The sequence below is a fragment of the Neolamprologus brichardi genome, chromosome 16 (genome assembly GCF_056152115.1).
Source record: "Neolamprologus brichardi isolate AB-2024 chromosome 16, ASM5615211v1, whole genome shotgun sequence".
Lineage (NCBI taxonomy): Eukaryota > Metazoa > Chordata > Actinopteri > Cichliformes > Cichlidae > Neolamprologus > Neolamprologus brichardi.
The window spans coordinates 27328259-27400347 of NC_142119.1; the positions used below are offsets into that span (position 1 = coordinate 27328259).

Here is a 72089-nt window from a genome sequence, read left to right on the forward strand (position 1 = left end):
CAGCTGACAGAGAGAAAGAGAGAATGATGTTTGAGTCTAGCAACAGGATTTCACCGACACTTCAGAAGTCTCTTTTGCCCAGCAGTGCCTGCAGGTCACACGACTGAACAGCTGCCGTATCAATTCAGTGGGCAGTGCAGTGGCTATTTGTGGCTCACCGGCACCTTCAGCAATAAATTACGTGACACAAGCACACAGCCGTGAGCACATCCCTCTCACGCCGCGCGCACTCCTCAATCCAGTGTTGTTGTTGGACGGAATGGAGCTTTACCTCATGCGCTCATGTGATTCACAAATATTTCGAAACAGAGAAGCTCCAGCCCCTGAGCAGTGAGACTTTCTTATTCTATTTGATGTGAAATGACAACAGGAACCCCCTTTAGGCTGCGATATGTGGACATCAATTTCAGGCACGGTGATTTTACAAATTCAGTACTTGCCATATGCTGAGATAAAAACAAAATGATTATCATAAGGTATAAATATCACAACAAATATATAAGTTGCAGGTGTAGCTATAATATGACATTTAACTTAAGAAGATGTACACATTAGAACTTTCAGTATTTTGGGTAAAAGCTTCATTATCATCCTTAATCATCAGTGTGATTTTTTCCCCCTTAAAACCTGTGAACAAAAATTCAGACCACCAAACCAAACACCAGTCCAACAGTCAATTTAATCAGCAAATCAATTAGCAAATCAATCACTCAATCAATCAATCAACTGATTATTGCTTCCCAGTTTTGGAAAACCACTCAAGATAACCAGTGTGAGAATTTGACCTGAAAGGGACACGACACATGATTATGACATTGAGGATGCTGAAATATTGCTGTTTTTCTGGAAAAATAAATCCATTAGTACTTCAGACTTCATGCTGGATTTATGTGCACTCTCTTGTTCGGGGTCAATCAATATTAAGTCCTCAGCTGTGTAAAATCCTCATCCCATAAAGTCTGTTCTCAGGAGGCTCAAAAGTGCGAACTTAAGAGATTGATACAAAGTTTCCTCTCTGTAACATTGTATCATTTTCTCTGTCTGAATCGCTCTCACCCCTTCTAATTGCTTCTAACTGTTTTCACACTGTCAGCCTCGTCCATTACCTCTCCTCCTGTTTTCTCTTTTTCCCTCTTCTTCCCTTAGCTGCCACAGTTTCTCCTTTGTTTCCTAATAATCTTCTTTCTCCTGCGTTGTCATCACGCCTCCCCTTTTTTGCTTTAATCCTTGTTTCTGTCTCATTCACCCCTACATTGCTTGCCCTTTCACCCCATGTCTTCATTTGAAATGTGACAGCCTTTACTTCCCACTCTCGTCCTCTCCTCCTACTTTGAGGCTGGGAGATATTTCAGTAATAATTGCCTCTGTGTGCAGTCTCAGAATGCCTCGAAAGTGCCAGCCATTGTTACGTGCATGCTCATGCAACTTGCAGGATTCCAGCACCGCTACCAAATAGGGCCGTGCTGCACGTAAAACTAGGTACTGGATAAATAAAGCATGAAAACACACACAAAAAAAGAAATGTGGAAATGATTAAAAGAAAAGTCCACATTAATATGAAGTTTATCACATAAAGGCCTACCAGTTGGATCTTTTATTTTACCGGGGACAACAGTTTCTGCATGGATTGCGAGTAATTAATGAGTGATTACTTTCTGTTTTGTTATCAGTAAGAGTACTCACAGGTGTCACTCAGTACAAAGTTGTAAATTCATTCTAACAGCTAATAAAGAGAGCTAAGGAGGGTGAGTCTTCAGCCAATCTAAAGAAATGGTTAAGAGGCCATAACTTGAGCCAAGAGCAAATTAGACACCCTTTAGTCTAACTTTCATTACACACTTTTCTATAACAGTTACAACTAATTTAATGTTATCGTAACTTATGAGACATTTACAGTTATCGTAACTGCTGAACATTTAAAATGACCCAAAATCAAAGTTTTTAAATACCTATGACTTTTTTAGTGGATTGTTATGTGAGATCTATCAACATTCACTGGCTGTTCTGCTGGTTACGCCTGTGTAACTGCTTGTTAACATGTGTGCATGGTCAAGACGACCTGCTGAAGTTCAAACCGAGCATCAGAATGGGGAAGAAAGGTGATTTAAGTTCCTTGGAGCGCAGCATGGTTGTTGGTGCCAGACAGGCTGTTCTGAGTATTATAGAAACTGCTGATCTACTGGGATTTTCTCACACAACCATCTCTAGGGTTTACAGAGAATGGTCTGAAAAAGAGAAATTGTTCAGTGAGCGGCATTTCTTTGGATCAATATGCTCTGTCAATGACAGCGGTCATAGGAGAATGCCCGGACGGCTTCAAGATGACAGGAAGGTAAAAGGTAGGGTTAGAATCTGGTTCAGGTTGTTGGTGGTGTAATGGTGTGGACGATGTTTTCTTAGCACACCTTGGGACCTGTTGTACGAACTTTAAACACTCAAGCCTACTCGAGTATTGTTGCTTAGCAAGCTCAATAAACACCAGATCTCAAATCCAACAGAACACTTTTGGGATGTGGTGGAAGAAGAGATTTTCATGGATTTAATTTGATGGATGTGTGGACTACAAATCTGCAGCAACTGTGTGATACCATCGTGTCAATATGGACCAAAATCTCTGAGGAATGTACAGCAGCTCGTCTAATTTGAAGTCGAGCTGAGGGGCCAACCCATACTAGCAAAGTGTTTCTAATGAAGTGGCCGGTGAGTGGGTGAGTGCATGTATGAAATCACTGCTGCCATTTGTTGCCTTTTCTTATGGGATGTATGTCTTCTTTCTGTTTAGTTTACTCAAGTGTATGAGTGATTAAATTAAAAAAAAAAACAAACAAACAAAAACTATCTGCATTTGTAGGATATAATACTTCTTCTACAATGGACACTTAGATCATTTGCCATTTACAGTGTTCAGGACTTTTCTCTGTTCCCTTTCACCTTTATCACTATGGTTTTAAGCTGTTACATAATACTGCACAATATTTTCCATCACAGTATTCATATTCCCATGCCGCTCCACCCATTTCATTACTTCAGATAATATGTGAAACGTTGCTCAAGGCTAGATGCCAATTAAGTAAAAAAAGTGAAGTAAAAAGTTCCTTATCTTATACCCTGTTAGCCTGTATCTTCCAGACTCTGTGTGTTTCCTTATGTTGTCACTAAAGCCACAAATTCAACAGAAGCTCTGAAGTTTGGGCTTGGTTTTGTTTTTTATTGGCCCTTTTTTTAATATATGTTTGCATGTCCTTTATTTTCTTTGGAGCACTTTGTGACAAAGCACTTTGTGACAAGTGCTTTATAAATAAATTGAACTTGATTTGACTGCTCAGCCATATAATATGATGGCAGAGATGAAAAATACTCCTACAGCGCCACTACATCAGTGAACCATGGTCAAGGAAATGGGCATGAGGAGAGAAGCGCTCAGACACCATTATGCAGGTTGACTGAAATACAATTTGAACATTTAATGAGATAAATTGAGATCTCATGTCAAGACGGTACATATGAAATGCAGCTCGGAAAGTGGTGGAGCGCTTCTTTTTATCCCATCTGTGTTGTCTGAACAAGATAAAACAATAACTCCCCCCATTTGTGCGCTGTATTTTTTTGTGTCTGGTTACATTTTTGTACGCAGGCAGAAATAAGAAAAGATTTCCTCTGGTGGCAGTAATAAGCTGCTTATACTGAACACAGACTTTACTGTAGTTTAAATGGAACAATTTTTACGAGACAAGCAACAGGTTTAGGTATTTCAAGAAATTGCAGCTGTGAGTTCTGGAGCTCAGACGCTCATTTATTTCTCATTATTTTTCAGACCCAGTGTAGCACAAGCTGAAATAACAAACACAAGAGACACAGTGCCAGTAACTTGTTAACTTTTAAAGAAAAGCATCCTATGAGGAAACATCACTAACTGCTATGGGAGGCTTGTGGGCGCAGACCAAAAAGCTGTGCAGCTCGTTGGTGTGATGAGCCGAGCCCAAAAGACACGAAAAGACAATACCAAGCTCAAACACAGCCAGCTCACTCCTCTACCATCTTTCAAGTGATAGAGTAATACAGTAACTCTGCTGCTTCACCGTCAGACTACAGAGACTGCTAAACTCCTCCTTCACACTTTTAAAACGATTTAAGTAATTTATTTATTATACAAGTTTGTGTTATGCAGTGATAATTAAGACGATCATTAATGATAAATCAGTGTTCCAATAAGAAACAAGCTGAGAAAGTTGTGACTCAAGGGTTTGTTGGGTATAACACATGCAGTATGTTCCATAAAACTATAGCTAATAGTAAAACATCTCACTAGAAAGCTATATTAAATAACAGCACCTATAGTAGTTCTAATAAAGCAAGGAATTATACAGTGGGGCAAAAAAGTATTTAGTCAGCCACCGATTGTGCAAGTTCCCCCACTTAAAATGATGACAGAGGTCAGTAATTTGCACCAGAGGTACACTTCAACTGTGAGAGACAGAATGTGAAAAAAAAATCCATGAATTCACATGGTAGGATTTGTAAAGAATTTATTCGTAAATCAGGGTGGAAAATAAGTATTTGGTCACCTCAAACAAGGAAAATCCCTGGCTCTCACAGACCTGTAACGTCTTCTGTAAGAAGCTTTTCTGTCCCCCACTCGTTACCTGTATGAATGGCACCTGTTTGACCTCATCATCTGTATAAAAGACACCTGTCCACAGCCTCAACCAGTCAGACTCCAAACTCCGCCATGGCCAAGACCAAAGAGCTTTCGAAGGACACCAGGAAAAGAATTGTAGACCTGCACCAGACTGGGAAGAGTGAATCTACAATAGGCAAGCAGCTTGGTGTGAAAAAATCAACTGTGGGAGCAATCATCAGAAAATGGAAGACATACAAGACCACTGATAATCTCCCTCGATCTGGGGCTCCACGCAAGATCTCATCCCGTGGGGTCAAAATGATCATGAGAACGGTGAGCAAAGATCCCAGAACCACACGGGGGGACCTGGTGAATGACCTGCAGAGAGCTGGGACCAAAGTAACAAAGGTCACCATCAGTAACACACTACAACGGCAGGGAATCAAATCCCGCAGTGCCAGACGTGTTCCGCTGCTGAAGCCAGTGCATGTCCAGGCCCGTCTGAAGTTTGCCAGAGAGCACATGGATGATACAGCAGAGGATTGGGAGAATGTCATGTGGTCAGATGAAACCAAAGTAGAACTTTTTGGTATAAACTCAACTCGTCGTGTTTGGAGGAAGAAGAATACTGAGTTGCATCCCAAGAACACCATACCTACTGTGAAGCATGGGGGTGGAAACATCATGCTATGGGGCTGTTTTTCTGCCAAGGGGACAGGACGACTGATCCGTGTTAAGGACAGAATGAATGGGGCCAAGTATCGTGAGATTTTGAGCCAAAACCTCCTTCCATCAGTGAGAACTTTGAAGATGAAACGAGGCTGGGTCTTCCAACATGACAATGATCCAAAACACACCGCCCGGGCAACAAAGGAGTGGCTCCGTAAGAAGCATTTGAAAGTCCTGGAGTGGCCTAGCCAGTCTCCAGACCTCAACCCCATAGAAAATCTGTGGCGGGAGTTGAAAGTCCGTGTTGCTCGGCGACAGCCCCAAAACATCACTGCTCTTGAGAAGATCTGCATGGAGGAATGGGCCAAAATACCAGCTACTGTGTGTGCAAACCTGGTAAAGACCTATAGTAAACGTTTGACCTCTGTTATTGCCAACAAAGGTTATGTTACAAAGTATTGAGTTGTATTTTTGTTATTGACCAAATACTTATTTTCCACCCTGATTTACGAATAAATTCTTTACAAATCCTACCATGTGAATTCATGGATTTTTTTTTCACATTCTGTCTCTCACAGTTGAAGTGTACCTCTGGAGCAAATTACTGACCTCTGTCATCATTTTAAGTGGGGGAACTTGCACAATCGGTGGCTGACTAAATACTTTTTTGCCCCACTGTATGTATACATGTAAATTAATTTACTTGCGATGTTGTGTATGGGGATTATAGGGAGCAATAAAAGATTTAAGGGTTAGTAGTGTGTCAAAGAGACAGAAAAAGTGTTTAAGGCATCAATGAATATTTTAAGAGAGAGTGGGAACTGTGGGAAGGATGTACAAGCTGAAAGAGAGTTGGTCTGCTGAGAGACGGAGAGATAATTTAATAGACGGGCAGAGCAAATGTGTTGGAGGGGAGATAAAAAAGCTGGAGGGATGGGAGATGAATGAATGGTGGACTAATCTGGACTAAGCAATGGAGAGAAGAAGCGACATTAATTTAATAAGATAGATGAATGAGCAAATAGATGTATTGTGCAATGTTAAAAAAGACCCTAAACTTGGACTGGCTTTGTGACAATAAAAAATAAAATATAAATGAGAGTAAATGTAGGCATAGACTCAACAAAGGTTTCGACTCATGAGGTCAGAAACCCGTACTATAGAGCTGGATCTGAGGTTAGTGTGGTAACTGGATGTGCTCTCATTCCAGAGCATCAAATGTGTCTGGTATCAGACCCAATACACACAAGGCATCTCTTTGAAGCATCTTCTGTGGCCTTATTAGATGTGAAGGAAATGAAGAAGTTTGCATTTTCAGACGAAAGGAAAGCGGTGATGGAGTAAGTCATCGGTTTGTCAACTAGGAGCTGATTACAGTTTATTTGCAAATCTGAATGTCTGTGTTTTACAATTTCCTTGTTCTTTTTTCTTTTTTCTTTTCCTTTGGTTGGTTAGGTTTAGGCAATAAAAACTATGCAATATTTTCCTGAAACTGAGACTGATGAAATCATCAAAGCTTTGTACATGTTGACCTTAAAGGCCTGACCTATTATTGTTAATCATCTCTAGGGCCGCAGTAGAAAGAATAAGCTGTAATACATCCAACCAACACATTTAATTAGTTCCATTTTTAGCACAAACGCAGCCACAAAGAGGCAGAAAATACACTAAATTTATGATTTGTCAGCTGCTCTGGTTTCATCTGATTACAAGCTTGACACCTTCAGCAAAAATTAGACACGGAGCGTCACAGAGGTAAGGCAAAAACAGACCTTTTAATGAAAGCTGTGACACAGTGGACTTGTTATCTCCGCAGTGATTTGTCTTACATGTTGAACAGTATTATCCTTCTTTGAATCCTGGTTCGGTATACCTCAGGATTAATTCTGAAGTGCAGTTTTATTTTCACTAGCCCACTTGTCAAAATGACACTCTGCTCCACTGCAATGCTGATGATGGCGCGCTGTATTTGTTAGGAGCGTCTCAGGCTACATTTCACTGTGTGTTATACTTGTATAACTATGCATGTGACAAATAAAGAACCTTGAACCTAGATGTAAGTCTTGCTTTAAATGAGAGTTGTAACCAGAGAATAAGCTGGACCACCACCAACAAGAGATGAATTGAACTCCACTTTTCTACATCCACATTACTTACTGTTAACAGCACACTTCCGGCTTTCAGCTGTAATGACATAATGACTTAAAAAAGACTGTCTTTTAAAGATAAAGATAAAAGTGGTACTCTTTACAAGAGTGTTGCATTCATACACAGCAGAATCGAACATGGTGTTAAAACATTTCCTGTGTTTCTACAGTCTGCACAAGTCCTGTTAGTATGTTTAGCTATTAAAGTTTAGCTATTAAAAAAGCAGCTTCAAAGTATATACAGTCTCTCTTAGCAAAGAAAGTAAAAGTATTAATTTAACAACAAATTTTAATCCTGCACTTCTTGTTAGACTTCGGTATTTATCACCATTTTCCCACACACTAGGAGGCAGCTTTCACCTGCCACTTTACTGCCAGTTTTGCCATTTTGTCCATTTCAGCTTTTGACTGTGCCCATTAAGATTAATGGTGGTAAGCATTTAGGTTCTTAACATGCATCATGCATGATTGGCATTGAATTGAGAAAGTGCTTTAAAGCAGCAGGAAACACCGACACAATTTTCCAGTACAGCACTTGTAATCTTGGCAAGAAGCAAATTGCAGGCAAATATATTCCATCCTTTTTGAACTTCTTTGTCTACTTTTTGTACCAATCGACCAATCGAGGCAGATACAGAGCTGTCTTGATATATCTCATGCGTCTGATGTGTTTTGAAAGGTGGTGGGAAATACATCAATACTTCCGTATGGATATACCACATAACACATTTAAGCAATAACACTAATCTCATGCTCGGTGATTTCTATGAATTGTTTCACAACGTGTTAGTCAAAGATATGAGTAAAACTTGTGAGAGGCAACTTAGGAAATACATGATTATTAATGAGGAGTTCCTGAATAAATATGAAGTAGATGAGCAGACAAGGAACAAAAGGAATTGTATGAATGAGGTTTTGAAACGGGGATCATTACAGGAGTAATACTACAGAGAAGAAGATATCATTATAAAGAAGCTTTGGTTGAAAGCACACAGTGCTTGCGCATTAGAGTGGTAAGTAAGGAAACATAGGAGACAAACTCCTCCTTGCGTAACTGAGAATGTTAATGCGAGACTATTATTGCAGAACTCCTCATCACACAACAGGTCCATGCCCTGCAGAAGAGACAGATGTTAGGCATATGAAGGAAGATTATTTACCCACCAGTGTTATTGCAAACCACTCCAAAAATACATTTTTTTGTGATTTGAAAAGTCTCTGTTTTTGGTTTGGTTAGGTTTTGGAACAAATCTTAAATATGGTCTCTTTACTTGTGCTGTAATATCCACTTCAAAACAAACTTAGATGTCTGTTTTGATCCTTTATTTATGACTTCTTCTATCATCTTTTTCAAGGTTGATTCCATGCAAACTCTCCCAAATCATCCTGTTTACTTCATGTGTGCAAATATATTTTAGTGTAATTTAGAACAGAGAACCGAGTATGTTTCCACAACTTTCAAATGAAATTATGAAAACTCACAGAATAAATATGACATAAATTAATCTAATTCAATTACAGAAACAAACAAATGTTTAATGTTATGATTAAATTGTGAAAAAGTTGAATCAAACACGCCTTAAATACTGTTATTTGTAAGGGACCGTGCACAATTTTAAACACTTGGTACCATCTGATGCATTTTACCACAGTCTGCGTGAGACTAATTTCTATCTGCAGTCCCCTGACAGGTCATAATTAAAACTTCCACAAAGTGACAAAACAATAACAAGCGAACTATAAAAATGAGACAAAACATACAACATTTATAAAATACAAATTACACACCTAAATTACAAAAAACACACACATAAAACAAATATATGTCCAGTACCACACAAAATTAATAGAATGCAGAATCATTCTATTAATTTTAATATAATTATATATAGACATGGTGCATGTTAAGAACTAATGACTCTGTCAATCGAGCCACATGTTAGATATGAGACATATGCAACACCCCATTACGTCAGATTAAGATCTGCAGCTCAGACTGTATTAGAGAAGAAGCGTACTGTGATTGCTAATTCGTGTACATCTTTCTTTTTGGTTCACTAACTGCATTGCAAAGTGAACTGCTGCAGTCAAGAGCACTTACGTAAACTTCTCACCTGCATTACGTGGGATAAGTTGGTTATTTTTGTTTTGCTAACTTCTCTAAGATACCTTGCCAACCTTAGGCATCTGTAAAACTCATAATATTTTCCCTCCAGGGTCAGTTCTTTATATGAGCTGTTTATGAATTTAATTTTAAGACAGTGCTCAAACATACAAAATCAGGCAGCTGAGTACTAGAAAAAGCTCATAATGATACAAAAAACACCCAATAATTGGATAGACGGCTGTATAATTATTTTAGCTAACCAGTACTTTGTCATTCCTTGAAGTATGAGAACCTGATCTGATGGTGTTGGTTTTTAATAAATGATCACAGGACACTCACAGAATCAAAAGGAAAGTGGCATATACAGTACATTAGTAATGACATATATTGTTGACAGTGTAGAGTAGTCTTTACATAGCCTCAGAAATATGAAACACTCAGAAATAAAATACATTTTGGTTTAATCCTCTCTGTTCACCAAAAAGACTGAACTATACACATTTGTTAAAATTAATTTCAATGAACTTCAAAACTTTAGAGCCAGTGTAGTAATTTTTAATTTTTAAGAGGCACTTACAAATTTAATTTATTTTAGGGCCCGTGCAGCCATTTCATCCCAGAACTTCGTGCATCTGTTATAAAAACGCAACCAGTGCCATTTTTCATGCATGTCATGCATCTAGTTCGTGCATTCATTATTTCTATGCTGGACTTTTGCAATTCATTATTATCAGGCTGTCCCCAAAACTCCCTGAATAGCCTTCAGTTGATCTAAAATGCTGACCCAAGAGTACAGACAGGGACTACAGATCTAATAGTACCATGGTGCCATACTAATGGGCTGGTTGTGGTTCTTATGGTATTTAAAAGTAGAATGGGAGACAGAGCCTTCAGCTTTCAGGCCCCTCATCTGTGTTGAATTTGGGAGACAGACACTCTGTATTTGTATGGTTTGGCTAAAACTGCAAAAGTTTTAGGCTGCTGGAAACTTCCGATGATGCACTGTGTTTCTTCTTCATTCACCTTTTCTTTACTCTCTATGTGTTTATACATCACTCTGCATTCAATCATTAATTATTATTAAACTCTGGCTCTCTTCCACAGTGTGTTTTTTGTCCTGTCTTCTCTGCGGGGGGACACTCCCACTAGGTTTAAATCTGGGACTCCCCACCATTTGACCTTAGAACTGAAGAAGCTTCTCGGATGAGAGGTGAAATGTCTTCAAGCAACTTAAAGAAGTCCAGACGCTTTTCTTTGCAAGCTCCTTTGACTCTGATTGCTTTTCTCTATATTATTACAGGGTCTTTACCTTACAATGTAAAGCTCCTTTTGGTGAATGTTGTTGTAATTTGGTGCTATATAAATAAAACTGAATTGAATTTTGAAAGTTTATAATACATAAACTGAAGAGGCTGCATATTATTACTATGACTTAAATGTAAGTAATATTGGCTGTATTTTATTTATCTGTTGCATTAAATTTAATAGAGTCAGTGAGAATTTTTAGGACTGGTTCAAAAACATCAGTGTTGTGGCTGTTTTACACTATTATTTACAATTTTTTTGGAATGAAAATAAAACTGTAAAGATCTGAAAAAACAAACTCTGGACTGATAACAAGCAAAAATGGACTGATTGTTTTTTTTTTAAATAGAAATTTCACCAAAGTGTCTTCCATCCATAAAGCCCACAGTTGTTAACCTGACCTTACAGTTTTGGCTGTTACTTAGCAAATTCTTCTTCTTCTTATTCATCAATAATATCATTTATTCATTTATTTTAAAGAAATTTCAAACAGTAGTTTAGGGTTTATGGGTTAAGAAACATACAGTACATTTTACCTTTAAAACATATTTATTTATTTGCCTTGGGTAGTGTCTGAGACAATGAACACAATAACGATACAGATGTAATAGAATATAAATTTAAGTAACATAACAGGTATAAAGACTGAGATGTTACACGAATATATTTCATTTCCCTTTTGCATAATGGCAGGAAGTGTCGATATAATTTCTGTCTTTACATACAGTCTATGGAACGCTCATTTCCCCGAGACAGTTTACTTTCCCCGGTGCTAATCTGAGTCTACAAAAAGCCTCACGCATTTTAGGAAAACTAATCAGTCACGCAGTGTACACGCTCTGACTGACAAATGAAATCACTGTGAGAAAAAGTGGTAGTATCAAATAAAATGGAAAAATGCATGTATAAATGTAAAAACTAAAGGAATTAAAATAAATGTATTGGGTAGACAATCAAATTTCTGTAAACACAAGACTAAAATAACTTTTCATAACATGAAATATTGCTTACTTTCGTTAAATTTTGAACCCTTCTGACCTCAGTACCAGTTGCTCTATAGCCTTACTTAATAGGCTGCCAGTTTTAGAGTTGTTCCTGGGATGTTATGGATATCTTCTTTGGATCGTCCTAGTCTAACCTCTAGCTCATCTCTAACCTTTTAAGCCGAAATGACTCTCGGCACAGTTTTAGATATAGGGTCTTTTTTGGATAAGTCTGAGTTAAAAGAGAATAAGTGACAGGGCTTTTTCTTATTGGAACTATAGCTTTGTAAAGCTTATGTCAGTATCCATCCACCCAGCAATTTTCTTAACCGCTTATCCATTTTAGGCTTGCAGGGGGAGCGGGAGCCTGGGGAAGAAAAGCAGAGCAAGCAGGGGAAGATAAAGATGAAGAAAGGACCCTGGACAGGTCTCCACTTATGTCAGGATCATTCTTCTAAATCACTTATCAAAATCCCATCTGCTCAAATTAACATGCACAAGCTTGTTTTTGCCTTATTGGATATGTAAACAGCATGTTTCTGAAAGGGGACAAGGGAAAGGGAGGGTGGAGGGAGGGGTTAAGTGAGTAGAGGGCGACACAGAGTAATAAGCAAACAAGTGCACAGGCAGACAGAGAGGTAGATAGGCAGACAAAGAGATGGATGGGTGGATGGAAGCTTGTTGAGGAGAGGGATAGAAAGTCCTGAATGCTGTTGCGGCAGGCTGTGCTGACGTGAGGAGTGTTCCCAAACACAGTTAGTAGCGACTGCAGACCAACTGCATTACCATACACACACACACACACACACACACACACACACACACACACACACACACACACACACACACACACACACACACACACACACACACACACACACACTCCTGACACGCAGTGCCCGAGGGAGAAAGCTGCTTGCAGGCATAGCTAAATAGAATGGGGACAGACTCTCCTGTTCTGGTCCTGAGGAGGTTACTGTGCAGCTACTCCAGTAAATTTGTAAATTTGTCAAGGTGTGATTGTGGCCATGCAAGAGTATGCGGTTGAGTCGGAATATGCATTAATGCTTTTTGTGTGTTTCTAGGCTTTGAGGGACTTTCCACAGGTGTGTGTGTGTGTGTATTTATGCACTTATTGTGTAATGGTGTGCACCTCTCTGTATGTGTGTGAGTGTGTGTGTGTGTGTGTATGTTCCCATGAACAAGTCGGTCCTCTCCTGTCCTGTCCTCTCCTCCACCCCCTTCTTCTTTCCATGTCTGCGCTTCCTCGCGGAGCTAGGTGCGTATCATTGGATCAGTAGCTGTTGGCTGCCACACTGTCCAATCGCATCTAGGAAGAGAAAATAGAGAGAAAGAGGGGGAGAGAGAGAGAGGGGGGAAAGCGAGGAAGCGAGGGGGAGATGGGGGAGGAAAAAGAAAGGAAGAGAGGGAGAGAAGGAGATTGATCACTTGAACGTCCTGGGCCCTGTATTCCTCGGAGAAACATTAAAATTTCTACTATAGCTCCAAACAAATCTTTTTTTCTTCTTCTTCTTCTTCCCACCTTTCTCAGGCGGAAGGCTTGCAGGTTGTTGTTTTTTTCTTGTTTCTTTTTTGGGTTATTCCCACCCCGGAGACGTGCCACCACCACCACCATCACCAGCAGCAGTAGCAGCAGCAGCAGCAGAGGAATATCTCCCAATATCCCATCCCGGGCACGTCGGATAAGCTGCAGCAGCGAAAGCACGCGGCAAATATTGCGGTGGAAGGGAAAGGAGAGCAGGTCCATGGGATTTCACACCTCTCACCCAGCCTGGGTACGGTATATCCTACATTTTTGTCATTTGAGGATTTTTTTCCCTTCTACTGCAGCGGGGATGCAGGTTGAGGCTTTGCATTTGAGTGTGTGTGTGAGTGTGTGTGTGTGAGTGAGTGAGCGTGTTTTGCCGTAGTCAGCTTCAGAGCCGATAGAGATTTAGACAGGGAATTCTACCTCACAGGCAAGCATTTTTCCACACTTATTTGTTTTTTATTCTTCTTCATCGCACACGCTTTCCCTCTCGTTCGTTATAATAAGAAAGCAGCCTAGCTTTTATCTGTTCTTTCTATATGAAAATACACAAGGGGAGGGTGGCAGGCGGGTTTGCCTTGATAAATGGAGCGTTATTCATCAGCGTGTGTGTGATCACCACTGGAATGTTAACTAGCACCTTGGACAGCCGACACCAATACAATCTAACGTAAGAGGAGCGACAGCGCGCTGATCCTTTTACACTCTAATATCTTTGCAGCTTACAGTGGGTCTGTGTGTGTTTGTGTGTGTGTGCGCGCGCGGATGTGTGTGTGTGATTATACAGAGAATTGATGTTTCTCTCTCTTTGTGCGCGTATGTGGACGCGTGTGTTAATATTCTGCCCTCAGGCCCTCGGAGGGAGAGAGAGAGAGAGTGAGAGAGAGAAAGCAGTGTCGGCTGGGAAGCAGCTGTGAGTGTGTGTGTGTGAGTGTGTGAGAGTGTGTGCGCTTGAGATGGAGAGGGAAAAAGACTGAGCATGTAAGGTGACAAAGAAAGTGTATGTGAGACATTTAAAAAAAGGTGTATTGCACGTATCTTAGGTGGTGGGATAGAGAGCAAAGTATGCGTGTGCGTGGTCGTGCGCGCGTCACAGGCTTCCTACCTTATGCTACATGCAGGTCAGGAGCCCTACGGTGTATTCGGGGTTTAATTAAGCGTGTGACGTGACACCCTCCCATCCCCCCATCGGGGTCCTGTGATCTGTGAAACAGTGTGTAGTGAGGATGTGACACAGCAGCCCTGACAGTCTGACACCGAGTTAAGCTGAGCGGACAACATCTCGTTTGCCCTATCTATCACTCCCATATCTATTTTTATCATGAAAAGAAAGCAAGGTGCACAAGCCGGCCTTGTGATGTCATATGTGTGTCTCCTGTGTGTTTGTGTGTGTGTGTGTGACATTTTATTTATTTATTTTTTGTTGCCCTGTGATTATTCTAATCAGGACTAATTAAATCCATTCTTTCTCCTTTTTCCCTCCTCCGCTTTTCTCTGCCTCTCTTTCTCTTATCCAGGCGGCAGTTTGGGCTTGTTATGGGGGTGACCCGAAGGAGAAAGTGACAGCGGAACAGTGATGCCACTGTTTACATAACAGGAGAGACTCGCACACACATACATGCACAAACATATACACACAGACATGCAAGCAGGCTCAAATCGCCAGTCCAAGACATACACACTCACTTAAACAGTTCCACACATGCATACACTCTGAGACGGCGTATTGAACGGAGTCACTGACTGAGTCACTGCACACTCAGAGGAACAGAATCACTGACTCACACACAGGAACACAGACAGACAGACACATACACAAGGGGAAAAGGTTGTTTGCAGGAGCCAGGACTGTGTTGTGTGTGCTATGGGCCAAGCTGAGCAGCAGCTGTGTGTGAGTGTTGGATACCTCTGAAGGGTCAAAGCAGCCGGAACCCTCTGCCTCCCCCAGTTCCTCCCCTTACCCCTCCTATCCCTCCTCTTCCAGCTATCCCCAAAACACATCATCATGTCCGAGCTGAGGACCAGCAGACGTTTATCCCCCCCTTCATCCTTCTCCTTCCACCTCAGGTTTCTATCCCTCCTCCTCTCCCTCTGCCTTTCCCTTTCTCTCTATCCAACCTCCTTATTGGCACAACAGACTGTGCCGGTCATTTCTACGGCACAGGGCCGTATCCGTGGCATCTTGACCCCGCTGCCCTCAGACCTCCTTGGGCCTGTCATTCAGTACCTTGGAGTACCCTACGCCAGGCCTCCAACAGGGGATCGGCGCTTCCAGCCGCCTGAGCCGCCCTTACCTTGGCCAGGAATACGAAACGTGACGCAGTTTGCGCCTGTGTGCCCACAGTCATTGGATGAGAGGAGCATACTGGGAGACATGATGCCATCCTGGCTCACTGCTAACTTGGATATAGCAGCGACGTACCTCACTCACCAGAGCGAGGACTGTCTCTACCTCAATATCTATGTGCCAACTGAGGAAGGTGAGTAAACCTAGTGATGTGCAGTGAAATCTGGGGGCAGGGAAGAAAAACAAGCGTGCAGGATTGGGATTAGGATTACATGGTTAGGTTCATTTTGCTCTACACTGGCTAAGAGGATGATACCTGATTGTGGGAATATTTTGGGCATGACAAATGATTAAATCATGAGTGTCCTGTCAGAGCACAGACATAACCTTGACAAACAAATAAATCTTTTTTTTTAAACTATGCCTTGCTCCCTCAACCCCCTCTGCACACTGCTGGTTGAACCAACACTTAATATGCAGACACCTGCGTCAGTCGCCATGGGGTTTACGCCTTTCCTTGTGGAGGAAAGTGGGAAGGACACAGACTCACTCATGCATACATATTGGTTCATACACATGCATGTGACCCTACGCACACGCGTACACACATACACACGCCATGGCATTGAACGCTCCCGCCACTTCAATTTATACCCACCAACTGAAAAATGAAGGCAGGAGAGCAAATAAACCCGAAGAGTGATCAAAGGCTGAGATACATAAAAATGGACACATGGACATTCACACACACACAGCCACAGATGCACACACAAACAGAATAAAGGTGAAGATGGTGGATGGAGCTGTGCAAAAAGTTATGCAAAAAAAAAAAGAAAAATTTGATGCCATGTGATGCTAATATCTATCTATCTATCTATCTATCTATCTATCTATCTATCTATCTATCTATCTATCTATCTATCTATCTATCTATCTATCTATCTATCTATCTATCTATCTATCTATCTATCTATCTATCTATCTATCTATCTTAACCCATCTCTATTTTTCTCTTGCCCAGACATCCATGAGGAGGGGCAGAGGCCAGTGATGGTCTACGTCCACGGTGGCTCCTACACAGAAGGCACCGGTAACATGATGGATGGCAGTGTGCTTGCAAGCTATGGCAATGTCATCGTCATAACTCTCAACTACCGCCTAGGAGTATTAGGTAAAAATTATCTACATTTCATACCCATCCTGTCTCCAGTATGTATACAATTTGGCTGTATTAGGTGTATATGCTCATGGTTTATTTTTGTATTGCCTTTATTTTTAAGTTTAAGTCTCCCAAATCCAAGCAGCTACAAGCAGGTTTTTAGTGAATCGCTTCTAAAATGGCTGAATTTGAGCTTCAAAACTGTGCTCCACCCTTCGAGAGAGAACAATAGCAGAGCAATTACTGCCAAGGTGCTCTGGGTATCACTGCAGTGTCATACACCTACTGTATGGTAATTTCCATTATGAAGCAGTTGTCTAAAGGGTGATGGATGGATAATAATTTGAAATGCGTTGTCCACATCTCAGTGGCACTTATTAAATCTGGGAATTTAGTCTTTTCCAGAAAAATTAAATTGCATAGGAAGAGATGGATATTTTACCCCATGGTAGAAGCAGATGAAGGTGGGAATGCATAAATCAAAAGGTCCACCGATGGCAGTGGTCACCGCAGTGGTGAGATTTATCAGAATGATCTTACACCAGGAAAAAAAATGCATTAGTTTGGAGAAAACTGCATTTTACATTGTTGCTTTACACTAATTCAGTTTTAGTTTTCCCGTGGGTTGTTGTATTGTTTATTAGATATTATGAGCTATAATTGAGAGTTCAGGGTTGATGCAGTGTGTACTTTGTAAATGAATTTTTTACATGTAATATTTCTGCTTTTTCTCATTATGTGGGAACTTTCTTTTATAAGATACAACAGTTTTTGTTTAAAACAAAATTCAGTTTTTACGTCTCAACACAGAAGTCTAGAGTAGAGTATAAAGTATACTTACCATCTGGATTGTTTAATCCTTCAACGAGCTATAAAATGTGAAAACCATTAGTGAGCTGTTTTTACCCAGAGCGCCCTTTCCGTTTATTTTTTTTTTACATTTTTTTCTTTAAGTGGAAACATGTTGAGTATGAGGGTCCCTGGTGGAAAAACCCCCTGAAGCCCCCCCTCAAATCTGATCCTTTTTACCTCCATGACTCTCTGACTCATTGCTCTCTGAACAGCAAAAATCTGATTCCCTGTGGTTTTTCTAATTTTAGGCAGCTATGCAAAGCTCACAGGTTGGATGATCAGAATGTCTTAAAATCCTGGTATTAAGCCTTCTTGTGGTTATAATTATTAAAATTACAAAGAGCTGAGTAGGGCCACAGGAGGGTTAAAAATAAATGCGAGGCCTCATTTACTGTATTACACTAAGGGCATGAACATTTAGTTGTTTGTGTGAGGCCCGTATATTGATCCAATCAATATACAGGCAACACATCCCACTGACTGGGTAAAAGCATTCTAATAAGAAGATGCCCATTATTTAGCAGTGAGAGTGATGAAAATATGAAAATAATATGTAAGTTAGAAACATGTGGATACTGTATCTTTTCTTTTATGCCTGATTTAGCTTATACAGCTAAAAAAAATTACATCCCTTATTATAATCTGCATGATTATGTAAATTAGTAATAGAAAAACTAGACTGGTGTTTTGTATTAATTAATATGTGGCTTTTAATTAAATTTTATCGGTTTATATATCTTTTACTTGCACATGCAAATCATTTTCAGGCTGTTTGAGAGACATTTCTCTCCCAAAAGTAAGGACACATCTGGGTTCCTCCTTAATTAGGCAGAGAATGTTTTTTGAAAATTGGTTTTGAATACATGCTAAAAGGTTAATACGTTTTTAAATCCTAATTTCCAAGGCTTTCATTAGACATTGATTTTATAAGATGGAATAAATCTGCATGTGGTTAGTGGGTGAGAAGAAATTCCATTTAATTCTGATCTTGGGAAAAATATAGCAGCTACTGCTGTAATCATCATTTAGAGCCAAATAAAGACCATCCTACATGCTTCTTTGTGTCTTCACTCCATCCCCTGTGTTTACACCACCTGCGCCTTCTCCATCATCATCACCATCACCATCAAGCTACATCTCGAGTACATCTTCTTCCTTCTCCTCGTCATTGTCACCATAAGTTGGATGCATGAGGTGAGCCCATTTATTAAAAGCGATGTACAATTATGCACACGAGCATAAATGAAATAAATAAACGATTGACTCAAATGTTCTTTTCCAGAATATGAAGGCACATTATACAGTTTATAATAATCACAGAGCTCTTCTAAATGGATATAATCCTTACAGTGTCTTTCTTTTTGCTTCAGAGAAATTTCTGACAAATGCACACATGGTGAAATGTATTTTAGCATTGCTTTTCTTGCTCATTATACTCTTATGTGCTTGAGGTTCACAGAAATGAGCTTTTGCAGTAATGGATCGAGTGAGCCGTTAGGATCCTCGTGTTTAGTTAACATCAGTAGTAAAGGGAATAAGGGATAGCTGCAGTTGTAACTGCATGCACATGTGGATTTATGCATTTATGTCTGTGTGTAATTGATATTTCCTGACATGAATATGGATGTAACTTGTTGATTTGATTCAGTTTGAGGAATTGCAGGAGAGGCACATCGCTTTTCATGAATTTTCAACTTCAATGTATCATAAAAACAACTTGTGAATAATTAACAGTATGAATGCCGTAATCTCGTGCCCAACTTTGTGTTTTCTTTTGAGTTTCTTTGGTTATTATGAGATAAAGATGCACACTTCTGAACAGGAGTTTTTTTCTTCTCTCTCTGCCTACCTATAGGATTCCTTAGTACAGGTGACCAGGCAGCAAAAGGGAACTACGGCTTGCTTGACCAGATCCAGGCCCTGCGCTGGGTGAAGGAAAATATCGCAGCCTTTGGCGGGGATCCAAACAGGGTCACGGTGTTTGGATCAGGGGCTGGAGCATCCTGCGTGAGCCTCCTCACCTTGTCGCACTACTCGGAGGGTGAGCGAGAATCAAAGATAAAAAGTGTATTGATGCACTGTGTTTTATTCAGTTCAATCTTTAAAGATGGGTGACAAATGAAAAGAAAAATCAACTGTCAAGCCACAACATGCCATCAGCGCAACTTTAGGGTAGTGGTGGACTATCAAGGTTTCCCCCTTTTTTGGTCTTTTGATGATGGCGGTTAAGAGCCCTGGTTAGCATGTCAATCCAGAATTTCCCATAGGTGTTTTCATTGGAGTCGACATCCAAAACCTCTGAAGACCACAATGTATGACTTAAGTCATTTCATACTTATTAAATCATTAAGTGAGTCCACTATCCCTATGGGTGGAGACACTGTCATCCTGGGAGAGAGCATGGCGATCAAGACAAAAAAAATAAATAGATGCCTCATCGTAGGATAAAGGTGATCAGTCAGAATAACAATGTATTGATTTGCAGTGACCCACCACCAAGAATCTCCAAGGGGAGAACCAAATCATGGCAGAAAAAATGCCCCCTCCGTCCCCCACCAGTCACTTGACCTCCTCGCCATAGATTTCAAGAATTCAGCGATCATTATCACCCATCTGTATGTTAAACTTTTTTTTCATTTAAAAATATATAAAGAGAATGGACAGATTGTGATGGCGGTTGGTAGGTAGGTGGCTGCTTTGTAAGCTCTGACATTTACCATTATGAATCTTTTCAAGGTCTCCAGTGAACCGTTGCAGCTTTCATTTAGTGGTCTTAATGCCTGAAAAAGCCTTTGAATTCTGTGAATAATACAGCCTGCCCGTGACTCATATAGCCTAGGGCTGTTATTATTTTTAACTTTTTACATTTAACTCTTACTTCAACTTAGTATGCCAGATATAACCTGTCATACTTTAAATCAGAATAATGCAGATCTTCGATGCCAATTTTTTACCCTTGCCGTGGGAATGATTGCTTCTGGATCTATTTATGTGTGCAAATGTGTTGTGCAACCTTCCGGTGTGCATTCAAGTGGCTGTGCATCCATGCACACATGTGTGGGTGCATGTGCACCCATATATATGTGCCTCAGTGTATACAGGCTACATCTACACCCAGATTTGTATTTACAATATGTTTGTGTGTTCATGTGTATCAGACCTGTTCCACAGAGCCATCATCCAGAGCGGCAGTGCTTTAGCCAGCTGGGCTGTCAACTACCAGCCAAGCAAGTATGCCCGGCAGCTCGGTGAAAGAGTGGGCTGCGGCATCGATGACAGCACGCAACTGGTTGCCTGCCTCCAGGGCCGGAGTTACCGTGAACTTGTGGAGCAGAACATAACACCAGCCAAATATCATACAGCTTTTGCCCCGGTGATTGATGGTGATGTTATACCTGATGACCCCCAGATTCTGATGGAGCAGGGAGAGTTTCTGAACTACGACGTGATGCTGGGGGTTAATCAGGGCGAGGGCGTGAAGTTTGTGGAGGGCATAGTGGACTCAGAGGATGGTGTCAGTGCTGAGGACTTTGACTTCGCAGTGTCGGACTTTGTGGATAGTTTGTATGGATACCCAGAGGGCCGAGACACATTGAGAGAAAGCATAAGGTGAGTTGCATTTCTGAATATACTTAAAAAATGAGTAATAAGTGAGGGGATAATAATGTGACATTCCAAATAATATAATTATCAGGTTTCTTTTAGAAAGTTAGATGAGATCATTGATACGAAGCTAATAAATGTGACACTGCAGTCAGAAGTGTGTCAGCTAGCTGTGCTGTAATAGTGTGAACAGCTTGATGTTCTGTCCTAAAGAAACAGACTCCAGCATGTCTAAACTTTATGAAAAAATATCTGTCATGGCTGTGACCAGGGATGGAAGAAGCACTTTACAACAGTACTTAGTAAAAATCATAGACAGTTTAACGTCACCCATTGGTTTTGATCTTCACATTTTAAAGTATCAGTGTTAGTGTTTTCCCCAGCATCATGTTGTTTTCTTGGAGCCAGAAGTTAGCCTATATGGATGGAAAAGTGGAGTGCTAATTCATTAGCTAATACTAGCTAAGCTGCATTCATAAACTGTTCCGGTGCAACACATAGACACACATATCAGCTAATTAGCGCTAGGTAACGTGCAAATAACACAGTGACAATTTTACTCACCAAAACTGAAGGAGAAATGTCTTGGATGGCTGCAAAAGAAGCCACAATATTAATCAGATAATCCATTAAAAATGTTCCACAGGGCCCCAATAGCACATAGAAGATAAAAAGGTCCAGTTTATTTTTTGCAGCAGTGAAGTTGAGGCCTAGCAGACACCAGTTAGCGCCATCTGCCTATGATGGGTTAGTCAATCAATGTGGTTATGCCCATAATTCAATTACCCAGTGGTTAAGAGGAGGGAAACTATCCGCAGAGCCCAAAATTGTTTTTGATCCATGCTGTGAATATGCTTTTTGATGCTGCAAAGTTGGACATTTTACCACTATGAAGATTGACTCTCTTTTGCAGCCAGCCTAAAGTGGCACCTGGAGGAATTGCAGTTGGCTTCATTTTTCAGCTCTGGAGGTTGCTCCTTCGTAAAAAGAAAAAAGAAAAGTATCCCTTCCCTTAAAGAGATTTTATGCTAAAATAAAAAGAGTTTCCTTCAAACGTAGTCACTAAAATGTGAGTAAAATTAACATGGCAACTGTCAATAGAGTATTTTGCAGGTGGTGGCCTTTGCAGAATTTAGAAGAAAATAGAACCGAACAACCAGAGTGGGTGTCCTCAGACTCTGTGTAGCAATATTAAGCTACATAAATCAAATAATCAGCCTCAGCTGATGAGGCATCAGTACAGCCGACACACTGAAATCTCTAAACAATATAAGCTAATTACACACAGCAGCTGCAGCCCACTAACACACATAGATTACATAGGCACTAACTGTGGTGCTCACAGTTAGTTTGTTGTAGTTCCTGACTCTGATTCTGCTCCAGGTTCAGCTTTTCTGTTTTTCACTTCTCAGTTTAATCTGCCTCTAAGTCGTCAGACACTGAGCTGAATGAGACTTTTGAAGTTACAACATTTGTGCAATAAGTTACCGGTATGGGGCTTTCGGACACAAAATGGGATCCCTGTATGGTGATTACATCCCCTTTACATTATTTACATTTTTTTAATAGATCTGCAGTTATTGGTTAAAGCAGATTACAAACCTGAGCTATTTTTACATTTATTGCCTACTGACAATGAACTTGCTGATATGCCTACCTGTTTTAAAGATAACTCTTTGCTCCTCGGCCTTAAAGCAAACCTGTTTCTAAAAATTCAGGAAATTAAAAAAAAAAAATCAGTCTCAGCTTTTCCTCTATTTTGCCTTCTTTGTCTGGCTGGATGTTTCATTTCAAGTGGCCATACTGGGATATTTGTCATAGTAGTCAAAATTTAGATTATCTGAACGTGCAAACTACCAACATTCAAACCCAACCCCTTTGTTCCTGAGTGAGAGAAAGAGAGAGAGAGAAATGGGGAGAGCAGCTGTGGCCAAGCAGGCTAGAAAGTGGATGATGAGGAGAGCAGTGCGAGCAAGAAAAACATTATTTTCTGATCGTTACATGGCGGCCGCGTTCTGAAGCACAAATAAGCACACCCACGCTGTCGTCCTGTCTACTGTTGCCTCAGTCCCACTGTTGGTCAAACAGACACACAGACCTGCGGCTCTAAAGACATCCATGACACAGACAGAAATCAGAGGAGAGAGATGGCCTGTGTTCCAATATTCTTACTACCCTGCTGCTTATTATATAAGATAAAGATTTAGTATGTCACAATACAGTATGTCCAAAACAGTATGCCAAAATCACAAGGATGTCCCACAGCATCCAGTCACTATTTGAAGCATGCAAACCAACATGCTTTTCTGGCTATTATGACTCACAATCCTCTGTGTGGTAGAAGATATGAGCCGTGCATCACAAGACGGATGATTTAAGCAACCTTCCAAATCGCATATTTTTTTCTTAAATTTTTGCCTCACAGACTTCACGCTATGTTAAAGTACTATGTCCAAATCTAAGGCATACTTCATACTAGGAGACATAGCTTGTAAGGGCGGCTGCAGCCTTGAACACAACAGAATAATAAGAATATACTAGCAGGCCACGGGTCTGAGAAAACCAACTGCCCACATGCGGGTCATAGGTGATGAAGGGATAGCAAAGCCCCCCCCCCACACAAGTGTTTTAGCATTGAACCCGAAACAGCGTGAACACGCAGTGCAACAACTATATTCATGAGGTAAAGTTCACGGAGAACATGTGTGCTTCACAGTAAACAAGCTGGTTTTTATGTCAGCTGCAGCTTCTTGTTCCATTCTCACGTGTTTATTATCCCTATTTCATGTGACATTTTTTTTTGACTCTGCAGCATATACCAATGTAGCCAAAGTATGGACTCATAAAAAACTAGTGGCACTGTGATGAGAATAAATGTAATTTGTTACTTCCTCCCTTCACACTGACAGTGTCTTGCCTCCAGGCGGTGATTCCTAGAATAAAGGAAACCAGCAGGAGACTTAGTGGAAAAAGATACAGCATATTAGTGAGTTTTAGAGGTGTCGGTTAGCAATTATTTTAACACGGACAAAATGAGTTGTTTTCTCCAACTGCTAAAACAAAAGGCTACTTCTACTGCTTCCTTAATCACAAAGGGGTCACTACAGTGGGTTGCTCTGCATATTTGATTTGGCAGATTTTTTATACTGGATGACTTTCCTGACACATCCCCCAAGGGATTTGAGTCTCCTCCTGGGACTGAGCCGGGGATCATTTGCTTGTTAGGCAAATGTGTAAACCACTACACTGTAGTATTTGCATGCTAAGCTAAGTTAACTGATCCCTCATTGTAGCTTCAAATATATCAAACTGACATGCAAGTGGGAACAATCTTCTGGTCAAAGGCATGGCAAAAAGCATAGTTAGCAAAATCTAAAAGCCATAGACAACTGTAGACATAGTGTGGTGTCTTAAAATTGAAGCAGTGCAGAGGGACCTTAAACCTGAATTCTTTATGATGCGCTGCATAGGCTGACTGCTTTGGTTGCAAAAAGAGCTGACCATAGTTTCCAGTGATGAGTTTATGGTCTCTAGTTTTGCACGAGGTATTATTTAGGTATTGTTTCATGCAATTTACTGTTAATTTTATACATTATGAGTTAGCTATGTAGTGTAAAACAAATAATGCTTGCATGCTTTAGGGCTGGTTTACTTTGTGACTGTTGAATCACTACTGTATAAGCATGCAGATCCATCTCTTCCTCTCGACATCTGGATTCAAGGTGCAAGACCTTTATTGTCATCGTGCAAGGACAATAGAATTTGAATCTTTGGCATATAAATATCCATTCGCTGTGAAATCTTGTTGCTCTGTAATGCATATAATAGATTTGCTGAAAGATGAGATGATCGATTGACTAAATTTCAAATGTATTTATGATTTAAGGTTCATGTACACAGACTGGGCGGATCGGGACAATGCAGAAACCCGCCGGAAGACACTAGTGGCGCTTTTTACAGACCATCAGTGGGTGGCACCAGCAATAGCAACAGCTGATCTCCACGCTCAGTATGGGTCTCCTACCTACTTCTACTCATTTTACCACCACTGCCAGAGTGACGCCACACCACCTTGGGCCGACTCTGCCCACGGTGATGAGGTGAGATCAGAGTACACGAGCAGTATCTGTTGCATGGGAAGAGTTATTAAGCACTAGGCTCAAGAAATGAGACTAAATATCAAAGAGGATAGAAGAAAGACTTCGCAAAGGACGGTGACTAATCCGAGTAATTAACTCTAAAGCAAATTAGACAAAATGACTTATTTCTCAAAAAATCTTGAAATATTTATGCAATAAATGAGGATCTTTGGGTTTGTTACTGCTTCACATTGATCTGTTCAAAATACTTGATTAAGGAATTCGTTAGAGCATTAAATATCAGAAATGTTCATGAAATAACTTGTGCTACAGGCCTTTTAGGTGGTTAAGTAGTTATATGCTGTGTATGTGTATTTTTCCTGACTATTTATATGAAACAGCTCTTTGTTCATGCATGTGATGACTGAATTATGATGGTAACAATATGGCCATAACAGGACACAAAATTCACATTTTAGTCTAATTTCGACTACAGAGTCATTGTTGGTTGTGTATTTGTTTGTGCGCACCAACAACAACATTTCTTTTTCAAAATAATGAAATAAATGTAAAATGCACAATTGGCTATAATTCACAAGGTTTTCAAATGTTGTGCAATATCAGTAAGAAAGTACTTTGATCTTTTCACCCTTCCATAAAAAATGTCCACTAAGACAAGTGAAATACATTTACAATTAACTTAAATTACCCATTAAAGCCAGCAGTGCAATTTCAGTAATGTTGCCCATCTCACTTTTTGCCACTCCACATGTGATTGAACATTGTAACGTAGCTAAGACCCTTTTAATAAATAATTGAAGCTGGGCTCTGCTGCCAGTGCATATGGGTGCACAGGCGATGATATACATAAATGCCTGTTCTTTGTTTGTCCCACCCCTGGCGCTGATTGGCTAATCGTAAGTGCTTTCCTTGGCTCAAGTATGTAATAGCTGAAGGGCGAAAGCGATATGCTGGTGTAGAGCTCTACTGTAGTCCTCTGTTAGTCAACATAAGATAACATAACATGAAAAAGCATAAAAAATATTGCACTCTCCCTGCTGCAAAGTATGATCACAAACAAAACATATAATATGAAAATGATCAGATACCAGAGTATGGAAATATGATCAAATTAAATGTACAGGATCTGACTCAGTAGTGCTTCGGTCATGCTTATGGAGTCCAGAGAACAAATGTATTGACTCTAACATGAATATGTGTGTATATGTGTAGGTGCCTTATGTGTTCGGCGTGCCCATGGTGGGACCCACCGATCTGTTCAACTGTAACTTCTCCAAAAACGATGTGATGCTGAGTGCGGTCGTTATGACCTACTGGACCAACTTTGCCAAGACTGGGTGAGTTAATAAAATGTCCACTGCAATGTGAGATGTTGTTCTGTTGGAAAATCCCGCGGAGAATTAAGCAAACACAAGCAAAAGTCCATAAAAAAGACAAAAGACAGAGGATGGCTTCGCCGTCATTCAGTCTTTACAAACGGAGAAACCCGTTTCTAATTTCTGCTATTAATACATAATCCCCTCCCACATGTGTAAAATGTCTCATGACTGAGAATGAAAGCCAAGACACTTAATCACATTTTACAAGTGAAAAAGAAAATACACAGCTGTCAAAGTCAAAGATCAGTCGTTCCTTATCCTTTTTTTTTAAAAATTGACTATGCAAAGACAAGGTTTTGGCAACGCAAAGTGTTGTTTCTGTAAGTGTGGACATTTCAATCTTGATTTTACTGGAATAAATCTTCTGCAGGCTTGAAATAGGACAGCCAAGTTTCAAGTCTATAATGTTATCAAGATAAACAGCCTCTCCACTTTGCAGCGCTTGATATCCTTTCCATGTGCTTAATTTTTTGGACAGATTAATAATAAAGATTAACACAGGCACCGAGCTATCTGTCAATGTTTACACACAGAGAGTTCAGCCAAAGAGGGAACAAAGAGGAGAATGTAAAAGTTTTGATTGTTAGCATTGAGTTGTAAGCATTTGCATGAGTTTATTGAAAACAGGCAGGAGTAATAAGCTTAATCGCTCAGCTTCTTTATTAAATTACGCAATATTTAACATAGCAAATAATAGCACGAGAACCACATTTCTCCAGAAAAATTTGACTGCAATTGTCGTAGAAGTTGAATTTTAATGTAGCAGATGAAAACATCGCACTTTTAGAGCAACAAAAATAATGAGCTCACAGGCAAAGGATATGTTATTGTAATGCCTTTTCCTTCAAGAGCTCTCTGATGTCTAACGAGAAGACGGCGCTGTAGACACAATAATGAAAGCAGCACCGCAGACTAATTTTGGCAAAGTGGGCATACAGGTTGTCTGTCATGTCAATGTCTTGACAGGCATTTCTTCTGGGACCTTGGCAGAAATAGTTAAAGAGCTCCTGCTCTTGAAAAAAAGTCCTTGAGGACAGCCAAGGTGATGTCCTAAAAGAGGAATCAATTGATTAATTTGCTGTTGCTTGACAAATGTCTTCTCTTCTCTTCTCTTCTCTTCTCTTCTCTTCTCTTCTCTTCTCTTCTCTTCTCTTCTCTTCTCTTCTCTTCTCTTCTCTTCTCTGATGCAATGAGAAATATAGTTTATTTAGTATGTTGAATTAAAACTAAGTAGCAAAGAGCAATCCAAATTATTAAAGCAGACTGAAGTGGTCTGCCCATAGCTTTGAAAAATATTGCTGCCACAGAAAAAGCCCGCATTAAAACTTTACAAACCTGACAATCCACACTGATAAGAGTGCCTTTTATCTTTCCACGCTGACATTATATACAAGATAAAAGTAATTGTTGAAGATGGACCTTCTTTCTGCAGTGCTTGAAGTGAGTAATTACCAGTAATTAATCCAATTGAGGCTCAATCCACTGAGACCTCTTCAGATTAACAGAAACATCTGTGGTCTAAACCTTGATCTAAATCACCGCAGAGCCTTGCTGTTTCACAGCGTAAAGAACCAGGACAGTGCGCTCACATAATTTGACTGTGGCATGAAATAAAGATATCTTTAATGTGAATGCATTAAGGCAGTCACATCGCATTAAGTTAGCTGTTTCTAGCCCATAGTCTGTATTGTCATTACCGTCGCAGCAAGCCGCAGCGCAAAAACCACCAAGTAGGCATGTGAGGATTTCAGTATACACTTCAATTATCAAAGGGGAACTTTCTCTGAAGAAAGATTTCTCTCGGCTCTGAGTGCCTCAGATGGTAATGGAACTCTGCGACAGCTCAATTTAACGGGGGAGATGTGATGCTCCCTGATGTATATTTTGCACGCCTCTGTGTGGGCGTATAAATCCTCAGCTTGTGTGCATTTGTGTGTCGGTAGGTCCTTAAGCTAGCAGCCTTTTTTGTGCTGTTCATAAGGTGTTGATTGACAAGCGAGCACATAGCACGTAACTGGCAAGTCTGTGAAGATGCGCTGCCGTTTGACTCCCAACATTTTAGCTGCTGACACAAATAAGTCGGTAAATCGACAAATAAATGCCTGTCGGCATGTGTCAGAGAAGTGATTTTTCAAGCTATTTCCACTGTACCACGCACACATTCATCTCTAATGTAGATATCTGACAGGTTTGCACGCAGTTCAAACTGCAGGAGTTTGAACTGTGCATTAACAGGAATGTTCTGTAAGAGGCATATAAACTGCACAAAAATCAATGAACTAAAACGAAACCACCTCGCAGCTATGTTTACAGGAAAATAAATCTTGTTTTGCGTTGTAGCAAATATTTTTTGCCTCTGGTTTGTCTTATGTCACTTTCATATTGATTAGAAAGTCTGATGAAACTGTTGTGCCAGCTTGAGCGAAACTCGGCATCCTCGGAGGATGATTGCCACTCCCTGACATTTGAGAAGCAAGGGAAAAAAAGTCATTGATATTTATACGTCAAATGAATATCTGAGCCACACGTGGTGCGACATGAGATCATTTGCTAAATGTGTTTCATTTCTTTGTTTCTTTTAGTATTATTTTCTTTAAGGTTACAGTTATTTGTTAGCAGCAAATAAATCCTTCTCTCACATTTTTCAGTGATCCAAACCAGCCAGTTCCTCAAGATACCAAGTTTATCCACACAAAGCCTAATCGCTTCGAGGAAGTGGCTTGGTCTAAATACACCCCCAAGGAGCAGCTGTATCTCCACATTGGCCTCAAGCCCCGTGTCAGAGACCACTACCGTGCTACCAAAATCTCCTTCTGGCTCCAGCTGGTCCCACACTTGCATCATGTCAACGAGCTCCTCCAGTCGGTGTCGTCTTTCACTCACAGTCCCTCTCCACAGGATGACACCCCTTACTCTTACACTAAGCGTCTATCTAAAGGTTGGCCTCCTAGCAGTACACGCCACCCGGGTTCCCCAGGAGGTACTCCACAACCACCCGAGCCCGCGTTAGGACAAGGTGGAGAAGAAAATGGGGTCCGTGTCCCTAATGAGGACTACTCCACTGAGCTCTCAGTGACTATTGCAGTAGGAGCGTCACTGTTGTTTCTTAACATACTTGCATTTGCGGCTCTTCTTTACAAAAAAGACAAAAGGCGTCTGGAGCATCGTAGGCCACGTCCGCTTCCCCCACCGAGGAGAGACATCACGCCAGCAGACGTCGCAGCCCACCTACAGGGTGAGGGACTGATGTCATTACAGGTAAGTCACAGTGTGGGTGGCTGCACATGCTTTGCACATGTGATGAAGTCTAGATTGCGGTGAGTCATGGTGTGCTTGTCACAGAAAATCCTCTTCAAAGATCTTTGTTTAGCTTGGCGGTTTGTCTGTTTGTTTGTTTGTTTGTCACCAAGATTAGCTGTAATTCTGTAGCAAAAGCTATAGAATTACATCAACCTTCTTGGAGAGGTGGAGCATGGGCAAAGTAAGACCCCATTCCATTTTTGTGTGCACAATCAGAGCGCTTTCTTTGAATCCTGCAAAATTGGGGATCGGCCTTGGCAGAGGTCTGTGCTCCCTGAGTGCCCTTTCAGATTCAAGCTATATGGAAAATAATCACGCTCATTGTCAGCGAGTCAGTTGAGGTTTTGTGTGACGGCGTAATTAAACTCTTGTCAGTGTAGCAGCTGCCAGTAGAGCACTCTTGCAAAACACAGCCCGTCATCAGCAGACATTATCAGTGTGAGGATCCGTGTGTATCTGTGAGTGTTGATGCATGTGCAGGTGTTAGCTGTGTACAATTGCCTGAATTGCTTTCATTTGCCTCGAGTTCATTCAATATCTGGCCTCTTTGGAGTATTGTTAGCCGCTTGTTGCTTTTAAATCTCACACAGCGAGTGCTAAATGTTAGATATGTTTTATAGCTGACAAATCTTAATTGGCAATTGAACTACAGTAATCAAGTTCAGCACAACAGCTGCCAGATTTATGTTTTAAGTCCGTATTTTCAATGCTGTGTTTCTTTAAATATAAAAATCCAACATTTTATTAGAACGTATTCTTGGGTTTTACATTATTCTGGCTAAGAAAAACATATGATTGTAGAACAGGAGGCAAAACTTGGACTGTTGAGGAGGGCCGCACCAATAAGCTTATTTATAAAGAAATAAAATTAACTGACCAAAACTAAGTTCAACTTATTCGTGTGGCCCTCCGCAAAGGTCCCAGTTTTCCTTGGGAAAATTAATTACCCACCGCTAACGTAGAGTAATACCTAAAAATCAGTCAAATAAAGCCAGGAGGGGTTTATATGACAAATAGCATGAGGTAGTTAGAATTTGATTTGATTTGTTTTATGGATTCAAGTCCTAACTCTGTGTGGAGGTGCTCAAAGCTGGCTCTGAATCAGGTGCAATGAAATCCCAGTTTACCAAGACGTTTGACTCTTTAAAGGCGATCTCACTAATGTGAATGTCTCACATCGGTGTGCAGGTGCATCTAGGATTTTTAAAAATGGGGTGGCATAGGGGGACCCGAGTACCAGTCTGGGGCTGTGGAATGGAATATCAGAAAATTGGGCCAGTAATCAGTGTTATATTGATTTTAATTGCAGACAGACCTCTTGCTTCCATAAACATGCATTAAGAGACATGCTTGCCCTGTAACAATATAGTGGCTTCACTGAAGCACAAGATTCAATCGCAGGGTAATGGAGCTGACAAAAGGCGGTCTGGTTAGAGCCTTAAATATGTTTTATTCAATTGAGTTGTAGAACAATGACTCATACATCGTTGCACCATTTCAAGGTAAAGGAGTTAGAGAATGGTCGGAAATGGACCCCAGCGACTATGAGACATATTTCAAAACTTTTTTTTTTAATATATGCAATTAACACACAAGCTTTCAGTTAATATTATTTTATCATTTATCCTGTTTTTTGCCCTTGTTCCCCCATAATTTCCTTCCACGATTGACAGAGGACATAACTAACAACACTAAGACGCAGAGTGGCTGCCAATCTTTACCATTCATCATGACTTTCATACAGTGCAAATGACTGTAGTATATATGAAAGATCAGATGCAAATACCTCTAAGCCCATCTGACACATTTTGTTTTAAGCATTTTTTAAAATCAGGTTCCTGATTAGAAATTATAGTAAAATTTCAATTGAGATTGAATTAAATGCCTTATTTTCAAAAACTCTAGTGAGTTCTTGGGTTTTCAACAAATTCAATTGTCTTCTGCAGCCAAACCCCTGTTGTCCATCTGTGCTGGTTTTGCAGAATCCTTTTTGTACAAGATGTAGGAAAAGGCTTGCAAAATCACTAAAGATTCAACTGGAAACAAAGGATTCAAAATGAATAACTGAACAATAGCCACACAGTACAACAAAAATAATCAATAAATAATAAATAGAAGAGATTACACAATCACTATGCCATGTGCTGTTGTTATAATAAATAAAAATAAAAACAGAATTATGATATATCAAATAAATAAATAACTCTAAAACCAGTGAATACTTGTCGTGTCGAGCAAGCTGAGCCTCCATGGCACGGTGTTGCCCTCAGGCAACAAACCACACTTTTGCTTATTAAATCGTCCCTTTAACCATTTAAAGCCTGAACCATGAAATAATTGGCAGAAAATTCTTTTTTTTAAACAAATGGAGAGTTGGAACTATTAGACAAATTTGTTTAAAAAAATGAATTTAATAATAATTCTGTTTTTTCATTTGTGTCATATTTGCTGCATCAGGCTTAAAATTGTATTGTGTCATTTTTAAGTTATTCAGGGGGAAAAATCACACTGATGATGTAGAAGTCTCAACAATTAATAAAATACCGTGTTTCAAATATGATACACAGGCATTAATGGGTCAATTTAAGGGTTTATTCTTATTTTTCTATTTTTATTTCATGACACATGTCACAAATGTGTGACACGGTGCCCAGACTAACGTCCTTTATATGTTGAAATCGCTACATTCAAAAAATATGTTCCTATGCCTGAACATGTGAAGAAATATATTTGGGTGTTTAAATGCAGATTTTGATTTGATTTATTTATCAAAATAGCTCTTTGTTTGTTTGTTTGCTGACCCAGACCAACATTAATAATGCAAAATTTAATAGCATTACTGCTCAAAAAGATGTATGTTGTCATTTACTGCCCATCATTTGAATCACATGTGTATATTTGATATATCAAAGTTCTCAAAAAGTAGGGTTAAATATAATATTTTCTCCAAAAAATAAAAAACCATGCCATGTCTAAAATATCAAGTAGTGCCTGAAAGGGGCAAACAACATCATGATAATAGTCTGACCACATTGATAAATGGAACTTGACCTGATTAAATGTCAGATGCTCTTATTCACATCTTCTCGTTGGTGGTGCTGTGAACATGGAGGCTTTTCCCGACAAAGGAAAGCGGTGCTTATTTTGGAGGTGGCTCAGTGTCTGGTTTAGCCAGGTTTGAAGTGAAAGCCTTCTATTATCATATGCTACCCACTGAGAGCTTTCACTTGATATCGCTTTCTCATTTTAGATCGAGGTGGCATTTAGAGGCTTGTGCATTCATTATATATTTATATAAACCAGTGATATTTTATGCTGGTCTTGCATAGCACTTGCTAAATGGTATTTAAAGGGAAGAAAATTGCCCGCTGAAGTAGGTATAACGATTAATTGTTTATTTTACTGAACTGTGGCTTTATACATAATTGTGCTGATGTTGGCCATGTGGGGATTTGGTGTTTTTCTCAGATTTATTTCACTGTGAATTCAATATTTTTTTTCGGTTTTTGGACTGTTTGCTGGGCAAAACATGAAATCCAAACCCATTAAACTAGTTTCTCATGTTATCTTTTATTCAGGAGTAATGATAAATTAATTACTTGATTAAATACCCGGTAGATTAATTTATCATAGAAACAATACTCAGTTGCTGCCCTAGATGTGGTTATTTAATAATGAATTTATTTTTCTCTCTCTCCACTTGACCTCATTGTTTTCTCTCGTCCAACTTTCCAAACCTGTAGGTGAAGCAGCTGGAGTGTGACGCTGCCTCAGCAGATGAACGGAACAACGCTCACCATCATCACACCCTGGATACTCTAGATGCGCTGGATGGGTTGGACACCCAGGACATCTACAGCACACTGGACACTGTGCGCCTCACCTGCCCACCTGATTACACCCTCACGTTGCGCCGCTCACCCGACGATGTCCCCCTCATGACCTCTCTGACCCCGGGATCGCTGCCGGTGACCCCGGGGTCTCACCCCGTTACTCCTGCGACGCCAATGACCCCAATGACGCCTGGATCGGTGGCCGGGATGAGGATGGGGCATCCTCACCAGGGATACACACACCATAGCCCATATAGTAATACACACTTGCCACACACACACATCTCCACGCACACACACTCCACCACGCGTGTATAACCGCAGCAAGATACCGCAGCACATAGATACAACACACACCCATACTTAAACACACACACACACACACACTGAACAAAAGACTTAAATACCTCTACTAATTACCCTGCAGGATTGTTACAGAAGGAATGACAGAGAGACATTTTTCAGTAACAGGATGTAAAGACAAACAGCTGTGTGTTGCATGTCTGGGAAACTGAAACCTAAAACTGGATCAGACGAGATACTCATTTGCTCATAACCCGATGAGCCAGGACAGCCATCAAATGTCTGAAAACCTGCTTTGGATTTTAAATCTGCTTTTTCTACAACTGAGGATGAGGAGCACTGTGGCAAAGGGGTCAGTTACTTTACATCTCTTACTGCACCTGAGCTGCGCAGTGCAAACCGTGCTGAGGCTGAAGAGAGGAGATGTAGATGCAGAACTGAGTTATGAAGTACCACACACACAGACTGCTGATGTCAACTTGAACAACCTGTGAAATGTGAATGTAGCATTTTTTTTTCCATTAAAAGATCAAAGGCCCTATCTGCCAAGGATCAAACTAAGCTGAGGAGAAAAATAACAAATTTCAGCGAGAGATGGATGTAAAAAAAAAAAGAAAAAAGGAAAAAGCAGAGAAAGAGGAAGAGGGGGATTGAAAAGACAACATAAGCTGAAGGAAAAAGTTTGCGTGATGGTGGGAAAGAGATTAAGATTTCATTGAGAGGGATTTAACAGCTGTGAGAGTGAGGAAGACAAAGGGAGATAGAGTGATATGAAGAAAAAACACACACACACAGAAATGGAAAGTGTGCCAAGAGAAAGAAATTAGCTTCAGAAGAAGAAGGGGCCTCTGAAGTGTTGCCAGACTTACTGAAGAATCACTCTAACCAGCTATGTGTTAAACTCTTGTAAATAGAATGGAAAGATACAGATGATATATTATGATTTACAGCATTTACCTGCTCTTGCATTAAATCATGACTTATTTAACCACATTATTGCTTTCATTTCAGATATTACTATATTATTGTATAGATGTCCTAAAGCAAGGCTGGTTATCTTTCTATCTCAACCCACTGTAATATGTACACAGTACCTTTATTTACAGACTATATTTGCTATGCACAGTCATTTGAGTAATTCTTAACAATGTGAGCATTTAGGTACTTGTTTAGTTGTTGAAATATAGGACATTTTTCACTCCATCCTGTCTTTTTTTGATCATTGGGAAGATGAGCTAGTACTGTGTAGATAATGCAATATTGGTTTGATGATTGAGCACCAGCCAAAAACCACAAACCCTTTGAACCTTTCCTGCTCTCCTTCCCTTCGCATTCCTAAAATTCTTCGTCAAGGCTTTACCCGTATTACCTAAAAAAACCAAAATGTAATCTGAAGATTTACAGATAGATGGTGATTGTTCAGGAGTTCAAAAATCGCCGCATGTCTCCCCAAACATTCAAAGAACAAAAGGCTTAAATACCTCTACTAATAACCCTGCGGGGTTGTTACAGAAGGCATGAGGGAAAGATTTTTTTTTTGGGACACATGCTGTCGAAAATCACAGCATGTCCCTCAAAATTCAAGGATTCGTTCTGTTGTTTTTTTTCAAGCCCCACTGTTTTACGAACCCACGACTGAATTGCACCCATTAAAATATAAAAGCCACCATCACGCCTGCCAACCCCTCCTAAATAAAACAAAGAAGTCTTGTTGCTTAGACTCTCCTGACGCTGTCACCCACAGTCTGTAGAGAAATGTGGCGTCACCAACGATTTATCGGTAGTAAGCCCGATGTTTGGCTTACTACCTGCCACCATGGTGCCAATTGTTTGCCAGATTTGATAAATGAGGTGGAGTCTGGGTGGAGCAGAAGAGGGGACAATCACAGTTGCTTTGTGTTACAGTGTGAGGCAAACATGCTGCTTTTTACGCCTTAACATCCTCTTAATGGAGCAATATTTTTTTCCAAATTTCTATCAAGACACACTGGGAAAGCAGTTAAATTAATTATCACTCCCCCCCCCTCCCCACCCAGACTACATCATGTGGAAATAATGGCTGATTTTAGCGTGAGTACTTGCTGCTTTGGTCATCATAATAAGATATGAGGCATTTATGAAGTCATAGTCTTATCTGGTTGCTACTGTGAAGCTAAAAACTTTTTTTTCTTTGCTCCAACTAAAAACCCCGATTCCAGGAACTTCACCAAAAGCCATAACGATGGCGCTGAGAAGCTCCCATTTTACTCCCTTTTATTTCTGCCTTTCTTGTCCTGATCTGTGTCCTATCCAACCCCTTCCTTTCCCCCTCCCAGCCTCATTCGTGCAGCTACATTGCAGCTTTGACAGCGAGGCCTATTTAACCTCCTCTCATCCTAAGTAACTTCTTCATGAGAGATTTTAGTTACCTGTCAACAGAATACATGAAAAATGAAAGCTGAAAAAAAAAATTGTGGATGGTAAGCAAAGACCTTTTACAAAGAGATATAAAAATAACATTTAACAAATGTTTGATTGACTGAATATTTTTTTTTCATATATGGGTTTACTGACTCAGCGGATGGCTGGATTGTGTCAAGCATAAAACATTTCTGCTGCATTTTTGAAAAATAAAAATATCAGTATTTTACAATTATGAGCATTTTAAATGCCTTGTATGTCTTCATTTTAAAACAATGCTTTCAGAGAAATTAGAGTGAAATAGGAGGATTCCAGTAATGTCATCTCTGTTTTGATTAGATAAAGTGGTTGTTTTCCGTTGGATATTATGGGCGATATGCTGCATTGCTTTTACATCGGAAGTCTGATGTCAGAGGTGGGAGTGACTTCATTCCAGAGTTGACTGCTTTCCAGTATTGGTAGCTTTGAATGCAAGGGAAATCCGCATTTGTTTTGCTCCCTAGACATGTGATGCTGTTCATCAATCACTAGCAATACACAACACAATGCTTATTTTTCTGTGCTTAATACAGCTGTGCAGGGCGTTTACAGATGTGGACGGTTCCCTATGTGTGGCTTATTTAACCATTAAGAAATACACAACAGAGGTAGTACACATTACAAGTGTTATAGTCTTAATGCTGTTTACACTCACTGCTGCCATGTTGGATTGTACTGTCAAGATTGGTGGGGCTTTCCAAGCGGGAAATCCAACTTCAAGGAGCGCTCCAGCTGAAAATTTGGACTCAGACTTGAGATTTCCTACTTCCCACTTGAAACTAAATACATGTCAGCGCCCGTATTAGTCATAGCAGTAAATAAATATGATATGTCATTTATTATTTTAAGCCAGTTTTAAGTGTGGGAAATGCTGTGGAAGAATGGAGTCTTACAGAAACAGCTACTAATAGGAGACTAGCTTATCTCAGCTTAGTTTAGCATAAAGAGTAGGAGCCTGCTACCTTCCCTGAAGTTCCCCATTACTGGTGCATATCTGATTTGTGCCTAAATAAGAATGTATGGCTTCAGGGTCTAGTTATGTGTCTCTTTCTTGGCTGGGAACAGTGACTTCCTGGAGCCTCTGCTTAGGACTTGCTCGGCCAAGAAATGGTTTCAGCCAAATTATTTTCAGCTCCTGGTAAAACTACATCTTGCTGTTATCCCACTTAGTTTTTGTAAGAAAAAAGAAGAAAATTATGTGTTGTAGAGTTTATAAATCTAAAGTATCTTGATTCTAATCTATATGCTAAGCTACGTATCTGTGTGAGAACGAATGAGACCGTGCTATACATTGTCCTGAAGGAATACAGGGTGTTTCCCAAAACGTGGAACTATTCCATTAGATTTCAAAGCCATGTAAAAAGAATCATATATTGATTATGTTTAGCTTTACTCTATAGTGCATATATGGCGTGATTACTGAGGCCACCACTGCAGCAAGGAGACATTACTGTAAATCATCATGGACTAACAGCCCCTGCCAGCTGGCCACAGAGACCCTGTAAGATGTGAAAGAACCAAATTCATGGCTGACTTCCAAACCAGATTGATGTCTCCTACATTGTGTCCCTGCTCTAATCCCATTAACTAGATATAACTGCGGTTAATTTGATTTATGGAAGGCAACACACCAGAAAGCATGAGTTCAAGTCATGACCAGGTTGTTTTTCTTTTTTTAAATTTTGGTTTGACGTCAACATGTGCATGAACGAGCCCTGAGAAGCTGCTGCAAACTGCACCGTCAGTTTGACAGTTCGGGAGAGGGGTGCTTTTTAATGAATCAAAAGCCATTTGGACACTGAAACGCTTCCTTCGTAACGTCTTTAATCTTGGCTTTCACTTCAGTGGTTCCAACTGGATTAACGTCATTTCATCAGGAATTTTTGAACAAGTGCACTCAGGCTTTATGCGTGCTAATGTGTAGAGATGGTGAGGCTTTGATTATTTTTTCAGTTACCTGGCTGAATTTATATCTAACAGTGAGATCTGCCTAACTCTATGAGGCTTACTGCTTTAAATTTGTCCCTTTAATGCTGTTGTTTTTTATTCAAATGCCGTTCTTCAGCATGTTACAGTTCGCTGTCCTATGTGTGATATGTTGTGAGCATCGTGTTTCCATATGGAGAATATGTGTCATTTAGTAGACATTCTTAATGGGGTGTTTTATCCACTTGCTTTAACGGAGACTGCACTAAGGAGTTGTTTAACTAAGACTATGGGTCTACAGAAGTGCAAGCAGCTCTGTGTGCATTTATGCCCAACGAGGCTTTGAGTTAAATACTGACATCAGCATGCTAACATGCTAATTGGCTCTAACACAAAGTGCTGCTGAAGCAGAAGGACAGCATAAGTTAAATTTGCATCTATTTAGTCATAAGTCAAAGGACCACCAAGCTCATTAACCTTCCTCAGAGAAACATGAATGTACAATATTTCATAGTAGTTCATTCAAAAGTTGCTTTCTGGCTGGACCAAAGTAGTAAAGCTACACCAATTTTTTTGTATCGTTTGATCATATAGTTTATGTCAGACTTCTAATTTGGCCCGTATCTGTTGAGATTCTAAAAACACAAGAGTGTCACTTCTATCTCCTCCTTTGTTTCTTTCTTGGAAAATTAAAAGGATGAATAAAAAAAGAGGGAGGAGAAATGAAGATAAGACTGAAAAAGCTGTTGAGCTAGAAAATATTAAAAGAGGAGCATAAGTGGAGGATGCAAGACGAATGATAATGGGACATATGGGAGGGAAAGTGAAGGAGGTAATGGAAAGAGAGATTAAATAAAGGATGCATAGAAGGAGGAGAGGAGAACTGATAAGGGTAACTCATTAAGGAATGGAACACAGCCTGCCTGGTTGTTTATTGGCGTGAAGGTTCGCAGTACTTAATCACTCCTGCCAGAAAGCATGCACCCAGCATGCACACTTAACCACACACACTCCTGCATGCAAGCTCACACATTTTTGCATGTTTCCAAAATACCGATGCATACACCATGCGCATGTTCACGCATGCATGCCTCTACACTTGCACACACACTACTGCATGCCTGATGGCAACTTGAGTCACTGAATCATTTTCTCTGTGGTCTTTCTCTCTCACTATCGCTTTATTTCTTCACGGTTCCCCGTGCCTCCCTCTAATCCTTCTCTCCTGTTTTTTTTAACTTCGTACTTCTTGTCTTCATCTCCCCCTTCTTACTTCCTGTCTCCTGTTGGTCTTCTCGCTTCCACAGTCCCCCCTTTCCCCATTCCTTCATCACCCTCCTCCCCCTGTCTGGATGTGTTCCCTCTTATCTACAACCTTGAAATGATCTTCAAAGAGTTATTGCAGCCGAGCATGTGAGGTCACAGCGTCTCCAGTCTCTGGTCTTCTCATTTCTCATTTGCCCGCTGCTCGTCTTTCGTTCCACTCCTCTCTCCTCTCCACTGCACTTCACTACACTTATTTTTTTTCGCCTCTCCTTCTTCCATCTAATCTGCCCTCCTCCTCCACTCTCTCCCCAAGCATCATTCTCCTTTTTTTTCATCTCACACTCCATTTCTCTCCTCCGCTGCTACCATCTATCTCGACCTCATCTGGTCTCATCGCCTCTCATCTGATCTTCACTTCATCTCTGCCTCCCTTTGACTCTTCTCTCTCTCTCTCTTTTCTTTTTGCCCAACTTGTGCACTTCCCTCCTTATGTTATTCATCCCTGCTTTCACTCTCGCTGTGTCTCCTCTAAAATACTGTTGAAAAAGAGGTCAGACGGGGTTCCTTTGTTGTGCATTTCCATGCGTGTTTTTGCACGTGTATGGGGTTTTGAGTTTGGGTGTGTGTTGTGAGGATGTTATACGCCTAACTCTCTTTCAAGCAGCCGAGAGCTCCGCAGTGTGTTCACTCTCTAATTAATTAAGCGTAGGATGCTTTAGTCTGAATATTGCTCATCTGTCCCGCTTGCTTTTTCTCTGTTGACTGGCTCTCACCTCTTTCTCACCATTATGGCACCATCTACCTACCTGTTAGGACATCTTCTCCTCACCTCTCTCTCTGTCTTTTGTTTCTCCATTCTTTGCCTTACATTTTCCATTTTGTCTGTCTTTTCCCCCTGATATGCTTTGTTAGACTGTCTCTGCGGGTGAACTGCTACATGATTCAGTTTTCTCTGATGCCCACTGCTTTTCATAAAGGAGGGTAAACAACAGCAGTAACTCACTTGGTCCAGCTGAGGTCAGCATTGTTCCTGATAATTAAGAAAAAACATAAGTGAGAGCTTATTGCAAAGTTTCATTTTTTAAAAACCTGCAAAACTTCAAATAATTTATTTTTTATAAAGCAGTCACATCTGCTAATATAGACCAAAACCAGTGTTAAAGTCAGATACAAAATACATATATAGATATATTTGCCAGTAACACCAGGGTATATAACAAAAACAGCAAAAAAACCCCATTCCCGCTCCCTGCATGTGTGCCATTTCCAGGCAGTCCTGCTGCTTGACATGATTGTTTGTGAGTGTGTGTATTTATGCATGTGTTCACCATTCACTTGGTCCATCCCTGTCTGATCTGTGTACTCTGCTGTCAGGCAGACACAGAGAGAAAGATAAAATAGAGAGAAAATGTGTGTTATTGTTGGCCTGTGATGCCTGTCAGACAGGAAGGAAGCCCGGCTCTTCAGAATTGACTTTCCTTACTGCAAAAGCTCTTGCCAAAACCTCACACTAACACACTGAAGGGCACTGCAGTTTCAATCACATGAAAGGAATTGTGCTGACTTACATGCATATCCATGTCAGTGCATATCGATATTAGGACTTGTTTGAGAGTTGCAAAAATGATGCACTAATCACGTTAATGTCCTTACAAAATGAGTAATACACAATTGCAAATGCAGCTGTGTTTGTTAGGATTTTGCATTGACCTTCATTCCTTGTGGAAAATCAACCCAAGCTTTAACCTAACCTCAGCTCACACACAAAACCTTAACCCTTAGCAGGGCCCCAGAAATTTTATCTTTCTTCATTAGCTCTGAGCTTTGGTCTCTCTCTCTCTCTCTCTCTCTCTCTCTCACACACACACACACACACACACACACACACACACATACACACACACACACACACACACACAGGGGTGTGAACTCTCTGTGATCCTTAGAGGATAAAATCCGGCCATCTCACACCCTGCAACCTTGGTAGCTGCAGGCAAAGAAAACTAAAGTCATTTCGAGTTATTCTCAAATTCCTTACAAGTTCTTGTGCTTTATGCCCCAATGTCCCCTCAAATAGCTTAGAAGTTAGGCTAATTGGTATTGCAATGTGACCCTCAGTGTCACACTGAAACCCACTGTGCTCTGAGTTTCTCGGGCTGCTTGTGTTGTTTAAGCCTGGAGTGCATCTCCGTGTTCCCACTGGGCCTCATTTAATAATTTTTTCTGCATGTTTGCCACATTAAAATGAGCTGAGCAACTGAGTGTGATAAATTAATGCAGAAAATATCTCATTGTTATTGCTCATGTTATACGTTATTGCTTATTCTGTTTTATCCTGCCATATTTTGCTGCTTCGGCCATATGATTTGTGACTAGTTCTATCCAAGACTCCTACTCTGTTTTTAATTTATTTTTTTTAACAGCAGCCTGCTGTGGTATCTGGCACCGAGATAGCAACAGATCCTTTAAGTCCTATAAGTTGCAAGGTGAGGGCTCGATGGTTTAGAGTTGCTTGTCCAGCACATCCCACAGCTGCTTGATTGGTTTGAGATCTGGCCAATTTGGAGCCCAAGTTAACACCTCAAAATCATTGTTCTGCTCCTCAACCTTTTTTTTTTTGTGACAGAGCACATTATCCAGCTGAAAGAGGCCACAGCAATCACAGAATGCTGCTTTCATAAAATGGTGTAGATGGTCTGCAACAATGCTTAGGTAGGTGGTACATGTCAAAGTAACATCCACACGGATGGCAGGACCCAAGGTTTACCAGCAGAACATTGTGCGAAGCATCACAGCACCACTGTCAGCTTACCTTTTTCCCATAGTGCATTGTGGTGAAAGTTTTCCCTGTATAAGTGACCCACCCCATTATCCACATGATGTAAAAGAAAATGTGTTTCATCAGACCAGACCGGTTTCTTCCATTGTTCTGGGATCCAGTTCTGATTCTCACATGCACATTGTTGGCTTTTAGCAGTGAAAAATTATCAGCACGGACACCCTGAGACAATGCAGCCACATATGCAACCAACTGTGATGCACTGTGTATTCTGGCACCTTTTTTTTTTTACCAGAACCAGCATGGAATATTTAAGCAATTTGAGCTACAGTAACTCATATGTTGGATCAGACCACATGGCCCAGCCTTCACTCCCCAAACCCATCAATGAACCTAGGTTGCCAATGACCCTGTCGCTGGTTCATCACTGTTTCTTTCTTGGAGCATTTTTGATTAATAATGACCACAGCAGACTGGGAACACCTGACAAGAGCTGCAGTTTTGGAGATCCTCATACCCAGTCATCTAGCCATGACAATCTGGCGTTTTGTTAAACTTAAACTCAAATCCTTACACTTGCTTGTTTTTCATGCTTCTAACAACTCAACTTTGAGGGCAACATGTTCTCTTGTTCCCAAATAGCAGGTGCCAAGAGATGATCAGCAACAGAATAGGAAGATACTGAAATGCTACTGTGCAAGCTATTCCAGCAGGAGGGTTTACATGAAGACAAAGTGGGACTTATGGATAGTTCATCCAATGTCTAAATTAATGGTTAAACAGTAGCTCAGTGTCCCAACATCTGGAACCATGAACAGCCACAAGTAGTAGTAACCTCTCTGGAGAAGGCGATTAGAGGCCAAGATAAAGGTAACACAGAGGGAAGTTAGCCAACTGTTCGATCTGCAGAAAGGAGTGATGAAAAAGGGATTCCTAAGAAGTACAGCAAGATGCCCATACGTCAGACCTTAGAAACTGACAAGCAAAAACAAATTCTTTTCTAGCTGCTTGAAGAGGTATAACATAGAGATAGAACCCAGGAGGATAAACCAGCTGTACTATACTGAACCATCCAAGGTGTATTCTCAGTGCCAGGAGAACAATATAAGAACACCCCCACCCAGGCTAAAGCTGGAGCAATACTGGAAGACCATATGGAAAAAGGACATAACCCATAACACGTGGCTGTTGGAGCTAAGAGCTGACCACAGCAACCTACCTGAACAGGATCCAGTAACCATCATAGTAACAGACATCCAAAACAGAATCTCCAGCATGGAGAGTTGGACATCACCAGGCCTTGACATGATGAAGAAGCTAACTGCAGTTTATGAGCATCTGGCAACACAAATGAATCAGCTTCTAATGGATGAGACACACGCAGAGTGACTGGACAGTCGTAATCCCTAAGAATCTCCAGATGGGAGCAGTTCCATGCAACTACTGGCCAATATCCGGCCTCAGCACTACAGGGAAGAGGTCAGGAATAGGCACAAACACCAGAGGGGCAAAACACTACTGGTAGATCAGCAGAGCAATCACTCAAGACTGCAAGACCAGACTGACCAACCTGTGCACTGCCTGGATTACAAGAAAGAGTCAGACTCAGTGCCTTATTAATGAATCCTGGAATGCCTGGAAATGTACAACTGTACATCCTGAGACTGAATGCTAAGTTGAAGGAAGGAGGCCTAGTGAGTATCAGAACCACAGGCAGATAGAAGAAGTGTCTTTCAGAGATGCCCCTGAAACAATCCAGGACATAACAGCAGAGTGCAAGACACTAGCAAGCAGAACATACATGGTACACCATAACCAAGCGGCTGGTGTAGTATACAGGAACATTTGTATGATCTTAAAGTCTTGAAGTCATAATGGGATACTCCCCTTAGTTTGGTTGGGATTGACCAAGCTAATATCCTGTGGGACTTCCAGATGTCTAACCTACCAGACAAAGTAGTAGTGGACAAGCAATCAATGGCTGTAGTGATAGATGCAGTGATAGAGGCTGTTATTTGTATACCAAATGGCACCAGCATCAGGAAGAAGGAACATAAGAGGCCCAAGAAACACAAAGGGATGAGAGAAGAACTCGAGAGGATGTGATGAGTGAAGGCAACAGTGGTCACCATGGCAGTTGGAGCACTTGGGGTAGTGACCTCCAAGCTATGCCAGTGGCTCCAGCAGATCCCAGGAACAACATCAGAGATCTGTGTTCAGAAGAGCGCAATCTTAGGAACAGCAAAAACACTGTGCAGGACGTTCAAGCTCCCAGGCATCTGGTAGATTACCCCAGTTTGAAGGTTAAAGACCACTCACAGGAGCAGGGTGGGAATTTTGATCTCTTTGGACCAAATCACATTTGACACATTCAGAGAACAGAATTAAGTCTCTGAATTGCATCTTCTTATAAATTCACAGTCTACTCTCTATGTATTGGCTAGAATAGAATATAAAACAATAGAATGGAATAGGACATTTTTATTGCAAGTACAAGAAAATTAAGTGCAGCGTTAAATGGAAATGTGAGAGGTGAGACCTGAGACTTGGAACCAACCCTGTTGTTTTCCCCTTTATAAGGTGCAAGTTGATCTCTTGGTTTAAATACACAGTTCAAAGATGTGCACTGTTCTTATTATTGTGGATGTTTTGTTTGTTTTTTCTTTGTTTATTTGGATGTATGTTATTATATTGGATCAGAAAGCAGCAATTAATGTACTGATTGTGCTTCAGAGTGGTTTAACCATTTCTTGTCATTGCAGACAGTGAAGGCGTGTCGTGGAAACTGTGTGATTTTTCTTGCTTGAGCAATGATGGGCATTAAGGATTTTCTCTTATATATTTTTGTCCTTTTGGGTTAAAATGTAGATCGTTGTGCATACAGCGTGTGACACATGACGTTTGTTTTTGATATTTTCCCTGCAGTGATCATCCTGTCTTCCCCGTACTATAGTTTTTAATTTATTTATTACTAAAGCAGATCTTTTAATTGTTTATTTGGTGTCTGCTGTTACATGTACAGAAATATATATATTTTTGTATTAGCATTAAACCTTGTGAACTAACTGCATGTCTATGGCTCATTTCCTATTTAAATACTACCTCTTATGGGTCAAAGAAATATAAATAGATGAGGCTAAAAAATGAAATATAATAAAAGATGGATATTCAGCAAATGTGTCGCCAGTCCCTGCATTCACAATATGAAATCAATCCTATGAAAATAATAAAACTGTGGTTTAATTGAGTTTAATGGCAGTGGGGTAGAAACTGTTTTTTAGTCTGACTGTCCTTGATTTTATTGTCTTTTATTGTATGCCTGATGACAAAAATTCAAACAGATTAGGATTTGGGTTTGATGAGTCACACAAAATGTTTTGGGCTTTTCTGAGACAGTGGGTGTTATGAAGTTCCTCCAGAGAGGGGAGAGGGCAGCCAAAGATTTCCTGGGCAACCTTTATAACCCCCTGGAGTGCTTTCTTCTGCCATTGTCCAGCTAGAAAATCACACACAGAGACAGGACATCAGTAAGCTTTCTATTGAGTAGCAATAGAAGGACAACAGGAGCTACCAATATTCCACTGAATTTGTTCACAAAGCAAAATGAATATTTACAGGTTTATAACAATTGTTTTTTTTGTCAGCCGTAAAGCCCTTGTATCCTTGTGTTCATATGATGACAGTATTGTGCAAGGAAGTGGTTGTTATTCTGTTCCAGTTCCTGTTGTGTTATGCTCTCCATTGAGTAACATATGTGTAGAAATGTTCTTACTATGTCTTACTAAATAGGTGTGCGTGCAAAATTATAGTCACATTCATTAAATACTAGTCAATTTTGTTTGTATTACTAGGTTAGTGATTCACAATCATTCTAGCTACACAAGCTACAGTCAGTGCACTGCCATGCTTTGGTTTTGCTATTTAAAGAAATATGTTTACCTTGATGTATTAAATGGAGAAAAGTGCTGAGGTTATTGTAAGATAAAAGCCTGACTGCTAAAGCAGAATAATTTTGTAACAGAAGAAACAGAAGAAAAATATAGTGTCCACGGACGAAGCCAGAAAGGGCACAAAAGGCTTGGACTGCAATAACTGAGGTGGTCAGTGTTTTGTCCCTTGAGACTTAGGTTCCACTGCAGTCAGAAAAAAAAGAAAGGTTTGGTATCAAAACTGATGTAATAAAAATAAATAAATAAATAATAGGAGGAAGGAGCAAAAAGGAATGGAGCAGGTAGAAAAGACAAGGACAGTCTGTCAACTCAAGAAGAAAAAACCCACAGCAGTTATTGCATGTCCAGAAGCGGGATGGTGCAAAGGAATGAGGGTGCAAGTTAAGAAATCCAGCAAGGATGCAAATGCTAAATATTTAAAACTGAGATAAAAATCACTTTTGCAGTGGTGAAACCTACAGTAGTAGTGAAATCTAGTAAAACCTAATAATTCTAGTAAACGCAAATATACAATCAACCAGTGTCATGACAACAATTTGGTGTAGTTCAAAACAAGAATCAGACTGAGGAAGAAATGTGATTTTTGTGACTTTGAACATTGCATGTTTGTTGTTGCCAGATGAGCCCGAGCCATCTCCAGGGTTTAAAAAGAGAAACTATCCAGTGAGCAGCAGTTCTCTGCTTCAAGGTGATAGGAAGGCAACAACAACCAAAGTATGCAGAAGAGCATCTCTGAACACACAACACATCAAACCTTGAAACCTTCTGGACTACAGCAGCAGAAGATGCCTTGTCTGATGAGTCTCCATTTTTCCTAACGTTTGGGCGATAGGGTCAGAATTGTTAGACCACAGCTTTGACATAAACAACATGAGAGCTGAACAGATTCTGAAAAGAAAATTCTGTGTGTGAAAGGTTTGTATGCATGGTTTAAGCAAAGATTCGTTTGTGTGCACTGTTTTTAAACGAGGCTCAGTGTCTGTACAATGCCACTTCCATTCCTGCCTCAGGCAAATAAGGTATTGTAAAAGCCCATACCGAAGGGAGACATTCCTTTGCATTTTTTTAAGGTTGTTTAAATTCAAAATCTTTGACTGAAGCTATGTAATCCAATCTTCAAATGAATGAATAACATACTTCTGGACATGAAAAAGATTCAGTATTCTGTGGATTTCAAATAGTCCTACATTGTAGTATTATTAGATTTGTATTACAGTAGTATTATATTTACAAACATATAATTCAAACCATGTTTTTTTCCTCCTGCAGTGCTATTACTTACCCTTTACCTCCTGTCACCTTACAGCCTTTGCTCATTATGCATCCAGGATGTGGAACCTCTCTGGCCTCTGTGGTTTAAGCGACAGGATACTTTGAGACAAATAGCTCTGCTTTTCTAGTCTGGTCATGTAGAGACAGATGAGACAAACAGAATCACTTAGCTAGCTAGCCAGGTACTGTACTGTCTGTGTACTGATTCACTTGACAGATGCACAGGCCGAGTCCACAGAGACTTATATACCCCTACTTTTATCTAGCTTGCTCCAGACCTGCACAAAGTTACCTACAATTCCTGTGTACAGTATGTGCAAGTGTGATTCTTGATTTTTTTGGTCAATGTGCATGCTTCTCTGCTCATGTGTGTGTTATTCAAAGCAATCCCAGGTGTCTCTGATGTAACTCAGGATAGTAAGCTTGCAGCTGGGAGATGCAGATAACCTACCAGGATGATTGTGTGTGTGTGTGTTCAATTATTTCAATCTTGTATGCACTCTGGATGTGGCCTTATGTAGTTAAGCTGATTATAACTGAATAAGATTCCCATTTGACCTTGTCATGGTGCAATGTTTTCTCAGGAAAACAGACCAAATAGCCCTCAGCTCTGTGTTCTTGCAGACCTAAGTATACCTGACAGTGATCACACCAATAGCTGTCTGATAGGGCTCTCTGAAAGAGGTATAAAAACCCAAGGACAGATCAGGTCAGGTTCCGAGTATGCATTTCATTAAGTACACAAGGTTATTTACATAGCACTATTCAAGAGCATGAGAAATGAAAGCAAAAAATGCACATTTAACAATTTCCAATAGCTGTGTTTTTGTTTCCCTTTATATCTTCATCACATCTTTGTTAGGTGAGGTAACATTTTTCAACTTTCTACATATTCCTTTGCTATAGGTCTTTAATTTCACTATTTAAGGGCTTAGGTAGGATTGGTTAGAAAGATATTAAGAACTTACTTTTGCCTGCACTAATAAAATACAGTTAACGTTTCCTCATTCAATCTTGCAAATTGAGTTGCTTTAAAAAGTAGCAAAAGCTGAAATCAAACATCCTTAATCATCCAGAAATTGTAATATGCCACATCAGTAAGCCGTTTACTTCTGAGGTTTTAATATCTTCTCCTTGGTGTCTGCAGGAAATGAGAAAAATGTTTTTGTTTTTTTCCCCAGCAGTTTCAGCTGTTGTTGGTGAACACAGCTTTGTTAGTACTGGTACGGGCAATTTTGTATTCTGCTCTTCAGCTTTGATGGTTAAGCTGATATGACTTCCTACCAGTGAGCAAACTCAGCACTAGAATACCAATAAACTGAGCAAACAGGGGAAAACTGCAGTTTCGCAATTAGGAGGAAGGTGACACTTGGATCTGGTGCAGATCCGCTCCACGGTTTTGGCAGCTGAAACAAGTGTGTTAACGTGTAGTAGAGCCATTATAAACCTTTGCAGCACTTAGATATTTTTCACCTCACGCCCACGCATGCTTATCTGTGAATTTATAGAATGTGTGTATCAGGGGAAGAAGATTAAGTCAGCCAGCTTTTATTTTATTTAAAGTATTCTTAAGTGTAGCAGCGAGCGCATGTGTTGAACAGATAAAGATAAAAGGCAGGCCAGGCGGAGCAAATAGTAAGGACTGAGTTTTAAAGTGTTTTCATAGTGTTTCCTCTTCTTTCTGTGCAAACGTGCGGTTATATGAGGTGTTTTGGAGTAAATGTATCTTTACAGATGTTAAGGGTCAAACCCTTTTGGCTGTAAAGGCTAAACTCAAATTCCCTTCTCATTCTTTGATGTTTATCTACTCTCAGGCTTCTCCTCTTCCTCTCCTCCTGTTAGTTTTGCCACCGTACATGAGGAGAATCACAATTTTCTTTTCCATCTCCCATTTTTCTGCCCTCAGAAATGCCTGTGACCTGTTCTTTCTTTTCTATTCTTTCTGTCTGACTCACCCTGCTTTTACCCCTCCTTTCCCCTTTAACCAGACAGTTTCACAAAACCAATATTTTCTGCTGAGAGCGTGAATCCGTCATAGTCTGTTTTTTTTTTCAGAAGGAATGTTGGTCTGTTCCTCTGCTTCTTACTGTCTCAGTATTGACTAGACCTACAACTTCTCTTTAGGAACTTGTAGAGGAATCAGAAATCTGTTGTATAAACGCTCTGCTGGAGTTTGATATCTACTGCAGGTCCCAGAACAAATCCACTTGTCTGTTTCTCTCAGGAGAAGCAGATTCACCATTGCACAGCAGAGGCTGATTCCCTGTGGCCAATTCTGTTGTGAATTCACAAACTCAAATTCACTTCAAACAACTTTCCTGCTCTGGTATCTTGTTTCATCTTTCTTTTTGCTCTTTGAAATTCCTTCTTTTTCTTGCTCTTTCTCACATACACCCACATGCACACACATACATACACTCGCAGAGCCCTGTTGCCAAACTTGATGGATTCCCACTTAAATTTCTGTCTGAACAGGCAGATAGAGTGCAGGTGTGTCACGGCCAGCGGAGGCAAGGTCATGGACAGCAAACAGGTGTGTGTGTCTGTGCAGGAGTGTATTTTCCTAGGCATGTGTGTGTTGTGTAGTGCCTGTGTGTTTGTCACTCAAGAGGCGTGTTTGACTACAGGCTATGATTTAGTTTTAGAGCTGACATTAGTGACTCTCTAAGTGCACCTCCAACAACAAACTACTACCTCTGCGCCCTGTAAATCCTTTAACTATGCTTCAGTGTGTGCAGCTTCTGTGTTTCAGGCCTTTTTCTGACTCATTTCTGTGTGTTTGAATGACAATTCTGCATGTTTCAGTTTATTATTGCATGCCATATATTCTGTTAATAATCTTTATTTTAGTTAAGCGTCTGTGTATAAGTGTGCAATCGTTCAAGCACTGGAACAGCCATGTGTCTGGGAATGTGGCTCATTTTTCTTTTAGCCAAAGAGCATCATGTAAGTCTGGTATTTCACTTTTCAGACAGAAACAGTTGTCTCCTTTTGTACGGAAGTCTACATTCGTGCTCATGGGGTGGTTTGATATCCACTGGGTGGAGAAACACTGACACAACACTCTCAGCAGGAAAGGTTTGTCTCTTACAGGAATCAATGGCCTGCTTAGAATAACCACATTTCATCCGAGTTTTACCCTCGGCTTTGCAGAATTTAAATCTGAGCCACGATCTGTGCTGTCAGGAGAAATGTAAGAGCAATATTTTACCTTGAAGAGACAAAAATGAGCTCTGGAGCTCCACACACTTACGCAGATACATGCATATCCTACACACATCGAAATAGATCAAAATTATATATCACGATTTGCATTTCTGCAGACAGTTTTCGTTTCCTTCCCCATAAATTGTTCTGAGCACCACGGAAAAAAATGACAACAGGCATCAGTAACTTACAGTAATATAAGAAAGCACCGTAGAACTATGTATGTAAACACTGCTTTGAAGTATGATTGAAATCAAATAAGATGCACCTCTTTACAGCACACCAAAAAACCCCCAAAAAAACTCTTGAGGCCAACCACTTTACTTCATTTTTTCTATTGGGCCACAGATCCAGTTTGCATTTTATAGTCTTACAGCAACTCTTTGCCTTGTCACATATGGTAATGTGATTGTAACCTTGGCATTGTTCACTCTGCATCCACTTTTCTCCAGATGGCTTCATTCAGCCATCAGCCCTACAAGGATGGAGAAAACCTGTAACAGAGAGTGAACGGATGATGCTGAAAAGAAATTTGCACTAATATAATAATGGTTAGGATTTTATAGTTTAGGGCACATACTTAAGAAACTCTAGACAAACTGCAACCTGTAAGGGTCACACAGCCAAGCTTGTGATCTCACGTGAACCTTTCCTGACTTTCTGCTCTTTAAACAATGTATAAAGTAAGAAATAAATTGCTTCCAAAAGAAATCTGTAAATTGTTCATAGAAAGAGAAGGTGGGTATAACTTAAGAGGGAAATGGAATTTAAAAATACAAAGTGCTAGAACAACTTTAAGAACTATGTCTATCTCAATTGCAGGAGTTAAATTATGGAACAGTCTAACAGAAGAAATAAAAGAAAGTAAAAACATAAAACAGTTTAAAGTAAAATATAAAAACCTGATTTTAAATAAGTATAACAATGAAGAAAACGGGGTTAACCCAGGACGGTAATGTTGCTGGTAATGGTGTTGTGGTTCTTTTTTGGGGTTTTTTTTGTTTTGTTTTGTTTTGTTTTGGTTGTTTGTTTTTCCATAATTTGTGCATCTGCAAATATAAACCTTCTGTTTTTTTTCATATGAAAGAAACTATACCCTGGTGGGGATTGCTAATTTCTTGTTTTTGATTTATGTATGTTTTGTTTTGTTTTGCTTTGCTTTTGTTTCATATGTTGTTTGTTTTAATTTAAGAAAATTTATGAATGAGAGGTAAAACTTGAGGGGGTAGGGACAAATAAGTGAATACTTCTACCTACTCCTTTTCAAACAAATAATGGAATAATATATTGTAATGATTGTGAAGGCTCATGTTTGAAATGTTTGAAATAAAAATGAAAAAAAACAAAAAAAAAACAAACAAAAAAAAAAACAAAAAACAAAACAAAAAAAAAAACAGTTACAGGGTTAAGTAACAGGCTACACAAGACTATAAAAATAAAAATAAAATGATTAAAATGCTCCTCTACATTACTCCCGTGAACTTTGCTGTGTAGTTCGTACCTTTTGCTTGAGATTTTATCTCTCCTGTGTTTTATGTCACAAGCATCAACTATGCCTTCTCTGTTTTCTCCAGCCAAAGTATCAACCTAAGGTTCACAGTGATAATACAGCAATAGCCTCACAGTGAAGCCACATTGATGGGATGAGCTAGTTCACTTTAATATCTTTGGTAAGAAGTAGATTTTTGATATTATTTGATGTTTTTAGGTGCTTCATTGTATTAAGTTTTTAATGCAACATCCTTTTCTTTTTTACCTTCTTCAGTCAATTTACTACAACTATTAGTTTTTCAAGCCTTTTTCAAGCCAAGTAAATCACAGATAGAAAAAGAGTCTAAAGATTTTTTTTTATGTAAATAACAAAGAAAAGAAACAAATAAAGCTCTTATACAAGTAAAATGTATTTCAGCAAGGCTCTTCTGAGTTTGTGAAAGACGTCATCTGTGTTAGTATACTAGCTAAAGAGTAAAGGTTTAGGTAAAGTCTGTCCATCCGACCAGCTCTCCACCTTTCTGTTGCTCAGTGTCTCTGCTGTGTGTGTGAATACATGCTGTGTATCTTAAAGTGCATCACAGGTCATGTTTGGGCCTCCAGAAAAACTGAAGGATCCTGTGATTCAATTCCCCCCCCCATGGGGTGGTACCATAATTCACTCATATTTTGTTGAGTCATTTCTGATAATTAAAAATAAATTGGCCAGTTCGCCCTGGAACTGAATTTAATGTGACGAGGAAATGTGCACAGGATCAGATGTTAGCTTGCATGCAGTAGTCTAATGAGATCTTCTTTAATTATTTTCACTCATCTGTTACACAGAACAGAAACTGCACAAAGCATTTGACCTCTTTTGCAAATTGGAAGATACAAAGATGACAAATAATGATTGAATCTGATTTTGGCATCAGTTTGTGGACAGACACACCCGTGCATGTGTGTGTGTTAGAGCTGGCCATGGTGTTAATGTGAACTCTGCACCTTGGTCTGCAGCTCAGGTGTCACTTAGGAGTTTTTCCAAGTCCAAGTTAAAAAGAAATCTAATTAAATCTAAATTATTATTTTTTGCTGAACAGATATTTGAATGGAAGCATTTCATTTAGAAGATGCATCACATTAAATAACAGCTAGAACGCAAATATCTGTTGACGCCAATAAAGAAATTGCGTGGCTACAGCTGTTGAGGGTCAAATATTTTTCAGGGTGACTTATTCAAGACATCAAGATTAAGAGAAAACAAAGGAAACGGCGATTCTCTGGACTTCCTCTGCTTGTTTGGAGACAGCCTAACCCAACCAAACCACATCAGTGGGAAAGCAAACAGACAGGACTGAGCAGCAAGCTTTGGTTTGTGTGTCTGATGCACATCTTCTGCTATCAAAATGCAGAAAGACCAGTACGTGTGAGTGAGTTTCTTTGTTTACAAAATTGTTTTCATGTGTCTATTTGCATATTTTTATTCATGTATGTGTGGATGTCAGTTTGTCTGTCTTTGTGCACACTCTACAGGCTCCTTCAGCCCAAAAGTGTTTCCTTGTGTCTGTAATTGTTATTCTGTAGCTGATCGCACAAAGGCCACAGGCGACGTTTAATACCTGTACAGTCATGTGTGCTGATGAGGGGCGAGATACGGTCAGCTGACTACGGATGTGTGTTTTTGATAATGTCTGTATCATTTACTCCGCCGTAGCTTTTTATTTGTAATGCATCTCTTGTTTTTGATTTTGTGCTTTTCTGCATCTGTGCATCAATATTGGTTACATGTGTGTCTGTGTGTAACCTTATATAATGTGTTCTTGTGTGTGTGTGTGTGTGTCCAGGGAAGGAAATGGTCTATTGGTACCTGGGGATCAATGAGCAGTGTTATTGCTAGCAGCAGCCACAGACAAACAGTTGAACACTGCACTCATTCACAGCAAACAAGAGCTGAATACGTAAGTGAGGTGTGATTTCTCATACTAACACGCGTGGTGCTCCTGCAAACACTAATGCAGTATTGCAAACAGTGGAGGCAGGTAATATTTCCACAGCAATTATATGATCTAATATGCAAACTTGGGTCTCAAGAGCCTATTTAATAATGAGCAGACTTTATTTGGAAGGAATTTATTGCAAAATATTTTACTCATTAGAACTACTTCCCTTTGACCTAGCAGTGGACATCTGATCCTTCTTCGGGTGTCTAAAGAGCGACAAAGTGGTTTCCTCCAGTTTAAAAAGCGAGAAAATTATTTGATCTCTGTCACAGCTTCGAGACTGAATTTTTATCAGATGATCCTTTCATGGTGGAAAATGAAAGCCAGTCAGAATTTAGACAGACTCGGTTATATAACCACAACCACAAAGTCTAACGTTTTACACATCCTCTTCCTGGCGGTCGTCATAGCAACATGGATTTAGATAGCGAGAGGGTCTTACATTTCCAATGATTTTGCCAGCCCAACCCAACGGCTTAAACGCATGTGAGCGTGTCAGCAGGACTGATGACCCTGAGGCTGTTAATATTTATTTATGTTTGCCATTTTTCTCTCCATTTCCCAGTTCTTTTCTCTCTGTTTAGTCTCACTCAAGCTGGATTCGTAACATTTGGTGTTTACTGTTCACTTAAGGCTTCTAAAGTTTGGTAAACTTTTGTTTCTGGGAACAATAGTAAGCCAGAGTCTTATAAATACTGTAGACATTTAACATTTAAAACATTTTGTACCAATAATTTAACAGTGCTTTTCCACACCTATCTCGGGGCTTTTGATGGCTCGGTCTCAAATTTGCTGCTTGTTTGTCCGAGCGGCCATTCCTATCAGAGGCATTAGTGAGATCTAAACATGCTCTTGCCATGGGGAATTTTCCGCTGCTTTCTCAAAGGTCATTCTTTGAGAACAGATTGGAGGGAAGTGTGCTCTTTATCAGAGGGGCAGGAGATGGTGAGTCAGTGGATGCAGAGCTTTGATGATCTCATAAAACCAAGAGCCAAATCTCCTCAAGATTACTCAGATGTATTAGGTTTAATTAATCTCTTTGGGCCACATCTTAGATTTGGCATAAGAACACGGGTAAGACTGTGGCCACACATGAATGTACTCAGACTTATCATAAGCAACAAATACATCTATTTTTAATATTTTTATACTCACGAGGTCTCAAGAAACGTCTTGAAAGCATGCTTTGGTGTCTTTGAGCCGTTAAGGGTAATAAACAATTTTTTTTGAAGCTATTAAGGACATGTGGTCATGCCCCAAATATCTATCACAAGCGTTTATATGCTCAGAATTAGAATAACACACACACACACACACACACACACACACACACACACACACACACACACACACACACACACACACACACACACACACATAAATATTTTCTGAGATTTCCAACGAGCCATTTCCCAGTAAGTTTAAGCGTAAGATAAAGAAACCAGTGGAAACAGCTGAGCAAACCTCCTGATGTTGGGAGTTTTAGATTTACTGTTTTCTCTCAGCAACGTTAACTTGAGTCCAGTGTTTTTAAAGACATTGTGCTCATATTAATTTTTTATTGACGTGACTGAATAAATATAACATAAAGCAGATTCAAGTGGCTGCCCACTGCAAAGTACACAGCAATCTGGAGTATAAAAAGACTGAAATTCAAAAAGCTGGATGGGGAGGATATGAAGCCAGGTGATAAGCTACAGCCAGATGGTGTGGATTTAAAGGATTTAATTTTTATATTGTGGGAGTAAAATAATATTTGTTGTAAAAATCCTTGTTTTTGCTTAAGCCGTGTAAATGTAAATAGGAGTCAAAGTCAAGGAATTACTCATTTTCTGTGAGTAATTAAATGTATCTTAAATGCTCTTTAAGAAAATTTGTTATCGGGCCGAAAATCTAGTTTCCGAAATCAGTGTGTTCATCCATTTATCAAAAATAGCGATAGTTTGCAAGTCAGGGCCTGAAAAATAACTGTCAGGACAAGTCTGATGTAGATCCTGTGCTCCTCCAGCAAAAACAGCTTTTCTCTGTGTATTTACATGTTTGCGGCCAAGCCTAAGCTACCAACTATCCACCACATAAAGAAGGAGATCTGTGAGAAATCCTGCAGAATTTCCTGTTTGCGGTGTTTCCTTTGCAGTAACAACACATCAGTAGACTCTGTATACGCTCAGTGGGCACTAAATACAGTATGTGTCTGTGTGTGTGTGTCTCACACATTCTTATTATCTCTATGTGTGTACGTGTTTGCACGCTGTGGATATATGAGCAGCTGCATCTGTGTGTATTTTATGGAGGTTTCTGGGCTTGCTCTGTCTTTCATTTAGTCCGTTTCTCTACCCGTTTTTAAAATGCATGCAGTAAGTGGATGCACGTGTTATTGCACACATTCTATAGGGACAATCAGGGAACACGAGTAGTGCTCAGCTTCACGTCGTACTCTTCCACTAAAAAAAAAAAAAATTAAATAACTAAAATGATAAAAAGCTAACTTTTGATGATATCTAAAGTGAAAGATCCTTGCTAAGTGAGCGACCAACCACAAACCAGAAAGAGACTGAACAGAACAAAGCTGGCAATGCAGCAAAAACAGACGGTGTCAGTTCAGCCAACAGCAAGAATCAGAGGCAGGGCAAGACTTTGTGCTGTAGCTTCAATGGAGACACAAGAACCCGCTTCCTTACCAAAACAAAAATCTGAAAGTCTGACACCCTCTTGGACAAAACAAAATTAAACATGTATTTCTTGGGGGAAAAAAACAACAACTTTGTTGTGGAGGTTGAAAATATGTCAGGACATGTCACTGCCTGAAGGCGAACCAGCTGGACAACACATCAAATTAGCTTCCTCTTTTTGATCTTCTATTTCTTTTTTCTATGAATCCCCTCACTGGTGCTGCACCCAGCTGTTAAGCTAGAACTTATTGTGTTGTATATTTCATTCAGAAGCACTTACGTCAAGGAACTGAACAGTTACACAGATACATATATTGAAAAGGAAATGAGAGCAGCAATAGGTAGATATTTAAAAATGTCAAAAAATGGCACATCAAGATGATCACTGGGTGGCAGTGGGAGCAGACCAGAAAAAAAGCTGCTGTCATCAGCACATTATTGATAGTTTCAGGTTATAATGGCTTTGCTTTAAACCTGCATGTTTATAATTGGATTTCACTAACCACTGCTGCAGTGAATGAGCAAGTGATTGTAAAGCATGAATGAAATAGCTGACACTGACCTGCAAAGGCAATGTGATGCTCTGCAGCCATTTTCATTCTCTGTCAGTAATTTCATAAGGTGAAATGTTTATGTTGTTGAGTTGTGCCGTGTGCTGCCGTGCAAAATCTTCCCTATTTTCCATTGTGAATTATTACATTTTAAACTTCCATTGGCAGTACTGTATTTAATCGTGCAACTGCTAAGATACATTTGAATTTAAGAGAGAGAGAAGTAGAAAAAAATCAGACATGAGAAGAAGATGGGAAAAAGCGAGAGATAGAGATCCTGGAAATGGCATTCCATCCCTTCTAAATCTCCTCTGCCTTCATTCTTAATCTCTTCATCTCTGTTACCCTTTATCTTTTCCCCATTTTTATCTATGACTCCTCCCCTCCTAGGCTTCAGGAGTATTACATTGTCCTTTAATGTTGTGAAAAAGAAAGAGGGTTGGAAGGATGAAAGAGAGAAGATGTTTTTAAGAAGATCAGATTAGACTGCTTCGTCTCACAGCAGATGCATGTGCAGTGCCACACACACACACACACACACACACACACACACACACACACACACACACACACACACACACACACACACACACACACACACACACAAAGCAAGAGAGGGAGTCAGCAAGAATGCATCTTGCCAGAAGTCATGAACAGAGCATCAGATGTGATGTGATTATTACTGGATTAGGATAAATCCAGCATGTGTGTATGCACATGCCCACACTGTACTTTGCATTAGCTGAAGTGTATGTGGATGTGTGCTGAACCATATATAAATGTCCGAAACCCTGTGGAAGACAGCATTAATCCCTCGAGTCAATTATACTGACCTTACTTTTTATCTTTCTTTACAAGCTCCTCATCCTTTCAACTCTTTATCATGCTCTCTGTCTCCACTAAACCTCTTTCCGTGTCCTTCTTCCAGTTCTTGGTCATTTTCTTGCATGTCTCCTAAATCCACTTCCCTCTCAATGGCTTTCCTGCATCGAATCTCGGGATCATTGTGCTCTATCTGCAAAATCCCCTGTCACATCTGATCATTCGAAACAGCGTATAACCGTATCAAGAATACCACAGAACGATGATGGGCATTCGATAATGGTTTGAAGACTCTGCACTGAAACTTAAATGAAAGACATTTTTATATATTAACATACTTGTGACGTGTTTTTCTTCCTCTCTTGGTCCCTCTGCTTCGTTCTCTGGTTCAAAGTCTGAGTATTGTCTGAAGGAACTCTGCCTGGAAGCTGGTTATTATCTTAAGCCCAAAGGAGTACAATAATAATAATTCTATTGAACTCAAGCTGAATTTGAGGATTTCTCCACATCAGCGATTCACTGTCAGTTGTGCATGCTCAGCTGTCTCTTGGGATCTTTGCTAAAATGCATTGAAAAATTGCAGAGGATTTAGTGGCAATGTTTTCAGCATTTCCTCACACTTTCAGTGGATTTAGGCCAAGTACGCTGAATTTGATGACTCTCATTAATGCAAACAGAAAAGCCTCCAGCCAAGAAACGTCATTGTTTTGCCAAAATGTGCCTCCACTAGTTTACACGGTGTGGTTTATATCACTTGTATTAGAATTTCTACACCTCATCAGTCTCTGTATGTACTCTGTGGGACTGTTTGCTTCCTGTTTTGGCAGAGAGGTCATACAGAAACTGCGCAGTGTAAATGACTGTTGTTTGTGTGTGTGTGGTTGGCACTGATCACTTCACACTTCAGTGATGAAGCACAATTGTCTTCTCTCCAGTTGGTCAAAGATTAAAGAGCATCCCTTCCACCAAAACACACATCCACTGTGTCCACTGACAATTGACGCCCACTTAGTTCACACTTGGTCTTTGAATGCAGCTTGCAGAGGGAAGTCTTCATGATTTAGCTTCCAGGAAAGAGCTAAGGACAGAGCGGTAGAGACAGTCTGTGTTGATCAAAGGTCCTGCAGGGCAGGATATTTAAACTGAATCAATGAAAATTTGATTTTGCAAGGTTGATCTACAAAGCAATGAGTCTTCATCTTAACTGCTTCTTTGTTGTATTTTTGCTGTGGGATGTCTTACAAAGGAACTGTCAGGTATAGAACAAGGTCGCTTAAATAAGGCTGTGGGGCAGTTTGAGAATTTCTTTCACTGTTTACGCATCCACCCTTATCTGGTATTTTAGCACTCTTAGGACAAAGAATTTTAGAAACACTGCTAACCTCCTGGAATGAATAGAAAGCAGTGGTGACATGTTTGTTTCTTGACTTGGTCGTAGCAGTAAAAAAAAAAAAAAAAGTTTTTTGTGATTTCATCCTTTCCCATCGCCTTCACTTCCTCTTACAGTGGATAATGCTTTTCTTCCTGCTCTAATATTTCACTATTTTCTTTGTGTCAACTTCTAATCTGTGTTTACTGCCACAATTACACCCTACTTATAACTGCTGCTACTTTCATTGGAAATTCTATTCTGATTTTACACTGCTGTTTTTCCTCCACTGAATTTTCAACACGCAGCCACTCTCTGTTTCCTGTTTACTGCAGCACAGGCATGCCTAATGTATGAGAATAGTAAGGGTGATATGTGTTTACAATCCTGCTCCCATTGAGCAATGTGTGTGAATGTAAAGGTGGGGTACAGTAAGCTGGATGGATTCTGCCAATGCCTAGGCCACAATCTCCCCAGCCAATTACACCGATCAGGCATAACATTAAACTTTATGACCACTGACAGGTGAAGTGAATAACACTGATTATTTCTTCATCGTGGCACCTGTTAGTGGGTGGGATATATTAGGGAGCATGTGAACATTTTGTCCTGTGCATGCATAGGGATTTGAGTGAGTTTGATAAAAGGCCAGATTGTGAAAGCTTGACAACAAGAGGATCTCCAGAACTGCAGCTCCTGTGGGGTGTTCCCAGTCTGCAGTGGTCAGTGTCTATAGTGGTCCAAGGAATGAACAGTGGTGAACCAGTGACAGGATCATGGATGATTGATGCACATGGGGAACGAAGGCTGGCCCGAGTAGTCCAATCCAACAGACAAGCTACTGTAGCTCAGTAATGAAATGCTGGTTCTGATAGAAAGCTGTCAGAATACACAGTGCTTCACAGTTTGCCGTGTATGAGGCTGGATATCTGCAGAACAGCCAGAGTACCCATGCTGACCCCTGCCCAATACCGAAAGCAGCAACACAAAGAAGGTGGGCTCTTCTGATTAATTACAGTTACCTGGGGAACACTTGGAACCAGAGTGCCAGGGAAGACAGCAAACCAGCAGAGGCAGTCTGATGCATTGGGCAATGTTCTGCTGGGTAAACTTGGGTCCTGCCATCCATGTGGATGTTACTTTGACATGTGCCAGCTAACTAAGAATTTTTGCAGACTATATACACCGTTTCATGGAAGCGGGATGATAGCTGTGGCCTCTTTCAACAGGATAATCCTATCGAGCATCTGTCGACTGTGCTGGACAAACAAGTCTGATCAACTGAGGCCCCACCTCACAACTTTCAGGACTTGAAGGCTCTGTTGCTAACCTTTTTGTGCCAGATTCCACAGCACACCTTTGGGGGTCTAGTGGAGTCCATTCCTTGACAGTCAGAGGGTTTTTGGCAGCAAAAGGAGGATTAACACAATATTAGGCAGGTGGTCATAATGCTATACCTGATCAGTGAATATTCACTTTTACACCAATAGTTGTTTTGGGTGATACACATGTGATAGCAATGAGTAAATTTTATATACTTACAAAAGTGAGTTAAAACATTGAATGAAATAAAATAAAAATTAAATAAAAATGCAAACACTTCCTATCAATAAGAATCTCAACAGAAAGTTGAGTCCACAGACTCAGCTGAACGAAGTTGAAGTGGAAGATTGAAAGTCTAGGTGCCACAGACTGAAAGGCTCTGTCCCCTCTAGTCCTCAGTCTTGTACAAGGATCAAACAACAAATTTCAAACCTGGACTGAACACAAGAAGCAACAGTGTGTTTAATAAGAAGCTGAGATAAATTCTCTGGAGCTTGTCCTGTTAGTGTTCTGTGTGCAATTTGTCTAATATTGTCGAGCTCATGCAAATTGTAGGCTCAGTTTGTAGCCACTGCATGCCACACATCGCATGCCAGGAGTGGAATACAGTGTGGTTTTGTGCTGCTGCTGTCCATCTGTGTTCAGAGATGCTCTTCTGCATACCTTGGTTGTAATGAGTAGTTATTTGAGTTACTGCTGCATTCCTCTCAGCTCAAAGCAGTCTGGGCGTTCTCCTCTGACCTCTGACATCAACAAGGCATTTTCACTCGGACTACTGGAAAATTCCAGTATCATCAATTTCAGAAAGATGCCATGTTCAAAGCCTCATAAATCATTTGCCATCTCCATCTTTATGCTCCAATTGAACTTCAGCAGGTCATCTTGACCATAAGTACACACCTAAAAGCACTAAGTTGCTGCCATGTGATTGGATGATTAGATATTTGAGTTAATGAGCAGTTCAAAAGCTGTAACTAGTGAAGTGGTCAGTGAGTATAAAAGGAACAATATAGGTATAAAGTTGCAATTTTACTATTTTAAAGTGTTTTACGATATATTTAGCAAAAGCTGTAAATAATAAAAATGGATACATTTAAAAAATGGAATTCAAGAAAAAAGTTCAAGTTCACCTTGTTTCCATTCTTCCATTTCCATTCGTTCAATCTTGTTGTTGTACACTGCAGGATGATGTCAAAAATTATTTATCTGTAGCTTACAACAAAAATAAATTGTTCATCACAACTAAAAAGAGTGGTAACACGTGCAGTAAGCCAAAACAACAGCACTTTAACCCTTGTAACCCTTTTAACTCCTTTATTTATGAAGCTCCTCGCAGGCAGTGCACTTTGGGAGTTTTTATCCTCATCATGACTGCTTTCTATGTCATGCAGAGCGAGTGCGCTGTCATCTGTTGCACAGACGCTTGTTCTTGTTCTCACCAAACTGTCTGTTGTCTTCTGAGTATATTTAGGTGTGTTAATGAGGCCACCTTCCTGTGTTATTGGCCAGTAAGCTAAACTACAGGTTAACAGCTTTTATTGGGCTTTTACCATAGTGCTTAGGTGTCTGTGCGTGTCTGGAGCCAAGGACAGGTTCCCTGCAGCGTCAGACTCCTCATTAACCTTCACTTCATCCTTCTGTTCCTGTCTTTCCTCTCTGTGTCAAATCCAACATTCCCGAGTACCTGTGCCTCTCACTTCTCTGCAAGCGCCAGCATCCACATCAAAGAATATCCTACGTGGGAATTTACTCGTTCATTAAAGATTTCTGTCTGCTACACATTGCTTTTTTCTCCCCAGTCGCTTAATCCCTGCTCAAATACATTTTCCCATTAAAAAAACAAATGGTTTCACATGTGTTCACCAGGTTTAGTCTGAATAAAATTTAATTTTTACACACCTCTCAAATGATGTATACTTTGACAAACATCAAATGATGTATACTTTGACAAACATCAAATGATGTATACTTTGACAAACATAGAGTAAGCTGGTGAAAGAAAAGACTGTCAATATTAAGGCAAATAGCCTTACTTAGATGCTAAATGAAAGCAAGTATAAAGCCTAATATAAAGCCACAAAATGTTAGATTTATGAACTTTTGATCTTGAAATAATACTGTCTTTGACAGGTCACATATAAAAACCAGATTTTGAGCATCCATGTTTGAGTCCAGCTAAATAAATAAACTTAATAAAAAAACAATGCTGTTCTGATTTTTGGAAATGTGTTATTTCCTCTCCAGTGCAGTGTTACCATAGTAAAAAACACATTTCTGATGTGTTTTCACTCCATCAGTTTTGCTGTACAGAACATCCCCTCAAGCTGAGTGGAGTTTAAGTGTGAGCAAGATTGCCACTATTGTGACAAGAGTAGCATCTTTACTGTCTTTTATGGCTGTCTCTCTCTGTCCTTCTGTTCCTCACACGCTCTATTTCTCTTTCCTTTTACCCCACCTCGCCCTCACCCCCCCCCCCCCCCCCTTCTCTCTCTCTTTCACTGCTTCTCCCTCAGTCTCGCTCTTCCTGCCGCTGTCAGATGGGAATGACAACCATCTGCAGCCCTCCTGCCCCCTGACATCTGGAGATGGGCTGAGAAACCGCGACAGCAGCACACAGACACGTGCCTGTGCGCACACACACTGTCCTAATGCTAGTAAAAATGTTTCTCCAGAAAGGAAACGAGACAAGGAACGGGGTATGGGGTGGGGCAGAGGTGAAGAAGGAGAGAGCAGAGTGGAGCTCAGAGATATGGCTGATGTCTAATGGCATTAACATATCATGCTGTCATTATTCAGAACAGATTTTATTCCTCTCAGGTAGACAGTAATGTGAGTTATTGTGGGAGAGAAAAAAGTGAAGGTGCGTTAATGAGGACTCTATGCCTATATCTCCTCAGGATGTCACTTTCAGAACTATTTCTGTCAAACAGGCTGTCATACTATTTATTTATCTATTTATGATTACATGTTCCATATCCAGAATTATGTATTGGTTTAAGGGTAGTGCAAAAAATGGTGAAAATAAGAAAAAAAACATTATTCTAAAGAGATATATGAGCAGTTTAAAGGTGAACGTGATTTCAATCCTCCCTGCCGTCTGCACCTTATGTCGTCTGCACCTTTATACTTTAATGATTAGGGGTGCTGCCATCAGTGCAGTCCTCACATGCTTGTCTCAGGATTCTTCCAGTGCAAACGTTTATTTTCCATTTTCAGAGCCAAATTCTGCTGCATTATGTGACGCGTGGTTGCAAATATATATATGCAAAGCAAATACTCCTGTGCACACTTACAGCCTGAATTTATTGTGTATATCTGAGTTCATCTTGTTCAGATTTAAGACAACATTTTCTGCCTTATCAAGCAGAAAATTTCCACCCTATTGCATGCAGTTTCTTTTAAGCCCTCATAAATATTTATAAATTGAACCTTAAATAGCTGATTTTCGGACCACTTGAAGGGAGTGAAAACATCTGTGAGCAGCGCACTGACATTTTAATACAAGAGTTGGAATATTGTTTGCAACTGTAGTATTCATTTGCAATTGTGTGTTTGACTAAGTGGTGAATAAAGGTTTAGAGTTGCTTTAAGCATTGTTTTTAATCGCTATCGGCCACTGAGGGGAAATATCTGCCGTTTAGCTGCTAAACGCTCCACTTTGCTCACCAGCTAGCCGCAAGCCGTGTCCATCTGCTGTTTGGCAGTGGGAAGGTAGTGTGGGGTCTTGGTGGAAACAGCTGCCCGCTCCAGCTGGATACACCACTGATGAGAGAGAACTAAAACAGTAAATGCTGCTGGCAGGAAAACTAAAACAATGAGTTTGAAGATGCTATGCTCCATAAAGCTGAGTGGAAGTGCAGAGTTGAATAATTAGCTTTGGGCTTATCACCCCAAGTGCCCATTTTCGCACACACATACAGTGCCGAGTCATTTGATCTATAATATTGATTACAACAGCTTTAATATTTTTCAACTGGCTCTAAACAAATTAACAAAAAGTGCATTATAGGACAACAATATGTCACAGTAGACATGCCTATGCACTGATGAGCCAAAGTGCTGTGATCGCTTTCAGATGCAATAATTCAGAAGATTATCTTGTATTAATGCCATGTGATGGGCCTGGTATATCTAAATCTCATCGTATTGTAGGCATTTACCAGATTTGTCCCAAATCTCAGCTGTAGCAAAGTTTGTGATGAGTACTGACTTTGTGCCAAGACAGGAGAGACCCTTAACTGGCGACTGGACGATGTGGAACGAGCTGGAACCAAGTGCTGAAATTGAGGCTTAATTCTACTTTCCAGGTTTGCGAGTCTGCTAAGGTCCACTTAGGTCTGAAAGATAAAAATATCATCATCAGATGGTGACCGTGAGGGTCCGTGTGGACATCTGTGCGTCTGTTTGGTTTTCTGACTGTGGGAATTTGTTCACATTTGTTACATTAGGATGCAAAACCTGTACACGTACGCCAGGCGTGTACAGGTTTAAGACGTCAAAGATGAATACCAGGAATGACTACTTGGATTTCTTGATTCCAGCTATTAGTGACAAAATATAAGCAAGGCTTCAGGCTGACTCTCAAACAGCAAAAATCATAGTTTTTTTTTTTTTTTTTTTAAAGGCCACTTGAGGCTACCTTCAAAATTTATTAAATCCTATAAACAAGAAACACTTGCCACCCCCATGTAACACTTATGGAAACCCATGCCATTAAGTCCCAGCACACATATAGCTTTATACTCAGGATGTTTTAAAATTCTGCAATTATTGAGTTAGCAGAGCGCTGCTCGCTTTCACACAGTTTGTGCCTCAATACTCAGTAACCCCGCTCTCTATCTTTATGTCATCTGCCACTGTATGCCTGAGTTGGTTTCTAAACGCTTCCACTTTACAATAATAACACTTACAGCTGATCCCAGAATAACTAGGAGGGCAGAAATTTCATGAACTGACTTGTTGTAATGGTGGCATTCTTTCACAAATGTTTGTAAAGGCAGACTGCATGGCTAAGTGCTTGATTTTATACACCGGTGGCAATGTGACTGAAAACATCTGAATTCAAAGATTAAGAAGTGTGGCCTTATTTTTTTGTCCATATAGTTTAGAAAAGACAGAAACATCTGCACTGGATGGTGAAGTCCTGTAAAGCTTCTAGTTGAATATTTTTGTCATTTCTGTCTTTATGATATGAAACTGCATGTGATGAGAGACGGGGTGGACCTGAGGAAGCAACTCATGAGTCACAGGGACCTGCCTTAAATCATACATTGCTTTATTGTCCTTTTTTGACAAGACCAGGGACCATTTTATTGCATTTAACATGACATGCATTTTAACATGACTCAAAACCACAGATGTAAAAAATGGACATGGTCATAATATCACCCACTGGGTTCCAGTTTCCAAACTTTAAAGCGCTGAATATATCATTATGGCTGCTGCCATGCTGGAGTTGATTTTTGGACACAGGAGTTACCATATTTGGACTAAAGTGTCTAATTGATCAGCTAACACTAATAAGCTTTTTTAGCAAGCTGTAACAGTTAGTAACAGTAATGACATGTTACAATGTCACTCACCAAAACTCAAAGCTCAAACGTCTTCGATTGCACAAAAAAAAAAACACATGTTATTTGTCTGATAATTATAATAAAACACTCCAACCAGGCATGAACAGCACAAACACAATCCTCAGACTCAATTCAGTGACTCAGCAGCCTAACAGACACTAATCATCTGCAGCTCTCTCTGGCAGGAGACTGATCAATCAAACAGCCATGCCTCTAATTTTAGCCCTTAGCAGAACAAATATTCCCCCTCTGGACAATTGTATGGATAGTTGTTTTTTGTTTCTTTGGATAGTTTTAAGTAGATAAGTAAAATATGCATTTTAGGACTGTTTTGATTTACAGGTGGATGGTAGGCCCCTGTAACAAGTAGCTGACTCACTTCTGCTAACTGGAGTCACTAAACTGGACCTCTCTGCAGTGTTTGTGGCGACGATGCCTAATGGTTGGCTCTAATTAGCACCAAATTAGCAAGCAGCTGTGACTGTGTGCATACAGCCTGTGAATCCACCTCACTCAGCATATTTTGTTGTTTTTTTTTTACGGGTATTTAGAAAGCACATATCCTTATATACCACAATGACTCTGAGTAAGGATGAAGCATGAAAATCAACAGCAACATTGGTAACTTTCTTACTCTGTAAGTCACTTTCCAGCCTTGAACTTAGCCTGAGCACAGTGCCCGCCAGTATGATAGATGGCCAACTTAGTGCCTGAACTAATTAAGAACACAAGCTCTTGAAGTGGTATGAAGGATAGAGTCGACCAGAGAGTTTAATCAGCTTCTTTCATCTCAGTCATTCTTATAGCTAATTCAAAGGACAAGCTCTTGTAGGAGATGAAGGATCATATTTCTACTAGAACAAAATTAAACCGAAGTCCCCGTCCTCCTTAATATAAAAAACGCCCTAGCTAAGGTTGAAGTGAAGCAGTTGTTTACAAACCCTCAATGTGCAGTAAGAGAAAAAGGTCAAGTCATCTTTACGTGTCTGCTTCAAAGATTTAAGTTTAATTAAGTTTAATTAAGACAATCGGTATACAAAAAAACAACAACTACAAAAAAAAAAGATTATAAAGAGCATGGCTTTAATCATTATGTCTTGTCCAGACGGAAACTGTGCAGCTGTTCAGGAAAAAATAATATCAAACAGCAATCGTCTGAGTTTCATTTGTTTCAGTTTTGGGCTGAAGAGTCATTCAGTACCACTGAACTGAAAGCTGTTCTTTCGTATTCAGGATTCAGCTGTGGTGAGCCTTCATTTAGTTTAATTCATTACTCTGTTCGTTTGAAACCATTTGATGAGCTGCTATACCCTATCAGTGCTTTCTTTTGCTAATTAGCAAACAGGCTACAGCCCAAATGTTTATTTATTTTTTTCACTGCAGTGACACTTTTTTGTCTGTAACCAGGATCACCATGTCTCTCCTCTGGCAGCCTATATTGCTTGCTGGGTAAGAGGATGGAGGTTGAGAGGGGGTGATGTGTATAATTACAGGATTACAAAGGATTTAATTAAAGGCGTGAAAAGGTGGCCTCAGTGTGAAACTACACAATGTTTTTGAAATTATGGCGACATGATCGGTGCTGAGTAGACGAGAGAGTTGGAGTGAATGATAAGAGTGGAGTGGACTTTTCTGCAGCAAAGGTAATGAGATAGGTGAGAACACCAAGGTGTAATCAATGAGGTCTGAAAACAGTCAAATGGGAGCCAACGTGCTCCTGAGTTGTGACGAGCAAGTTGCTTAGAGTTAGATGGTAAATGGTAAATGGCCTGCATTTGTATAGCGCTTTACTCAGTCCCTAAGGACCCCAAAGCGCTTTAATAATAATAATAGATTGGATTTCTATAGCGCTTTTCAAGGCACCCAAAGCGCTTTACAATGCCACTATTCATTCACACACACATTCACACACTGACAATGGCGAGCTACATTGTAGCCACAGCTGCCCTGGGGCGCACTGACAGAGGCGAGGCTGCCGGACACTGGCGCCACCAGGCCCTCTGACCACCACCAGTAGGCAAACATGGGGTTAGTATCCAAATATACACAAGGATATTTGGCATGCAGCCAGGAGGCAACCTGGGATCGAACCGATCCCAGGCTGCTTAGTGGCTAACCTGCTCTGCCACCTGAGCTACAGTTAGTGGTGAAGTGGTTAATAAATATTATTTCTTGATGCTACTGTTGAGGATGCAGCATAGAGACCAATCCATGAAGCAGAACAGAGCCTGGTGTCCTGACATTACATGAGAATAAACGTCTAATCTTCAAGTCGTAGCAAAACTTCTTTTTTTTTTTTTTTGCTTTTCAGGTGTGATTTTCCAACATTTTTAAGCTATTCCACAAGCATCACACAAATGCATCCCTTCTGATTAGATTTATATAATAATATATAACATAATATATGCCTGCATTCACTACACTGTACTGTTTATCCTGCAACAACAAAATGAGATGCCACGCTGAGTAACAACCACTGTGATATCAGAAATGAGTTGAATTAATGTTTTCAAGATGTTTCAGAGGGAGACGAGACCTTGTAACATTAGGGAATTTTAATTTGTGTGTGAAGGTTCAATGCAAATGTGTTCCACTGAGATAATTACAAATTTGGTGTTTGATCTGCAGTACAGCTAATGTGCTTGCTCGGGTACATTAGTATATGCTTATCCAGAAGGTCTATGTGTGAGAAAAAAAAGAAAAAATTGTCTCGAGAGAGAGAGAGAGAGAGAGAAAAGCATTTCTGTGTGTGCGTGTTTGAGTGAGTGTCATGACAGTTCTTTCTTTTTGTTGTGTATATCATTTTCAGTCTGCAATCTGACACTAATGTTCCTGAAGTGCTTGATTAATCTTGTGTTGTATCGCTAGTTATTTATGATGTTTTGTTTTCTCGTGGTCTGTCACTGTCTCATATATAACTCGTGAGCTTATCCTAGCCTATTATTTTTTGGAGCTCAGTAGGCTGTTATTTTTGGCACTCTTTGAGTAAACTAATTAAATTACTATGCAGTTTCTTTAAGATGTAAGGCAGGTGTTTTCCTAAAATGATATTAATGCTTCAGAGCGGGCTGGACAAATTAAAATGTATGACTATTACCAAACATTTAATTAACATGCCTTATATCCAGACGCTAGAATTTCAGGGAGAGACAATTTTCTGTATTTTTAAACTGGCCTTGAGAAATAGTTCTCCATGCTTTCTGAAGATCTTTTGTCCTTTTTCACCCATTTTCAGTCCAGTCCTTGATGTGACTTGTTAAGTGTCTTAACAAAGAAAAATTCTACACATTACAGTCAACATAGCATAGAGAAAATTTTAAATCATATCTTTGTTATTAGCAGTCTCTCACAAAACATGACAAACATAATTTTCTCCATTTCTGTAGGTGAAATTATGAAAAATGCTTTATATTAACACAATTTGACAGGCATAGCACAGTATTTTTTGCACTATAGGGGATTCCCAAAGAGCCAAAACCCTGACATATTTCAGCCTGGACTACAGCACAGACACCTGGAAGAAAAAAGAATAAGTACCAGGCTTAAAAAGCCACGCACAGCAGATTAACCTATATGAAAGTCTTTGACTATGATCCCTAACAAAGTGCATACCTGGACAAGTAAAAGTACACTCCACCTTGATAGAAAAATGCACTATGGATCACTGTCAGTCATGGATTGACCACCGCAGAGCCCTGAGCTGAAATTTATTGAAAAAGCGTGGGATCATCTTGACAGAGGAATGGAACTAAAGGCAGCCAACATCCAAAAAAGAGCTTTAAATGTCCTTTAGGAAACCTGGAGAACTATTCCTAAAGATTACTTAAATAAATTCCTAGAACGCTTACCCTAGAGAGTTCAGTCTTTGTTAAAGTATAAATAATATCATATTAAATATTGACTTTTAAGCTTGTTACTCTGTTTTGACCTTATTTACTGCATTTATGTTTGTAAATTTCAATCAATCTTTGCACCCATGTACCATTTTCCTAGCAAACATTGAAACATTGAACACTGAAAAATGAGAGGTGGTTTAAGACTTTTGCACAGCATTTTATTTTTGTAAATATATAGATAGAAGCTATTGTTTTACCAAGAATGTCCTCACACCAGAAACCGTATGTCAGCAAACATCTGGTGGTAATGGTCATCACAGAGAAGCACAGAGAACAGATTTTCTTTTGTAGTATCAATTTCCACTTTTCTCTTTCACCAGCCATTAAAAGTGTGACTTGCTACATTTATGTAGAGGAATTCTTCAGTTTTGGGCATAAAAATAAACAGTGCCCACCCCCTTTTTTAACCACTGGATCCCAGCTGTATCCTGTCAGTCCCAATTGCAGTCAAAGTGATATTCTCCTTTATAGTTTCCTCCTCAGATATTTTATCTGAGTCTTGAATGTCAACATTTGAGCTGAGTTAGATCACAGAATGGCAAAGTTTGTTTTACCCTTCAGCCATGAGTAGGAAACAAGGCTTGAAGGGCTCAAGGGAGCTGAGAAAAACCTCTAAAAAGTCACAGTTTGAGCTAGTTAGCGCAACAGCTCACTCACACCCTCCTGTGAATGGATCTCAGGGTCATGAATGGTGAGCTGCATCAGTTAGAGTAACCAACTGTCTAAGAGCTGAAACACGGTGAGTACACAGTAAAATACCACAATATTTTTTTATGATTTTTTAAACTGGAACCTGGATTTAATCAACCGTGCTGATGAGGTTTTTGGCGAAGAACCATGACAGAAGAAACTGATCCCTGATGGATTCTGAATCTCTAATGACGAAACAGACAGTGATAAGAGTCACATATTGTAGGGTTCAACTGAAAGGTTAATACAGTAGCATGTGTTTAAAGGTGGCTTAGCTTTAACAGAAAGAATAAAGAGTACGTTAATTTATTTCTTTATTAGTTAACAAGTTTAATGACTTCTGGGTATAGCTTCATAAATACAGAACCAATAAATACTTTTAAGAATCACAGTCTATAAGAAACACACCAGTAGACAATTAAAGGAGTGACAAAGCAAGACAAATGTTTATTTTACATTGAATAAATAATACATGCTGTTTGTAACAATGTCGTGATGTGGAAGCAAAGCAAATTTCAGGTCCGTGTTCTCTTTAAAATTCTACTCATAACTATCCCAAACATGCTAATAGATGCCATGTGAAATTAAATCATCTTTCATAAGGTGGCCATGACTAATTTATGGGCCTAATTAGAGCAAGTTAACACAATATTAAGTTATTTATGTTGTGTCTCTTACACAGTGTAA

The 72089-nt window shown here is 39.9% G+C and overlaps 1 protein-coding gene across 1 annotated transcript; it reads left to right on the forward strand.

The window, feature by feature from the left end:
- Window positions 1-13097: 13097 nt before the first annotated feature.
- Window positions 13098-36832, forward strand: nlgn4xb (neuroligin 4 X-linked b). The gene is made up of 9 exons (XM_006788607.3): window positions 13098-13628; window positions 14899-15861; window positions 16690-16839; window positions 19535-19720; window positions 20838-21288; window positions 25169-25382; window positions 26595-26719; window positions 29410-30019; window positions 33805-36832. Exons 2-9 carry the CDS (start codon window positions 15387-15389, stop codon window positions 34210-34212), a joined length of 2619 nt encoding a protein of 872 aa, XP_006788670.1. The 5' UTR covers window positions 13098-13628; window positions 14899-15386; the 3' UTR covers window positions 34213-36832.
- The last annotated feature ends 35257 nt before the right edge of the window (window positions 36833-72089 follow it).

Coding starts and splice junctions, on each gene's coding strand:
- nlgn4xb (XM_006788607.3), top strand. CDS start 15,387: ATGTCCGAGCTGAGGACCAGCAGACGTTTATCCCCCCCTTCATCCTTC. Junction 15,862..16,689: donor CTATGTGCCAACTGAGGAAG/GTGAGTAAACCT, acceptor TCTCTTGCCCAG/ACATCCATGAGGAGGGGCAG. Junction 25,383..26,594: donor ACTCTGCCCACGGTGATGAG/GTGAGATCAGAG, acceptor GTATATGTGTAG/GTGCCTTATGTGTTCGGCGT.